The sequence below is a fragment of the Choristoneura fumiferana genome, chromosome 30 (assembly GCF_025370935.1).
Source record: "Choristoneura fumiferana chromosome 30, NRCan_CFum_1, whole genome shotgun sequence".
In the NCBI taxonomy this organism is placed as follows: domain Eukaryota; kingdom Metazoa; phylum Arthropoda; class Insecta; order Lepidoptera; family Tortricidae; genus Choristoneura; species Choristoneura fumiferana.
This window is the reverse complement of record NC_133501.1, coordinates 3,007,096-3,073,421: the sequence shown is the minus strand read 5'-3', so window position 1 is coordinate 3,073,421 and position 66,326 is coordinate 3,007,096. Positions and strand designations below refer to the sequence as shown.

At 38.2% G+C, this 66,326-nt stretch overlaps 9 protein-coding genes and 1 long non-coding RNA gene across 13 annotated transcripts in view; 7 read left to right on the top strand and 3 right to left on the bottom strand.

Annotated features, from left to right (window-relative positions):
- Positions 1–3,289, top strand: part of RpL4 (ribosomal protein L4) — a 20,795-nt gene extending 17,506 nt beyond the window's left edge. The window contains exon 11 of the mRNA XM_074110729.1: positions 3,147–3,289. Coding sequence (XP_073966830.1) covers positions 3,147–3,266 — 120 coding nt within the window. The 3' untranslated portion in view covers positions 3,267–3,289. The remainder of the gene's footprint in view (positions 1–3,146) is intronic.
- A 2,889-nt stretch (positions 3,290–6,178) lies between these two features.
- LOC141444401 (uncharacterized) lies at positions 6,179–17,756 on the bottom strand. Of its 3 annotated transcripts, none has more exons than XM_074109951.1 (7): positions 17,446–17,756; positions 14,327–15,510; positions 12,165–12,273; positions 11,267–11,339; positions 9,884–10,996; positions 8,124–8,512; positions 6,179–7,191 (listed from the first exon to the last, which is right to left on the bottom strand). In XM_074109951.1, the coding sequence occupies exons 1-7, from the start codon at positions 17,533–17,535 to the stop codon at positions 6,745–6,747; spliced, it is 3,405 nt and encodes a 1,134-aa protein (XP_073966052.1). In that variant the 5' UTR covers positions 17,536–17,756; the 3' UTR covers positions 6,179–6,744. The 3 variants fall into 3 exon arrangements, with proteins under 3 accessions (XP_073966052.1, XP_073966055.1, XP_073966054.1); XM_074109954.1 differs by lacking the exon at positions 17,446–17,756 and adding an exon at positions 17,047–17,216; XM_074109953.1 differs by lacking the exon at positions 17,446–17,756 and adding an exon at positions 16,184–16,979.
- Positions 17,757–18,078: 322 nt separating this feature from the next.
- mRpS35 (mitochondrial ribosomal protein S35) lies at positions 18,079–20,264 on the top strand. The gene is made up of 2 exons (XM_074109955.1): positions 18,079–18,424; positions 19,437–20,264. The coding sequence occupies exons 1-2, from the start codon at positions 18,197–18,199 to the stop codon at positions 20,232–20,234; spliced, it is 1,026 nt and encodes a 341-aa protein (XP_073966056.1). The 5' UTR covers positions 18,079–18,196; the 3' UTR covers positions 20,235–20,264.
- Positions 20,265–21,564: 1,300 nt separating this feature from the next.
- Positions 21,565–44,596, top strand: LOC141444640 (uncharacterized). Its single transcript, XM_074110211.1, has 12 exons — positions 21,565–21,763; positions 22,180–22,251; positions 22,804–22,985; positions 24,673–24,811; positions 30,616–30,749; positions 31,719–32,578; positions 35,502–35,570; positions 36,303–36,454; positions 37,323–37,492; positions 43,262–43,409; positions 43,521–43,666; positions 44,182–44,596. Exons 1-12 carry the CDS (start codon positions 21,646–21,648, stop codon positions 44,341–44,343), a joined length of 2,352 nt encoding a protein of 783 aa, XP_073966312.1. The 5' UTR covers positions 21,565–21,645; the 3' UTR covers positions 44,344–44,596.
- Positions 25,733–27,673, top strand: LOC141444647 (putative aminopeptidase W07G4.4). Its single transcript, XM_074110224.1, has one exon. It carries the CDS (start codon positions 25,783–25,785, stop codon positions 27,313–27,315), a length of 1,533 nt encoding a protein of 510 aa, XP_073966325.1. The 5' UTR covers positions 25,733–25,782; the 3' UTR covers positions 27,316–27,673.
- On the top strand, positions 40,051–41,952 carry LOC141444415 (heat shock protein 70 B2-like). The gene has a single exon (XM_074109967.1). It carries the CDS (start codon positions 40,051–40,053, stop codon positions 41,950–41,952), a length of 1,902 nt encoding a protein of 633 aa, XP_073966068.1.
- A 2-nt stretch (positions 44,597–44,598) lies between the features above and the next one.
- On the bottom strand, positions 44,599–45,565 carry LOC141444654 (uncharacterized). The gene is made up of 2 exons (XR_012453194.1): positions 45,241–45,565; positions 44,599–44,815 (listed from the first exon to the last, which is right to left on the bottom strand). It is a non-coding gene; the product is annotated as an uncharacterized lncRNA (long non-coding RNA).
- A 468-nt stretch (positions 45,566–46,033) lies between these two features.
- LOC141444642 (uncharacterized) lies at positions 46,034–50,194 on the top strand. The gene is made up of 6 exons (XM_074110213.1): positions 46,034–46,205; positions 46,281–46,729; positions 47,308–48,235; positions 48,399–48,505; positions 48,789–48,917; positions 49,714–50,194. Exons 1-6 carry the CDS (start codon positions 46,187–46,189, stop codon positions 50,176–50,178), a joined length of 2,097 nt encoding a protein of 698 aa, XP_073966314.1. The 5' UTR covers positions 46,034–46,186; the 3' UTR covers positions 50,179–50,194.
- Positions 50,195–51,060: 866 nt separating this feature from the next.
- LOC141444699 (uncharacterized) lies at positions 51,061–60,106 on the bottom strand. Its single transcript, XM_074110289.1, has 8 exons — positions 60,007–60,106; positions 59,710–59,819; positions 57,469–57,973; positions 56,736–56,944; positions 55,259–55,384; positions 54,112–54,303; positions 53,553–53,763; positions 51,061–52,429 (listed from the first exon to the last, which is right to left on the bottom strand). The coding sequence occupies exons 1-8, from the start codon at positions 60,100–60,102 to the stop codon at positions 52,286–52,288; spliced, it is 1,593 nt and encodes a 530-aa protein (XP_073966390.1). The 5' UTR covers positions 60,103–60,106; the 3' UTR covers positions 51,061–52,285.
- A 1,012-nt stretch (positions 60,107–61,118) lies between these two features.
- The window catches only part of Orp8 (Oxysterol-binding protein-related protein 8), a 144,307-nt gene continuing 139,099 nt past the window's right edge, over positions 61,119–66,326 (top strand). For both annotated transcript variants that reach the window (XM_074110120.1, XM_074110121.1), the window contains exon 1: positions 61,119–61,622. In XM_074110120.1, the coding sequence (XP_073966221.1) occupies positions 61,589–61,622 (34 nt within the window). In that variant the 5' untranslated portion in view covers positions 61,119–61,588. The remainder of the gene's footprint in view (positions 61,623–66,326) is intronic.

Sequence of the window (66,326 nt, the reverse complement as noted above, 5' to 3'; positions counted from 1 at the left end):
CCTGGCAAAGGGTAATTTAAAAACAAGTCTTTTTTTAATAAATTAAATATTGTGCCATCCCCATAAAGGCATTTAGAAGTACTACTAAGAAATACAAGAAAAATATAACACAAATATTATATGTGTTAAACCGGGATTTTAGTTTACTTTTGCATCAAAAGATGTCACTATCTCGTCTCAAGGAAAAGCTGAATCGCGCTGTAAAGATTTTTCCGGCAGGCTATTAAAAGGGTGTCAATCATATTAAACTTTTCATTTCCTAAATAAAACCATGTTGTTTGATTAACTTGTGTGTATATGTGTAAACATATGCGTACCATTGATCATAAGTTATAACAAACCGTGGTGATTACTTGTATTTTTAGTACTTTACTTGTGACAGTGACCCTAGATTGTATTGTTGTTCTACCAGTTGAACTGATGTGTGTATATATACTAGCTTTTGCCCGCGGCTTCGCCCGCGTGGAATTCGGTTTCCCGCTGTCCCTCGGAACTGTTTATTTTTCCGGGATAAAAAGTAGCCTATATCACTCTGTGGCCCATAAACAATCTCTATGCCAAAATCACGTCGATCCGTCGCTCCATGCGACGTGAAAGACGGAGAAACATACAAACACATACACTTTCGCATTATAATATTAGTATGGATATATATGGCATTCAACGTTTTATTTTGTCTGACTCTAATACATACATGACCGGGAATCGAACCTAATCAAAATCTCTGTGAGCAATGTTACAAATTCTGCACATTTTTTCGTTATTTTGATGATGTAAATCATAAGTGAAAGACATATTTTACAAGATTTTATTCGACTTGCAATGTACGAGTATGTATGTATTATAATTATAAACCAAATGAGAATACAAATTTTAAAGTACCATTAGCTTAGCACAGCAGTATTTATACTGATTACAGATTAGATGACAATGCAAGACAAGTATAGTCAACAAAAAGTATTGTGAGGAAAAATAAAAGCTTACACAAATAAAAACCAAAAATGATATATATAAGAAAAAAAAATTGCTGACTGTACTTTTTATCGACTGTACTTGCATTGTCAACTAAAAATACATTTCTGTATTAAGAGATTGTCATGTTCAAATTACATTTCCGTGCTAAATCTTAAATCTATTCTATTCTCTTCCATTAACCATTAAGGTGTTTCGTGTACTTCTATGCCTCTTTTTTTATGGAAAAATGCATGTCCTTGGAAAAAACAGGTTATGCTCCTTCACTGGCTTTTTCTTGCAACCAAAATTAAAACACCAATGTGTGTTTACATCCACCTGAAAAAAGATCAAATATTATAAATCCTTACTTATATTTAATATTATAAACGTGAAAGAACTCTGTCTGTCTATCTGTTAACTTTTCATGCTTCAACCGCTGAACTGATTTAGCCGAAATTCATTATGTAGGTAGTTGGAGTCCCGAGGAAGAACATAGGCTACTTTTTTATCTCACAGTTTTATCCCGAAAAAAATACATAGTAGTTGCAGGAAGGCAATAAGCGAATTCTTCGTAGACAGAGTCGCGGGCAACAGCTAGTTATATATAATGTTTCACTAACCACAGAAATTTTACTCTATCATAATATTTACCAGCCAATGCAGAACAACATCACCTGTCGCAATCAATCACATTGTCAGTTGATATCTAAGTAATGGTCACAATATAGGTAATATGTTTTTGTTATTCTGTGCTCTCAAACAACTTTGGTCCGGCAACATATTTCAACTTTTGATGCCCTAAAATGTAATGTAAAAAAAATAGACAAGAAACTGTATTGATATACTTTTGTACTTACGTTCATCCATTTTACCGGTGCGGACAAGAGTGCTTTATCTCCTTTGATTTCGGCAACATTGTATACTTATCACTGGTGTCAAATATTCTAGACTCATAGCCATGGTGTGGCAAGTTCCTTGAATCTGCGCACAAATTCACTCATTTCGTATTGAAATTTGAAGCCGCTAAAATAGAAATTTTGGTCCAAAAGTCAAGCCAAGTGTCGTCGAGACTGCAAGATAGCGTTGTCGAAGCAGAGCCAAAATAGTCGTCGAAACTATCCAATCGTGTCCAATTATCATGCAAAGGTCGTGGAGAAATGCGGCAAATTTTAAAGTACTGAGTTTGTGCTGAGAGGTCTTTTAAAATTATCCAAAAAAACACTGATCGCACCAATCGCAAAGTAAATAAAACGGTTTTAGGTTAGATTCTACTGACAGTGACAGCAGTGACAGTTGACTTCGTTTTTTTTTTCTACGTGTCTTTACTAAGTACTAAGCCCTCAACGGTTCTGAATTTCAATCTCACAAACGTCATATCGACCACTTAAAAAAATATTTCTAATTAATAAGAGGAAATAATAATAAAAGAGCTGCAGTTCCTCGATTATTAAGACGTCGACTATCGAAGAAAAATATATTTAGCACCTCTTCAAAAAACTTTACTTAGCCAATTATAAATTTTATATAATAAGCAATACGGAAAACGGGATAAAACAATTAAATCACAGGATTCTACAGGAAAGTCCTGTAGATTTTACAGTGTCGAACCTTATAGGGTTAGGTTAGTTTTATATCAATCCTGAAGTACTTGCAGTTTAAAAAAAAAAACATTCATCCATATGAATCAGTTAGGAAATGAAAAATTTGGGAAAAATATTTAAAAAAAAAATTAGAAGAAGGACCATGATGAGAATTCCTTTCACTGTTTTTTTAATTAGCTTAGATAAAGGGTCCTTTCCTGATCCTGATGTCAACTCCCAGATTAGCGTAAGGTCAAGTCCAGTCCCTTGCATACTCTCTTCGGGTTTCAGTACTTGGGGAGGCGAAATAAAAAGAAATTGAGCGAGTCTAAACTGGTACGAATTTACTTTCCCTCGCGTGCTGGATCTTGTTGGAGGCTTGATCTTCGATTCTTCAATCCCAGGGTGTTTTATGCAGAATTCGTATCTGATTTCACGAAGATGTTGAAGGGAGCAGGAGCTCGACCCAACGCGCCGCAGACGAACGTATGTTTTCCTACTCTTGGTTAGACCATAAAAAAGTGAGGAAAGAGAGGGTAGAAACTTGGTGTAGTGATGGGATGACTCGGTACGTGCCAATACTTAAAATTTATTCAACTACTTTTGTTTCAGGCGGCAGTAGCCAAGAAGCCGAAGAAGCCCGCGGCCAAGAAAACCGCCCCCCCTCCCCCCAAGAAGAAGGCCGCCAAGGACGCCAAAGCGCCCAAAGCCAAGCCTGCCCCTAAAAAGTGAATAAATGAAGTTTTATAAACTTTTACTGGATTTTATTTCTCTTATTTAACCACTTTTTCACGGAAACGAGACAGGAAATTGTAGCAAAAAAAAGATTAAAGGAACAAGTTATAACATCACTCGAAAATGGTTGCACTCTGCTTTGTTGTGGATGACTATCGTAGCACCGGACCAAGGGGGAGTTCGAAAAGCGTACTGCACCTCCGCTTTTTTTCTGTTGTGGTAATCACTTATCGGCATCCGCTACCGTTTGACCAAGGGCGTGGAAATGGGCCTTTAGTCAGCTGTGCTTGGATGTGGGCTGATTTGATTGATTGATTGTACTCTTGCAGCCTTAGAGTACACATTACCTACCATTAGTATTTATTTAAATTATGGCCAGTGTTTTTGCGCAGTCTGCAGAAATTTCGCGAACCCCCGGGGCTCCTCGAAGCACACTTTGAGAATACCTGTTCTAGTGACGTCATTCAATGCTATACATATTACGGCCGCTATCTTAGGAAACCAGAGGGCACCCTGCCCCGTACGTACCAATGTAAAGTGCCACCACAGTAAAGTCACGCACACAAGAACATGTGTAATGATAGCAGGATTTTGACATTTACGCACTCATTAACAGACTTCAAAAACGAGGAGGTTCTATGTTCCAATGTTTTGTTTTTTTTTTCGATGATGATGATGATGAATTCCTGTAGTCCCTCAGCAGGGACATAGGGCTCGCAGTAGGGACTTCCATGCGTCACGGTCCTGTGCTGTGGCTTCTAGGTCACGATTTTTTTTCGATGTTCACCGATTACTCAGTCATCGTGGACCGATTTTCAAAATTATTTTTTTATTCGAAAGAGTATTCTTCTGAGGTGGTCCCATTGTCACCAAATCAAGATCTGATGATAGGATCCTAGGGAAATCGAGGGCAAACCTCAAATTTTATAGGCATCTATGGCGATTTTGGCATTTTTAGCATTAAGATGAGCATTTACATTCAGAAAGTATCATTTGGTAACCTGGACCTGATGAAGAAGACCGTAGATGACCAATGGAACTCATCAAAGCTAAGTAATGCTCGCTCGTCTATAAACGATCATGATAAATATACCTAGATAAGCGACTAAGAAGAAGCTTAAGTTAATGATTCTTTCGAACTGATCTGATGCTCAAGCCAGAAGGTAGGCAACGGAACTCTGTTATAAAATAAAGCAACTAAGTCGTGTTTGGGCTTAATGGAATCGTTGTGAGATGTTCTTTGGCTACGAATCACTAAAAAGTGAGAAATAAAGAAATTTTTTAACAAAAAAGTAAAACCGACTCCAAAAAATAACAAAAATAGAACCGACTACAAAACCCTTGAAAATATTTTTCTAGGTACGTACTAGCTCGAAGTCGGTGCCTCAGCACGAGCCAGCAGGAGTGGGGCAATAGGTCGTCTACCTCACCTACATACTATGGGTTTCAATCCCTCCTCCTTTTCAAGGGTTTTGTAGTCGGTTCTAGTTTTATTTTTTTGGAGTCTGTTTTACTTTTTTGTTAAAAGAATTTTACATTAATGCTTTTGTGCAATCAGTTGTTTTTGTAGATGCGTGTTCGCGTTTATCGCTGTCCCGCGGGACTTCTATTATGCTTCCCCGGACTAAATATCTGTATACTAACATCTTACAACATCAACTTCACATTTATAATATTAGTAGGATGGTAGGGCGAAGCGAGAAGCGAAGAATAGGCGTTTATTGGAAAACCTAGAATATGCTGGAGGTGATTGGTAAGGTGTAACGGAAAAAAAACGATATATATTCAGAAAAGTAAACGTTTTATTGATCTTAATAACAATAACATCTACGTATCATGCATGTCAGTAAAAATCATTGAATAGGTACACCGAAAAAGGTAAATATGTAAAAATAAGCAAATTGTAATACGTTCATCAACAATATAACGAGAAAGAAAAATACTTGCATACTTATATGCTATCTTACTAGCTAATATAATCCAAGTCCCATAATTATATGTCATAATTTTCTTATGCAAAATCGGTCATAATATGAGACACAAGTAACATTTTTTAATATGTCTCCTTATATGCTCGTTTGCCAACCAATCGAATAAAAAAAAAAGGATTGTGTACCATTTTATATTGAAACCAATATTATTTCTTACATTTTTGCAAAATTATGTCCATTTAAAAAAAAAGTGAATAGATAAATATCGTGACAAAGGGTTCGGGAGTTTTGGTGCCACAGGCACACAGCCACACATGTTCATGTAACACTCCCAGCGCCAGGTATTCAAGGTAATCACAATATAATAGCAAACTTAATAACTAAACAATTCGACGAAACGAAAAAAAATACATGTCAAATTATACATTTTAATCATAGATTTATTACTTCACTTATTAAATCAAAATTATACTCTAACTCGTAAAATACTAAATACCGTAAAAAGGTAAAAAAATATTATAGTATTTTAATAAAAAAAAAATGCTTGAATTGCGAATAGCGATAGATTATTCAGGGGTTAGTTAATCTGGATATTAAAAAAGTACATAATTAAAGACCAGTGTGTGAAAACTTGTCTAATATTGTTCTTCATGCATAATTATACTAAATTGCTTCACTGAAATTTTTACAAAAACAATCAATTGGCGTAAAACATTATTTTGTCTAAAATATAAACATTTTACATTAAAGTGGGTACAGTAAAATATAAATACTGGCCAAGCTGAGACGACTAAATTTCATTTAGACACAAAATGGCGAGACCCAAATCATTAATAATATTTAAAAAAACATACCACAGAAGCACGAAAGTTTCCATTACTATTTAAACAACAGCTACTGAACAACAACACAAGCACAACTACTATACTGAGCGGCAAAAAATCTGGCCTTCAAATTTATACAGTATTGCCTTTTATATATTATATAGATTAAGTAATTTTGTATGTAGTGGGCCAAAATTTTGTGCCGCTGAGTATATTAAAAAGAGGAATAAAAATGACACACCAGCTAAAAGCGCCGGGCGAGTAAGACAAAACAATGATCCTGGAGCTTGATCAGAATCAATCCGGCACGACTCAGTAAAGTTCCGCGTGACGTCACCCCGTGCGACATTCCAGCACGGCGTGACGTCACCAGCCCCCACACCCGAACTTTGACGGGCTTCATCTTTGTCATTTTCTGTTTGATTGACGAAAGAAAAATTTCGCGTTCAATATTTTCTGACAGCACTCACGGATTAATTAAAATTATTAAGAACACTGCCTATTATACATTGTTATTTATATTCCCTTAAGTGTACACAGATACATAGTAAAACTTTTATTACTCTTTAGGGCCTCCGCAGCTGTCGCGGGTGCAGGATACATCCTATGCCCGGGACGCGCGCAGTTAGCCGGGCAGTGTTGCTCAACCGGCGGGTGGCTGCTCCGCGCAAGCGGCAGCCAGCGTAGGCCCTATCAGTCCAACTAACACCCCAACCAACCTCAATCATCATAAATAATCAGAGTCTCTCTGTCTTCCTCAATCAACAGTACATCATCATCACTGCTAGCCTCACGCTCCTGCTCGTTAACCTTAAGGCTCTCTACAACCTTATCACACTCACTATGATACTCATCCACCAACTTAAACACATTGGCTAACGAAATATTAAACCCGTGCTCCGTCAGCGAATGCTTTTTAACATCAGATATTTTCCTATAACTCTTCTTGCATATAGGGCAGTCTGCCTTCTCTTTCCTCTGCTTGTGCTCTTCCCACATGTGGTCCCACTTGAGACGGAGGGATTCGAAGCGTTTCTTGCAGATCATGCAAGCGAAGCGAGCGAAGCGGCCGTCGTGGTGCTGTCTCACGTGGCGACGGAAGAAGCTGTGGTCGTAGAAGACGCGCTGGCAGGGCTCGCAGTGAAACGGCTCGGTTGTCATGTGCATCTGGAAACAAATTATGATTCAAACAACTATTACTAATCCTACTATACTGAGCGTCAAAAAATCTTGCCCTCAAATGTGTACAGTAGTATAGGTAATTTTGTATGTATGTATGTATAAAAGTGTAACTTATCAATGTATTAATGTTAGGCATTAAAGTTTAATTTCATTTCATTTGTCTTTGTTTTTGTACATGTAGAGTGGGCCAAATTTTGTACTGCTGAGTTTATAAATGGGTGGGTTTGTTACTCCTTGATGCTAAAACGGCTGGACGGATTTTGATGAAATTTGGAACGTAGATAACACATCTAGAATAACACATAGGCTACTTTTTACCAGGATATTCCCAAAATACAAAATAAAATCTCGAAATAACAACTGTTCCGCTTAGATTCATGAAATACGGTATTTGACAACTAGTGATTTTACCATATCTTAATATTATTATGAAAATATAGATAAACAGATAGTGTTTAGCGAAGAGAAAATTTAAATCGGTTGAAAATTGGATTTATAGTGATTTTTTGAAAAATCTATATAACTCTCTTTCTCAAACGCTTTTCTCTATGCAGCAAGTATGGCGGTACTGGCGTGTGACGTCACATGCCAGTATGTCTTTCTCTGTCTACTCTTGTATTCCAAACCTTTATAACTTTGTTATTTGTAAAGGTAGCTTAAAAATTGTTTTTCTATTCAATAACAGGCATTGTGTAGTTTTAATTTATAAAACATATAAAAAATAGTCAAATACCGTATTTGGGATGGTTGTTTTTAATGCAGCTTCAATGGTTTCGTGGTTTGATGTAATTATCTGGAATTCCCGCGGGAATTTTGCAAAATCCGGAAATTTCAATTCAACCGCTGTAGGTATCTAATGAACTACGCATTTAGTTACTCATAAAAAGCGTACTAGTTCATCATAAAAAACCACTCACCTCCATATGTTTTTCCAATGAAAACTTAGCTTGAAACTTTTTATTACAAATATCGCACACAAAGACCTTTAGATTATGTACTTTTTTGTGCTTAGTGAAATTGCTGGAATCACTAAATGTTTTATTACACAACCCGCACTGGTATATAGGCAGGGACGCGTGATCCCTCATATGTTTCTTGTATGAATCCGCCTTCTTGTGTAACTCGTGACATATTTGACATTTCAGGAATTCAGTCCGGTACACACTGGCGTACGCGTCTTCTAATAAATGCTCAACTAAATGCCTTTTGCAGTCGTTCTGCCGGTCAAAGTAGCGTTTGCATACGAAGCAGCATTTTATTTTGTTGGGGACGCCCTTGGTCACTCCGTCTTGATTCTGGAATATGTCTGAAAATAAATAAGTTTTAAATTAATAAGGTACCTATAAGCGATAGATAAGACCGCTTATTGTCTACCCTGAATTTTGTATCAATCTAAAAATGTTGTACTGATTTGTGGTAAGTAATAAAGAATATTCGTACCTAGTGCAAAAATATGCACTTACCTAACCCTTCAAAAATATGTACCATAGACTCTTATTCTGGCGCAATAGGGTCGTGGTAACATGTTTTTGAGTGGTTCGAATCGATACATATTTTTGCACTTGACTGTACAGTCGAACCATTTGAAGAGTCCACGGAAAGAACGTGTCTAGTCACCTAAGCAACTTTTTGAGTTATAGCGGTTTGAAAGTTAGTCATCACAAACAACAACTATGGTTAACATTTATCACACATTTATTTAAAAGTTAAAAAAATATATTTTATATTGTTTTCAGATTATTTAATTCAATGGTAAGTCATAGTACTCTACATTTTGAGATTGAAATCTCAATTTTAAAAAATGGTGACTAGGAATGATCTTTGCGTGGACCCTTCATATCATCCCTGACCCATCGTAGATCGCTCTCACAGTAAGTAGGTAACATGATTAGGTTTCCCTTGTCAAGCAATGCGATTTCACTATGACTTTTTCTACAAAACTGGTTCAATAGTACCTCCATACTATGAAACAGTGCCCTGCCTTTTCGCAGAAATATTATTCCCAAATGTTTCCTTTGACAAACTGTTTTATTACTTCAAAACCTAATTTTTTTTCTCAGTGTATTTTTTATGGTTTTATAGAACACAGTAGATAGGTTAGGTTTGTTTAATGAAAGTTCCGAAAATAATATGGTTTCAGAGAAAATCGCGAGTTGGGAAATGAAACAGTTTGGCAAATGAAACATTTGGGAATAATATTTCTGCGAAAAGACAGAGAACCAAGTAAAATAATAATAAGAATAAAATAATGTTAAACACAGATATGAATATAACATAGATAAATCTTATTACAACTACGTCGCGACCCCGAACAGAACAAGCAGTGGAATAATCCTTTCATTTCGTTAAAAAATGTTTCCGAAAGCCAAATCTGTCTCACATTCATTGCCCTGTACTGTAACGCATATTTGCCATAATTAATTTCAGGTATTGCAAAATCTCGAAGTGCAAAATATTCACAAAATTATTCTAATTATAAACCCGCTTAGCTCACCCAAAAACAGTAACATTTTAAATTTTGGAGACCTCGCTACACTAGCGCCTCTAGCGGCGAATTCATATGCAAGACCCCTCATTCAGAACTTGTCAACCGTATCGTCCAACACTCGTAAATCGCAACTCTTGGATCTATATCTGCGCTGCGGTGTTAAATGAATGAAGCCTTATCTTACCTTACCTAGAATCCGTTTCAGCTCATCCGGCTCCAACGCGCTCTCATTCCCAGTGCTCATCTTGTTGATGGTCATACACTTATTCTTCTCTGGCTCCGTTTTAATCTCCAAATGTCCCTCCCAATGCGCGAATGTACTCTTAATATCTATAACTTCCTTACACGTTTTGCATTGACACATTTTACTTTTGTCCACGTCTTCCGCACGCTGTATCAACTGCATACGAACAAATTGATTCTTTACATGTGTATTTATATGTGTTACTAGCTTTGTGACACTGTCAAACATGGTGACACATTGCGGGCAAGTCATAAATTTATATTTGTGTTGTACGAAATGCAGGGCGTAACTTTTTAGAGTATCAAAGCTGTTTTTGCATTTGGTGCATGTAAAGTTGTCCTCTGTCGGCTCTGATTTACGTTTGGGCGGGGTCCTGCAATGGTTATTGACGTGCTCTCTATATTCTCTGTGATATCCCTCGAAACAACACTTGTTACATTTGTAAGTTTTCCTTTTCCTATACCCTGCTTTTAATATAACCTCCGGTTCTAGATTTAAAAGACTCATATCGGAGCTTTCGCTTTCCTGTTTGATAGATTCGCTGCTGCTCTCTAGTACTATGAGGTCATCTTCAAACTCCTCTGGCTCTTCCTTTATTTCTTGCTTGATCGGTGTTACGGGTTGTGCATTTTTGGATACTTGAAATATATTAGACAGTTTAATTTCTTCAACTTCTTGTATTATTTGCTTGAACTTGTTCGATTGTTCTCTCACAGCTAAAGGTACATCTGCTTTTGATTTAGCTTGTTCTTTTTGTGTTTGTGCGATTATTTCAACGAGATCCGCTTTAGAATCTTCTGTGTCTGACAGTTTTTCATCTTTGACTACGATGTCAGGTTTGATGTCCAAAGTTTCAGTGATTTGAGTCAATGTTTTCAGAAAATCTTTGCTATCTTCAGGTATTTGAGTGTCTTCACTTAAAATAGAATCATTGTCATTAGCGGCAGTTGAGTTTGATTCTTCATTTTCTTGGGTTTCTGTGCTGTTAGTTTTTCTCCTGTCATTTATGTTATCAGTGGTTCTAGTATCCGCTTTGACTGGTACTATAAATTTTGTCTCTGTAATTATAATTACATATATTTTTAAACATTTGTTTTGTTGTTGGTACCTACTGAGGTACAACCAGAATGTTAATGGTTAAGTCCAACGACACGAAATTTTGTAAAGATTTTCATCATACAATGTAAATAAATATCACGATAAAATTTTTGACAAAGCGTCACAATTAATGCCGGAATGGGAGTTGTGGAAGCCAAAATGGAAGGCCTTTGCCCAGCAGTGGGACAATATAGTATATAGGCTGTTAAGAACATATAAATACTACTTACTCTTGGTGTTGCTCTTCCTTTGACTTTTGGGAATGAACAGGCATTGCTCCAGCATTATTTTGGGCACAATGATCTGTAATATACAACACAATTTTTAGTGCACTTGTAAGGGATGGATTACCTCCGCCTCCGTAACTAGAGAACTTCGTGAAAAATAGTACAGTCAAGGAAACTGAATCACGTGCCAGGGTGGAAGCTTTGTCTTACTAATAATGTCATGTTGATATCCTATAAAATTAAAATTCTAGAATTTAAATTATAATCATTTAAATCATATTTAAAAGATAACAAATTCTGAATACATGCGATATTTCCTTATAGGCCGCAATGGGCACTTTTACACGTGCAACGAAATGCACGATTATTACATTTTAAAGTGTAATAAATTCGCATTCTCCATTATTGCACAAAAAGTTCACAGAAGCGTGTCTCAAGCGGATGGCACTCGCGCTCGCACTGGTCCCAACCGGTCCGAGGTATCGTGTCCGTGAGCAGTGTCTATGTGTGCGTTGCTCGAGCGCACTTTGTTTGTAAGCCGTGGTAGCCTAGTGGTTTGACCTATCGCCTCTCAAGCAAGAGGGTCGTGGGTTCAAACCCCGGCTCGCACCTCTGAGTTTTTCGAAATTCATGTGCGGAATTACATTTGAAATTTACCACGAGCTTTGCGGTGAAGGAAAACATCGTGAGGAAACCTGCACAAACCTGCGAAGCAATTCAATGGTGCGTGTGAAGTTCCCAATCCGCACTGGGCCCGCGTGGGAACTATGGCCCAAGCCTTTTTGTTCTGAGAGGAGGCCTGTGCCCAGCAGTGGGACGTATATAGGCTGGGACGGATGGGATGGACTTTGTATGCAGATTGATTTCTGTAGCTATCTGTTTTGTGCCGCTGCTGACTCACCTTGTCCCAGATAGGCCTCCGGTTGTCCACCCTCCTGTGCGTCTTCGTGCGATGGTTCCTGAACGCGTCGTCGTTGTAGAACAGCTTTATTTTCGCACACAGCAGGCATCTGCACACAAGTATGTTATATGAAATATTGTCAGATTCTACTTGTATTATAAACGTGAAAGTTTTTATGTGTGTGTATGCCCTTGTTCCCCGTACACAACCACCTTACATATACATAAACAGCACTGGTAAGGGCCATATTATTTCCTAAATAAATTAGGGCCTGGCACTTAGGTTTTGTGGTCGCAATGAGGGCTGTCGCGTATGAATTCGCCGCTAGAGGCGCTAGTGTAGCGAGAGGTCTCCGAAATGTCAAATGTTACTGTTTTTGGGTGAGCTACGCGGGTTTATTTTTAATTAGAATAACTTTGTGAATTCAGACAGTCATTACGGGGCAATTAAATTAAAATTCATTTATTTCAAGTACAGACTCATATGCAATACAAAAATAAAATAATAATAATAACACATACTAGTAGCCGTGGTGGCCTAGTGGTTTGACCTATCGCCTCTCAAACAGAGGGTCGTGGGTTCAAACCCCGGCTCGCACCTCTGAGTTTTTCGAAATTCATGTGCGTAATTACATTTGAAATTTACCACGAGCTTTGCGGTGAAGGAAAACATCGTGAGGAAACCTGCACAAACCTGCGAAGCAATTCAATGGTGCGTGTGAAGTTCCCAATCCGCACTGGGCCCGCGTGGGAACTACGGCCCAAGCCCTCTTGTTCTGAGAGCAGGCTGGGATGATGATGATGAACACACACTGACATACATGTACAGTAGAGGGCAAAAAAAAACATACACAGCGTCAAGCATACACATTCCCAACGCCTCGGTAATGTGCATATACTTATTTATGCCCTCGACTGCACCTGATTACGGGGCAATAAATGTCTGTGTTTTGAAACAATTTTGTTTTTCGGAAGCCTTTGTCCTCCCTCTTTTCCGAACAAAACGATATTTTTATGGTACGGTTTTAAGGTACTAAATATGATTTAAATATAAACTTTGTTTTCACGCCCGTAATAAAAAACTAACCACTATACTTCAGGCAGGACCTTTGTCTACAGTGGCGCCAACTTCGCTTCGTTCGTCATCGTACCTAATTTTCGATACCAAGTTGACGGTAAAAGTGACCAATTAGATTATTAAAATATGTTTTAAATAGGAGATATTTGACCCCTTCCAGTGCTGGTTACGTGAGGTAATAATAATAAAATATATTTATTTAATAGTTTGCTTACAATTTCTACATACACAAACATATAATAAGTACGTTATATACATAACAGATAATAAGTACGTAAGTAAGATAGTTATATACTGGAAAAAATGTTGTGTATGTTACTCCTTCACTATAAAACGGCTGGACGGATTTGGATAAAATTTGGTATGTAGATAGCTAGACATCTGGAATAACGCATAGGCTACTTTTTATCCCGATGTTCCCGATATAGGGTTAAAATCTTGAAATCTCGACCACTATGATTAGCGACCATAAATTTGGCGTGGCTTTCCAAGATGCGATTTTTATGAATTCCCATGGAAAAGTAGTCTAGTAAATATAAAGTGGTGAAATACTAATGAAAGTGGGAATATTAATGAAATTTTCTCCGGTCAGAGTGCAGCAGTGCACTATCCCATCTTAGGCAGGTTGGTGTTGCAGATGTGCCATAATATCCTATTATTTCAATATTTTTTTTGGAAATATAGCTATCTACTATTGATGTAAAATATGATGCTATTCTGTTACAAATAAATACATCATGATTTCCATAGGTTCTAATACTCTTTGGTCATGATCTGTCATGGCGGCAAAATATACAGAGAACTGACGTTGTCATGGGTTTTCGCTAGTGTCGCCCCCTGCGCAGAGCTTTGCCTAATATGCCCTATTTCCAGTGTGTTTATTGAGAGACACTGTAGCCTTTTTTATATGATGGGGAAAACGAGAAAGCGGGTCTCCTGATGGAAAGCAATCGCCGCTGCCCATGGACTTCCATAACATAAGTTGAGTTACGGATGCGTTGCCGACCCTTTGAGAAAGGAGTAGGCTTGTTTTCTGAAGATCCTCAAGCCCTGCCCAAAACCCAATACAAAACACTCATACTAACCTGTACATTATTAGAAAATTGTCACTATGCTTGGCATAGTGCTCCGCACCCATACACTGTCTCTTTACAAACTTATCGCATATAGTACAAACAAAAGGCTTGTCCCACATAGCCAAATGTGCTTCTAGCATCTGCCTATTCTGAAACTTTCCATGGCAATGTATACATTCATGTATTATATTCTTCTTTTCACACACATGGAAAGAAAAAATGTGGAATGTCTTGTTGCACACACGGCAGATCTTGCCATGTGTTATTATCGGTTCATCTGACCGTACCCTGTGACAGACATTCATATGCTCACACCGCTCAGGCACTGTAACGAATATTGTACCACAAATCTTACAAGGGTACTCCGTGAATGTGTCCTGATTTGTCATTATATCATCAGATATAACTGTAGTTCTTACAGGATTCTTATCGCAGATTCCTTCATGACTGTTTAGCAATCGGCAAGTAATGAATTCATCTTTGCAATGAGTACAGAAGTATCTATGGTCCGTGAATTTTCTGCAGTCTAGATGTTGTTTGAAAGTTTTTGCGCATTTGAAGCATTTGCCATCTATGTGGATGTCATTTGGCTCCGGGATTTGGCCTTCATGAGCAATGATGTTACACTCATGCTGAATGATTTCTAACCTGATGCTGCAGTCTTCATGTGCCCGAATATGGTTCTTGAAGTCCATTAGAGTCCACCAAGCATCCGAGCATATGTAGCACTTGTAACAGAATGGAGTTTCTTTGACTCTGGAGTTGTTAAGCCAGTTTTTCCACTGCGTTAGAATATCCTGTAATTCAACAGACTGAGGATGTATTGATGGTTCCTCAACCGATTTTTCGTGGAAGACTTTTCCCCAAGCGTTTCTTGTGTGTATGACTGCTTCTTTTTCATGTGGGTATTTCTTGAGAAGCCCACGGAAGGTTCGGTAAATTTTCTGGGGGTCCATTATAAATGTTCGGCCAAGATCTAGGATTCTTTTGTCCAGTTCGTCTTCATTAACTTCCTGTTTAGAGTCCTGGGACAGACTGAAAAGGTACTTCATGTAGTTGGAAGGGTCTTCTTCAGGGAGGGTGTCGATGTCTTCGACTTCCACCCTGACTGAGAACTCCAAAGATCCAGAACCGCTTGATAACTCCCCACCTTTTTCGGATTTGTTGAGAAATGGTATTTTGATAGGCGGTTCCTATAATTAAGAAAATTCTAAATCAGTTGAAATGTTGATAAAAAAAATATGGGTAACTTTCGTCCCACAGGAGAACTATTTCCAGTCCATCGTTTTGTTCTCTATCAAGTTAATTATGTCCATTACAATAACAATGTACAGTCAAGTGCAAGAATATGTTAGCAAACCACTCAAAAACATGTTACCACAGCCTCATTATGTCGGACATTATGTGTGGTACATTATTTGAAAGCATATTTTTGCACTTAACTGTACTGGAAATTTATCTATGGAATCAACTGATTTTAGTTTTCAATTCCTACTGAAACTAAAACACATAGAAAGCACTACAAAAATAAATTTCAGACCAAGAATTAATCCCAGATGTTTGTCAGAGGCACAGGCCTCCTCTCACAATGAGAGGGCTTGGGCCGTAGTTCCCACACGTGGGCTCAGTGTGGAGTGGTGTGCATGTTTCCTCACAATGTTTTCCTTCACCGTATAGCTCACACATAAATTCCAAAAAACTCAGAGGAGCAAACCTGGGCTCAAACCCAAGACCCTCTTCTTGAGAGGCAACAGATCAAAACACTAGGCCACCACAGCAATTTTAAATCAATGTTTTATTTCTCATGGGGCTATTGTAGCAGCTGTCATAGTTAAAATGTACAGTTGAGGAAATTGAATTACATACCATGGCGGGACCTGTTCATAATCAATTTTGCTATTATTTCTTTGGAAGATGTATAGAACGTCAATTTGACATCAGTAGCACAAAGCTTCCCCCTGGTATGCGATTCAGTACCTAAACAGCTAGAGAATGTTAGAAAGTTCCCCAGGCTGGAGTAAAATGGTACATATTGTATAGCCAATAGACTTTTGTTCCTTAGCTGGTTTCGGCATTTAGGTATGATAAGTCTCTTTTGAATGTAAAAACATTCCTGTTACGGAAAACATGCCTTAATAAATAAAATTAGGTACAAAACGTTAATGTGTTGAGAGCTGTCTATATGATATGACTATTGCTTGCACCGTTATGTCTCCTACGATAACTTTGAATTAAAAGTAGAAAACTATGTTCACGAATAGTGTAGCAAGACCATAACTCTTTTTTACCCGACTGCTCAAAGGAGGCTTATGCTTTTCGAGCATGTGTATTTCACTAGATAGTGGTTCCGTTACATACAAATACAACAAAAAAAGTTTAACTACTATATTAGTAATGAAGATGATTAAATAATAGAGATGGACCTACATGCAAGTTCTAAATTTTTCATTCAAATAAAATAATTCCGTTAAAAAACATACATGCAGTGAAAAATACAGCCTCCTCCTTTTTTTGGAGTCAGTTAATAAAGAAAATAAATACATAGTCATTTTTTTATGCAATTTGCAGTCATTCATTGTTACCAAGTAGCTCAAGGCTTTTGTTTCATTTCTAATAGTTCCTATAATTTATTAAAAAAATACGATGATTGTTATGTAAATATTAATGGAATAGATATAAAAAATACAAAGGAAATAAAAAAGTGAAGGGTATTTGCTTAGTACACTTACGCATGCGTACAGGTTATGATGTAAAATAAGTCAGTAAAATAATCCATTTGTAAATGTTTACATACTATTTTAGTATAATATCAGTAATCAAATCACGACCAAAAGAAAATGTAATTAAATATAATGCATCTGCTTGGTAATAATTAGCATCGAATCGAAACAATGAAATTGAAGTGTCATGTTACAATAATTACTACCCACATCAAACCTGATTAAAAAAATAAACGTAAACAATAACGTAGATAACTTTCAACGTGGGTACAGAACGATCAATGATAATACGATCAATTAAATAAAATAGTTACTGAAAGATTGTAGTAAAATTACACATGTCAACCAAGTTATATTGCAGTACCCACAAAATTGTAGCGAACAAAATGGTGGACGCGCAAAGCCTACCTGCAAAAAGCAATCATCGTCGATTAACTCTGAAAAATCCCGCGGCACTAACTTCGTCTTTCTACTCCTTTTTCTGCCACTATCAGACATTTTGAGTAGTTTTTCACATCACACAACGGCAAGAGAACAATATTTATTTGATTAACATTAGGAAATATCAAACAAGCACGCACAATAGCAACTTTATTATGAAGCGGACCAAATGAATGACTACTTTTTCAATTATAGTTCAAACTTGTTTTACAATCATCTGTTTCGTTTACGGAACTAGTCGGATCTCTTTTTCACTCATGTTGGATACACGTTGATACTAGCGCTAAGTGACAGCTCGTTAGTACATTTCACTTCAGGCGCGTTATATTGAGGCGACTCCACGCGGGTAGTTCGCGACGCGAGGAAGGGAAAGTACGTTTTGAAACCTTTTTGAAACCGAAAATGAAGCTAACACTGCAAACATTTTGATAGTTAGGTTTCTATTATAAAATATTACCGTATTTACTATTTTTTAAAGCTATTTAAGTTTTATAACTATAATGAAAATTCAAAAAAATCCATTTATTTCTTTCTTTAAATCTATCTTTTCGCACAGTGAGGCACAGCCGGTTGTTAGTGTTACTTCTACTCAGGCTGGTGATAATTTTTTAGTTTGCTTTGCTTACTGGCAACCACCTGGCAACATTGGTTTTGGCTAAATAACCTAAAAATGGCCATCTTACAATAACAACAAGAAATTCTTAAAAAATAAGCCAAAATGAGTGCTTTTATTAAGCATTATAGGCCTAATAGCTTCGTCACAGTATTTAATGTAAGAATATGGCGTTTAAGTTCGACGGCTGCTGGTGTAACCTTAAAAAAGGATGACGAAGAAGAAGAGTTCAGGGTTCTTGATATCATGCGAAAGAATCAGCGCCAACAGCGTAGAGTGGTCAGGAGGGCTGATGTACAGCCCGACAGGGCTGATAAGATGGCTACAGACCAGGTACGTCTGTTAAAACGTCTTTGAAACTTAAGTAACCTTTACTGACTAGATTTTTGGGTAGTGTTCTTGTTGGTAGAAACATCTACCAACTCTCTGTCTCTTTTTTGTGGATAAGGGGGCAAACGAGCAAACGGATTGCCTGATGCTCAGTGATTACCGCGATTATTATGATGATTTTGATTATTATGTTCAGTCCATCCTAAAGTGGTTGAACTAAGGACACACATCCTCATAAAAAAATCTCTTTTATACATTACTACCCGCGACTCCGTCCGCGCAGAATTCGTTGATCGCTGTCCTGCGGGTACTGTGCAATTTTCTGGGATCAAAACTATCCTATGCCCTTCTCTGTGATTCAAACTATTATGTATACCAAATTTCGTCTAAATCGGTTCAGCGGTTTAGACGTGATTGAGCAACAAACCTCCGAACATCATCACACACATTTATTAGTAAATAGTGTAAAACCAATACAGCTTTTTTATCACTAAGTTTATTCATCATTTGGTGCATATGAACTTGTTACAATTTAGTTAATATTTCCTACTTTGCCATCAAAATCACATTAAGGGTATAAAAATATGATTATAATATAAAAAATAATGCAATTTACAATTAACATACATAATAAAATATTTTTAAAAAAAATATTTATTTAAATTAAAAGTCCTGTTTTTAGTGTAAATAAAAAAAGGTTTTTTAGTGTTTTTTTTGTCTCAAATAATAGCAGTTTTAGACATAAACATATAAATAGAAAAAATACCTTCAATTTTGCTCCATGAAGTAATCCACCATCCATAATAGGTATATTTCATCTACCTGCATGACATATATTTTGTCTAGGCACTAGACAGGTAGGTGTCTAAGTTGATTATAGTCAAAATATCAGTGCCTATCAATTAAAAAAAAAAAAACTATTTCTCTAATCATAACAAGGTACCTCTATTAAAACTAGTACTTTGCCTTTTTATAAGATGCAACTTTAAACACTTTTACAATTTTCTAATTACAGAACTGGGGCAACGTATGGCCTGGCCCAAAGACTTTCCATCCATCTTCGGTGCCTCTTCCGCTTCGCCAAGGCTACGTACCCAAAGGAATGGCTCCACCTGGAAAAAAAGCCAACGCAGAGCTCATGAAGATACCCAACTTCCTCCATCTCACTCCACCAGTCATAAAAGCTCAGTGCGAAGCTATCAAAAGCTTCTGCTCTGAATGGCCAAAGCAATTGATCTCTGAGGAAGTAATAGAAAAGCACTACCCACAAGAAATCATCACTTCCGACTACTGCCATGCCAGTCCGTCTATTCGTAACCCTCTCGCCAGAATAGTCACACTTCGGATAAAGTTATCAACACTAAACTTTGATAAACATGCCAGAGACAAGTTCCTACGCTTAGTCGGAGACAGATACGACGAGAAAACTGATATAGTAACTATAACTGCAGACAGATGCCCATTGCGGAAACAGAATCTGGAGTATGTCAACTATTTACTTACCGCGTTGTATCATGAGGCATGGACCTATGATGATTGGGAGACAACAAAAATTGAATCGGACATGGAATACTATGATTTTGATTTAAATAAATCTAAGAGAAATCTTATTGATTGGCATTTAAAAGCGAATAATCAGGATAATAAATTAACTGATGATGATTATAAAACTTTTGATGTGTCGAAGATTCCGCAAGCTGATGGTTACATCGCAGCTGTGTCCAGTATCATGAATGATGGGGAAAGTGCTGCCACACTAAAAAAATATGACGCTGCTGTCAGAAAACTGTTAGGGTTGCCGGAGAAAGTGTAGATTTTGTATAATAAATTGTAATTTAGTGTTGTTGTGTTTTTTATTCAGTGCTGATAGATTTGCTGTTACTGGCACAATCTTTTCAGCATAGTGCCACTCTGTGTAGTGTTTTAACCTTCACTCGGTTTCTAACCATTTCCCTTTGCATTTGATATGAATTACATTTACTTGTATTATTTAATTTATTTGTAAGATACATTTTTTTTGAGACTGTCGAAAGTTAATTACCAGTGGCCCTTTTCACGAAACTACAAGTTACAATTTACAGGCGGTAGTCTCCTTTAAATGCATACTGATAAACAAGGACTACTGCTTAATTGTAACTTGTAGTTTCGTATATCGTATAGGGCATAGGTAGTTTCTATTATAGCAACTTTTACCACCATCTAGTGAGCAAATATAGGAACTTCAACATCCTGCATCGCGTGATCGAAGTTTCTTTAACCGTCGGCATAAATACATCTTCCAACGTGCAACGCTCTTATCTTCTGACTACGGCCCCCAGACAGATGTTTCTCTATTGTAGCCTCTCCCCACACTTTCAATGAACTGCGCCATCTGTCGGAGTTGACGGAAACGAAGAAAAAAATGTATATTTATTTATAACAAGAAATGCAAAGACAGCCAAATCACAGATTGTTCATCAGACGACGAAATAAGAAAACGCTCTCCGCCCCGCTGCCCGCTTTCGTCCAGTCTTACGCTTCTTGTCTACCTCATAAACCACATTACAATAATCTTGCGATCGTGTGTTGTACTACTTACTAGTGATGTAACTAACATTCGATACGAATGCAAATATTCTCTAATTCTCGAATGTAATTATGAATATAATTATGCTTGGCAGGTAACGAAATTGAAAATTGAAGATCGTATCGTACCGTCCCTCTCACTCTCGTATTAAATAATATAGGCGTCAACGGGACGGCGAGATACGAAGTTCGAATTTTGCGCTTCGTAGTATAGGGCCAGGCAGGGCCGACCTTAGGCGCCCTTTTAAATACGACAAGCGACAAACGGAATAAAAAATCACAAACAAATAATACATAAGGCATACCTACCTATAGTATTTTGGGCTTTAGTTTTTTAATTTAGTTGAGCTAGGCTAGTTAACGAAGAAGAAGAGTCTAGTGGTTTGACTTGACTTAATGGCCTCTCAACCCAACTCTCAAGCAGAGGATCGTACGTTCAAATCCGTGATGGCACCTTTGGCTGTACAAATACATTCTATACCAGAATAAATACATTCGCCACCTATCTATTGCGAATGTGAATGCAAATTTTCGGTACATCCCTAGTTTCGACGCTGAAGCCTTATCGTAATATTAAAAAATGTTTCCACACACTCCAATAAATTCAATATAACTGCGAAAATAAAATTATAATTGCTTTTTTTACTCCCGCATCCGACATGGCGGCGTCGGGCTCCAAAATTGTTTTTCTGTTTATTTTCAATTTTATAAATTCAATTTATGGCCAAAATGAATTTGATAATAATAATACGATCGTACAAAATACAGATTTGGAAGGCAAGTATTTAATTCGACTCGTCGATTTTTAACCGACTTCATAAAAGGAGTAGGTTCTACCGTTCGACTATGTAAAGCTTTTCAGCTTTTCCATAGTCAAAACGTAACTAACTTGTTGAAAAATCCCGACATTGTCCAAAATTAAGTACCTTTAAAACAGCTGAACCGATTTTAATGAAACATAGCTAAAAATCACAGAAAAAACCGCATCGAAATTGGTTTATCCGTTTGAGAGCTACGTTGCCACAGACAGACACACATTGGCGTTAAACTTATAACATTCCTCTTTATTCGTCGAGGGTTAAAACCATGTATTGAACTAGACGTTTCACCATTGATTTATTTTATTTGACGGATAAATGTGATGCCGTCTCCGTCTATTCGATTAAATAACTGAAAATAACTTTTTTTAACAGTGTTAACGACGAAGAATTTCGTCATCTGGCCAGATGCGACGATACCCTTCTATATTAACCAAGATCATTTCGGTAAGTATTTTCACTGAGTTCAGTAGGGCTAAGTAAGTAGGTACTAAGAAATTCGGAAATCGAAGTATGTCAGTATGTTGTCCCGCTGACGTTAATATTATTTCATAGGAGAGTGAGAGAGACGTTACGATACGAACTTCGAATGACATTTAAGTGCCGTCATACTGTTGATTTACCTAATGTACCTACCAATCTCTTAGTAGCACGTTGAAGGTTTTCACTTAGTTCATAAGCTCTCGACTGTACATACCTTCCCATGTATAGGTACTCTACCATAGACCAAATATAATTGGTCTATGCTTCTACTAACCTCCCCCCCCCCCCGTTTGATCATCGGCTGCCTTCCTGGGGCTCAAAGTGATAATACACATTGTGTACATTGTTAGCAATAGAATTTATATCTTTTGAAAAAGGAATAGTGTCATTTTCTCTGAATCATTCAAATTAACAAATAATAAATTCAACTTTATCTAAGTATGAGAAATTTAAATTTCTATGTCAATTTTTGTTGTATGGTGGGTCGCAGGAGGTAAAGTAAAATTCTTTCCGCAGACAACGAGCAAGCCGTAACCATAATGGGGACGCTCTCCTTCTTTGCCTTCAAGACCTGCCTCAAGTTCGCGCCCGTGATGGTGCCGCCGGCAGAAGACCACCACGTCCTGGTCTTCGAGAACCCTGAGGGCAGCCGGCTGTGTGAACTGATGAAGCACGGGCACCCCAAGCAGGGGCCGCATGTAAGTAGCTTTTGTTGATGATGGTATTACCAGTTAAAGACTATCCCCCTTATTCATAAACGACAATCAAACCTATTTTAGTTAAAATGCCGCTAAAATTCGTTTGTCCTTATCTGTCACTTCGACATTTGTATTTGTTAGAAAGGGACAAAGCATTTGTTAGTTAACATAGGCTTGTTAAGTTTTATGAATAAGGGGGTTAGTCGTGGTCTTCGGGAACCATGTGGGTAGCCAGCCTAGGTGTGTGACCTAATGAAGCATAAACCTACGGGAGGTGCCGCATGTGAGTTAAGTTACCTTTATTTATTATGGTGCCACCAGCAAAAGACCACCACCTCCTGGTCTTTGGGAACCCTAAGGGAAGCCGACTATGCGACCTGATTAAGGGTGGCAACCCCAAAACGGGCTGCAGGTGAGTCGCCTTTGTTGATAATGATGTCACCAACAGAAGACCACGTCCTGGTCTTTGGGAACCCTGAAGACAGCCGGCTGTGTGAGCTAATGCATCATAGACACCCCTGGGAGAGGCCGCATGCGAGTTGATTTTGTTGATGATGGCGCAACCAGCCTGGTCCACCTGGACCACCACATCCTGGTCTCTTTGGCTGTAAATACCTACGAGATAACAAGGCCTTTTAAAATGATCTACATCACCCAAAAAACACTGGTGCTATTTGTATATTGGGCATTAATTGGCGTGTGTTTAAGTGGGAATAAAGTCTATGGTCTTTTGAGTTTTCTTATGTCAGTTCTGCGTTTTGTGGTTCGAGAAAAAGACTGCTACGTACCTAATACGTGTCGGTATGTTTTTCCATTGTATCTCACTCAATAAAGCAGGACCGTGGTTTACTCAAATAGTACATTGTGTCTTAAGGGCGGTAAATAAGGAATTACGAACGAGAGTCTATTAGAAGCCCGAAGTCGAAGACTTGAGGGCTTTAATGAGTCGATGTTCGTAATTCTAGTACCGCCCGTGCGACATACAATGTTTTTCATCACATTTGTGAGTAAAATTGTATATTTGAAAAAACCAAGTCAAGTCCGTCTGTCTGTCTGTCTGTCCGTCCGTATGTCACAGGCATTTTACTCGAAAACTACAAGATGTATGTCAATGAAATTTGGAGTACAGATGTCTTGTCAAAGCCGCTATTTAGTTTTGTAGTTAAATTACAAAAATAAATATTTATAGGGGGGGCACTCCATACCGTAACAGAAATTGAAAAAAAATTTTTTTAACTCGCATCAACGTGTGGCACAGAGTTCGACAGCTCTTTTGATAAGATAGTAAGGTTTCTCAAAAATTGTTTTGATTAAGTGAAGATTTCAGGAAATAATTGCTCCCAAAGTACCAAAAATTGTGTCCCCTCCCCTCTATCTTGTAAACCGTTTGTCCAAAAAATATGCAAAAAATATGGAAAGGTAACGCTTAATAAATACTTTCAACGAAAATTGGTTTCAACATGATCGGATATACCGTTTTTGAGTTATTGCCGAAAAACTGCGCTTCTCAACAAAAGGACGTAAGTGCCGTGAAGATACGCTCTTTTTCTGGTAATAGATTTTAAGACTGTAGTAAGTGTTGTAATTGTGTTATAACGCACATAATCACACACGCTCTTGGCCGGTTTTTTTATACTGTGGTGCAAGCGTCAGCAAGCTAGGTCCTTACTTTCTTTTACCTTCTCAGCGAATACTCCTCGGCTACGAATGCCTGAAGTCTCCGATGCTGGAGCTGATCGTGATGCGAGCCCTGGGCTTCCCGCTCGAGCACAACCGCGTCGTGCGGGACAACTACATCGACGTGCAACTTGAAAACATCGTGCCCAGTAAGTGGTACCTACATTATCTAGTTACCGTCCAATTTATAAACTGAAAAAGAGATTCTTAAAAACCAGATTACAAATCAACGCACGTAAAAAGAGCTCCTGACGACATACCTGCGCAGTGAGCGAAATACGCGATACGCGAAGCCGTGTGGCCGAGTGGTTTGACATATGGCCTTTCAAGCAGAGGATCGTGGGTTCAAACCCCGGCTCGCACCTCTGAGTTTTTCGAAATTCGAGCTTTACGGTGAAGGAAAACATCGTGAGGAAACCTGCACAAACCTGCGAAGCAATTCAATGGTGTATATGAAGTTCCCAATCCGCACTGGGCCCGCGTGGGAACTACGGCCCAAGCTGAGCGGCCATTCTGAGAGGAGGCCTGTGCCCAGCAGTAGGACGTATGTAGGCTGGGATGAGCGAAATACGGACCAAATTGGCGGCGGAGCAGTGGGGGACGCGGGAGGGGGCGTAGGAGCGCGCGCGGCCGTCACGCCATTGGCTTGTTAATTGACAGATGCGCAAACCTATCCCCTCCACTAGCCACCCAGAGCTCTTTTTACGTGCGTTGACTTATACTTGTGGGAAAGGAAAATATAGAAAATTCAAAAATTACAATGTAAATAAGAATAATATAAAACTATATTCTAAATAAGGATATACGAAATCTATATCCTTTTACTGGCTTAAAAAATTATCCTATCAGCAACAAATAAACAAAATGCAATAAAATTCTTAATCTAGATCCTTAAATCGCTGCAAATATATTTATTCTGTTCATAAAAACGCATTCATCAAATAATCAACGTAATTTAAATACAGCTACGGCACATGTCAACATACTTAACGATGTAAATAAGTTTGTTTATCATCATTGATAAGTCTATCACAATAAAACTGATAAACCTAATGATAAAGCAATAAAATACACTGAAAATAACAAGCCAGTCGTTTTAAAGTAGTTCGAAAGAGCAGACATGGCTCAAGGTCCATACAAATTCGATGAAAACGTATTCGTTGAAACAAATTACCAATCAACAGAATACGATGGTGTTATACTGATCTTATATCCTGATGAGAAGAATATACCGTTGCCAAGGAATATAGGAAGCTTTATAACGGAAATAACGAAGCTAGATAAACATGTTCATAAAGCTTGTACACTATGGAACTGTGACTATGTAAGTGGAAGAAGACTTATATTAGCTCCTACAGGAACTATAACGCCGTACCATGATGTAAGAGTTGTTAAAGAAGCTGCAAAGAAAGGAGTTGCAAGAGCTTTGGATGCTGGAGTTAAGAAGCCACTACTTATTGTTCCAGCTTGCGTAGACTACCCTGATGGACAACTTGTGTCAATGCTTGGTGCTTTCGAAGCATTATATCAACCTCTACACTTAGTAGAGAGAGGGATAGCTGCTAATTTTTATAGAATCGGATTCCATGCTGAAGAAAAAAATACTGACGCGTTTAAAAAAGTAATTAGTAACGCTATTGCACTAGAAAGATCTAGAATAATCGCAAGAGATATAGCTGGAGGCGATCCAGAAAGAATGTCGCCTAAGAATATTGCTGAATACGTGAAGAAAACGTTCGCATCGGATAGAAATGTGGTGATCACCGTGCATGATAATGAAAAGTATATTGCAAAAGAATTTCCGCTTCTAGCAGCAGTTTCTAGAGCTGCTAGCTGTATCGACAGACATAAGCCACGAGTAGTACAAATAGTTTATACACCCTCAGATGAAGCCAGAGTAAATGAAACGCTCATGCTTGTTGGTAAAGGAGTAACTTATGATACCGGTGGTGCTGATATCAAGATATCTGGTAGAATGGCTGGTATGTCTAGAGACAAAAGTGGAGCTGCAGCTGTAGCTGGATTTCTAAAAGCTTGTTCAATACTAAAGCCACCTCATTTAAAAGTAATTGGATATCTATGTCTGTGCAGGAACTCAATAGGTGAAGATTCATATGTAGCCGATGAACTCCTGGTTTCCAAAAGCGGTAAGACGGTTAGAGTGACAAATACGGATGCAGAAGGTCGTTTCGCAATGGCTGATGCTTTGTTCAAGCTGTCAGAAATAGCAAATAATCATATTCATCCGCATATTTACACGATAGCAACGTTGACAGGACATGCGAGAGCATCGTATGGTAACTACGTAGCTGCCATGGATAACCACGCAGCAAAAGTCACAAATCACGCGAGTAAGCTCCAGTTTAGTGGTGCAAGAGTAGCGGAAGGCATAGAAGTGTCTGTGGTCCGACCCGAAGATTTGGCTGTGAACGTGGGCAAATGTAAAGGTGATGACTTGCTGCAAGTGGATATGGATGCGAAAGCTCGTCATCATCAGCTCGCTGCCGGGTTTTTGATCAAGGTTGGAGGGTTGGAAGATAGGAATGTGAAGTATACGCACTTGGATATTGCTGGGGCGGCCGGTTCGCCGCCAGATGAACCGACAGCAGTTCCTATTCTTTCGTTATGTCATCTACATAAGGTTATCGTTTAGTTTTAAGGAGGTAGGAGGTTTGTTGTTGTTAAACACAAACTTCAAATAAGAGGTTCTCGATTCGATGGCAAATGTTTAATGTTTTTACAAGCATGTTACCTCAGAACTCCCTCATTTATGAACTGATTCAGTTTTTTTTTTATTTGGGACGTATACTTTTCGTTCAGTTTCAATTAAAAATTCTTCAATTGTACCATTTGTGCGCTTGAAGTCTGTTTTTTTCTTAAATTGTTTAAAAACATTTTCTTTTGATAGTGTATTGTAGAACCATAAAACTTTAAAACTACTTCCTTACGTGGGTTTATAACTTTATATGCACTTGATTTTTATATTAATTTGGTTTTGCAAACCAGTAGGTACGCTACAACATTTTGATATGCTATCAAAACTTGTGTAGTTATCGTCTTGCAACAAATATTTCTTTTAATTTGGTTGAACTTACGTAGGATTGTATTCATGTATACATCTAGTGTTTACTTAAAAAATCTTTGTTGAAAAATTCGCTTAGTAGTTGATTATACGCTATAGTTGAGCAACCAGGTGCTATTGTATCTATCAATGTACTTAATTATGTAGTTAATTTAGATAAAAGTCTGTCTAATGCTTATCAAATCATTATCTTTTATTTTTTTCGTCTCGTGTACATACTTTGGAACGTATCGTACATATTTACTTAGGACCATATTGTGTATGTTTAAACTTTGTTGAAATAAAATCACGACTCAAATGGAAATCTTGAATCCTACCATGTATTGTACTAACCTCTATTCGAAGCAGTTCCGCGTACGCAAGAGTGTTAATTGTATCCGAGTGCGAATGTAGGAACTTGACATACAAAAATATTTTAATTTAAATAGGGAAATATTAAGCTAGTGGACCGTCCGTCCACTACAGTATTATATATATTGTTCAGCATTAACTGAGCCAAAACGCCCATTTCGTTCACCAGTTTTTATCCAGTTTCAATGTTTTCTAGTGTTGATGTTTTTTTGTTAGCTTTAGTTTAGTGTCTGCTTACTTCTTGAGTTTTAATTGTTTACTTGTTCTCTCACTTGATAAGATTATGTGTAGCTGAGGATTAAACAACATGATAAACTTACCTGCAATAAATGTGTTAATTATATTTTAGTCACTATTGTGTAATCATTCTGTAACCCCACCTTGCGCTATAGTTCATCATCAGCATCACCATTACCATCATATCAGCCGTGGATGTCCACTATTGGACAGGTCTCTCCCCCCCCCCCTTATACCCCCAGTTTCTTCGGTTGGACGCGCGCACCCACGGTGAACCCGCGGCCTTAACCAGTACCCTTAGTGTAAGTTTTCGGTTACAAAATACGTCTAAATCGTGTTCGCGTTAAAATCTCAATTTGCATGGAAACACGAACAGCGCCTCTAGCGGAACGTTAGCGATGTTCCTGTTTCCATACAAATTGAGATTTTAACGCGAACTTGATCGAGACGTATTTTGCTACCGAAAACTTATACTAAGGGTACAGGTAAAGTCGCATTCTTCTACGTATCTCCTTTCTGATTCGATTGCGTAGAGAAACTCTAAGCCTAATGATAAGCCCTATAGTGAAGCACCATGCACGTCTCGGATCCATTTTGACATCACTGGCACACACGGGTACAAATCAACGCACGTAAAAAGAGCTCCTGGCGATATACATGCGCAGTGAGCGAAATACGGACCAAATTGGCGGCGGAGCAGTGGGGGACGCGGGAGGGGGCGTAGGAGCGCGCGCGGCCGTCACGCCATTGGCTTGTTAGTTGACAGATGCGCAAACGTATCCCCTCCACTAGCCACCCAGAGCTCTTTTTACGTGCGTTGACTTATACTTGTGGGAAAGGAAAATATAGAAAATACAAAAATTACAATGTAAATAAGAATAATATAAAACTATATTCTAAATAAGGATATACGAAATCTATATCCTTTTACTGGCTTAAAAAGTTATCCTATCAGCAACATATAAACAAATTGCAATAAAATTCTTAATCTAGATCCTTAAATCGCTGCAAATATATTTATTCTGTTCATGAGAGCTCTGGGTAGAGCTCTTTTTACGTGCGTTGACTTATACAAGCGATACTACATCGATGTTTCTACCTGCGCTGCGCAGTGAGCATTTTTTGGAAGGCGCGAAATCATTTTAGCCAATAATAAGGCAGTACGTTTGCGCGGGCAAAATCTTAAGCAGGCATTGGTCAAACCTTAGTCTGTTATTTGTTAACTGTCATAGTGTCATCTGCGCGGACGAAGATATATCCGGTGTGGGATGTGGGTGACACTTCCCGGCCCGGATAATACACCGACATGGAAACACCGACCCTGTTTTTCGTGTACACGCCCGTAGAAACTCATGCTCATGTCAGTTTATATTCTATGGGCACACGAAAAACAGGATCCGTATTTCCATGTCGGTATTATCCGGGCCGGGAAAGTGGCACCCGCCGATGTAACTAGATATCGTTTCGTTAGGTTATAGTCCAGAAGCAGTATTGCTTAACGTTTCTGTCGCTCGCGATGGCAATCAAATGACAGATTTCGCGTACAAAAACTGTCATTTGATTGCGATTTGATGAAGCCGTGGTGGCAGAGTGGTTTGACCTATGGCCTCTCAAGCAGAGGTTCGTGGGTTCAAACCCCGGCTCGCACCTCTGAGTTTTTCGAAATTCATGTGCGGAATTATATTTGAAATTTACCACGAGCTTTACGGTGAAGCAAAACATCGTGAGGAAACCTGCACAAACCTGCGAAGCAATTCAATGGTGTGTGTGAAGTTCCCAATCCGCACTGGGCCCGCGTGGGAACTACTGCCCAAGCCCTCTCATTCTGAGGGGAGGCCTGTGCCCTGCAGTGGGACGTATATAGGCTGGGATGATGATGATGATTGCGATAGCAATACGGTCTCAGGAAATATGAATTGACCATCTGTAAGCTTCACTAACATAACAAGTCACCAATTCATATTTCCTGAACTATACTACATTTCAATAGAATATGACAATTTTCTAGACATTAGACGTGGGCACACTTAATTATATTATTTATATGTCCCTGTTGAAACTGTTGATGTGATTATAATCTAAAATGAATCAAAAAAGAATACTTAATACCTAGTCACATCACCAAGATCTAGAACCCGGTGTTCATAAGTTGGCTGTAAGTGTCAACAGGATTGTCAGATTCTATTGAAATGGAGTTTATACCTATCTCTATTTCACTAATATGACCTGTGAAACAGATAGGTTTTACTTAATAATTAATGAAGTATTTATTTCCTATCCAAGACGCCATAGAACTCTTCACCAAGGAGTTCAAGTTGCCCGCAGAACTGCGCGCAGTGCCCTACGATATAAACAGTGTACTGCACTTTGGGGAGCGCGATTACAGCAAAAACGGCCATCGCACCATCATTTTCAAGGTACCGGTCACTACGTTTTTTTTTCATCTGGGATAGGCAAAGAAAAGCAATATTTAAAATCTATAATGGAATGGAGTTAATTCTGCCAGTGCCAGCAGGGCTACTACGAAACTCGAAACTCGAAGTTCGTATCGTACCGTCCCTCTCGCTCTCGTATTAAATAGTAGTGTCAGAGGGACCGCACGACACGAACTTCGAGTTTCGAGTTTCGTAGTAGTCCTGCAGTGCACCAGTTCGTATATCTACTAACTTAGGTCACGTCAAATAAAGTGAAGAGTGAGGAAATGAGCAGGCGAGTTACCTGATGGAAGGCAATCACCGCCGCCCATGGACATCCATAACATGAGTTGAGTTACGGATGCGCTGTCGGCCCTTTGAAAAAGGACGCTCGTTTAATATCACAAGAAATTAAAAAACAGTACCTACCCCACATCACATGCGCCCGCGATTGTATTTTACCAGTACCTACTGACCTACGCGAGCGCGGAATGAAATGCGAGACTGTCTATAATAAAACCGTCACCGTTTTTTAAGCAGCGGTGTGGCCACTCCTGAGGGTGTACAGTCAGCAGCAGAAGTGGATGAGCGGTCACGGTGCTCAAAATGATACACGACTCTACTCCCATGGTAATTATAGGCAAACCGCGTAACTGAGTCCTCGCCTGCGCGGGTACAGGGGCGCGGGGGAAGACGACAAAGGGGACTGAAGGAGGTGCGCGCGGCGAGGCCTGCCGCCCGCACCTCCTTCAGTCCCCTCTGTCGTCATACTCCCGCTCCCCTGTACCGCGCGGGCGAGGACTCATTTAAACGGTCGAGCTATAGAGAGTGTTTTGATCATTTTGAGCAGATCAACCGCTCATCTACTTCTGCTGCTGACTGTATAGATATTTCCAAGCGTTAATCATACCACGTGCACGGATTGGAAGACGAATGGCTTACTCATTATTAAAACGTCAATGCTATTTCAAGGATCACAACACAAAACAAAATCGGAACGGATTGAGTGAGGCTGATCTGCGAAAGATAGAAATAGTATATGGCCCCGAATGCCAACATAGGGATCGACAGGAAAAGATAGAGCTCTGCCATCAATACCCTGGGAACAACCGGAGAAAAAGAGAGGCAGAAGTCACGCAGAACTTAAGAGTCAATCGAGACATAACACCTCCTCCTGAAGTGACGCAGAATAAGAACATTTCTAAAGAAGTATCAGGGACCCTTAAAGACTTGGGCATAGCGGAAGAAGTGCAAAGTGTTGTTGATGATGTCTATAAGATATCAGCGAAAGCATTAGCCAATGCTAGACTTAAATATTGTAACGAAACGAAAGCGTCTTTAAGAAACGGAGAAGACGGACAGAAGCCTGACATCTTAGGCATTATAGAAATAGTAGCTGATTATGCCCAGTCGATGGTTGACCATGCAACTGGTAATCTATCAATGTTTTGTGAAAAATCTGACTCGATGGACGTATATCAAAGGCACTGTGTTTGGAATGATAATCATCAAGCGTGTAAAAACTACAAGGTTTCAACCAAATCCGGTGATGTTATGTACAGCACGCAACACAGGCCGGCTGTTATTCGATCCACGTGGAACGTTGGGGGTATGGCCAAGGTCCCCAAATATAGACCATGGAGGTCAGGAGACCAACCTGAGGCTGATAATGTAAATGAGACGCAAACTGAATCTGAAGTGACTAAAAGTGTAAGGAGAAAGAGACAGGCTTCGCTTAGTGTCACTGTCACCCCAGGATCGGCTAGGAAGATGGGAACGAGGATGCACGAGGACAGGAAGGGCAAATATGAGTCCGTCAGACGCCAAGACAGGTGAGAGTTTTATCAATAAATTGTTCATGAGAAATTTTAGTTTTATTTCTAATCGTTGGTGTAGAGCTGTACACTGGGGTGGAGCGAGGCAGCAGAGCGACGAGCGAGATAATCCACCAATAGGATTGCATATCTCTGCTCCTCTTCGTGGACAGCGTTGGTAACTAGCTTAAAAAAACGTACAAAGGGGTCATTTAAGTATATTACGTAAGCACCGAACGGGGGGGGGGTCTTTGTTTTGCTTATTTTGGATATTTATTTATTTATTATTTCTTGTTTTTTTTTTGCAAAATGTATGTTTTTTGTGTAAGGTTTTTAATTCAAGCAAATATGGCTACTCTACTTGCAACAAATTCACATGAATAACAATAAAGAAACCTCAATACATTTAAAAATATACTTACCAATGTTTACGTAAGCAAAGGGGGGGGGGGGTAGAAGGAGGTTCAAAATGACTAAAATTCTGCTTACGTAATACTTGAATGACCCCAAAACCGGGAAGCGGAGCGAGGTAGAGGAGCCGAAGAAACGAGCGAGAGCGGGGAGCCTGGGAAGCTCAGCCAAAAACAGAGAGCCTAAGGTACCAGTACCACCGTCCCTCTCACTCTCGTATTAAATAGTATACGTGTCAGAGAGACGGAACGACAAGAACTTCGACTTTTGGAGTAGCCCCGCAGTCTGCAACTCTACTATCTAGCTCCGCGCCTATAGACAGACACAGTTTGCTACTCCGCTCCGCTGCTTTGCTTCGCTTCAGTGGACAGGCAGCCTTGCTTAAAAATGGAGCGTGACTTATTGAGGGACTACATTATTAGTACACTGATCGTTCTTTTGCCAAAAAGTCTTCTATAGCAATGCGTACAGTGTTCTAGGACTTCTAGGTCGTCAATGGGGACTATTGGGGACTGGGGTTCCCATACGACGTGTTATTTTTGATTGCCGTTAACTTTAAGAGAACATTCAACAGTTCAAATGAGTTAAGTGCTCAAAGACACTATTGGCCTAATTATTACTATTCAAACGATAATCAAGAATAGATAATTAGAAAACAATGTAGAGGTTCCTAATTTATGTCGTTTCTTTAACCGTAATTATACTTCTTTTTTTTACATTGGAAAAAGGGTTAACAATCTCGGGACGAGTCTTTTGAATGAAAAACGTTTTAAAATAACCTAACCAACTTAAAAACCGGCCAAGAGCGTGTCGGACACGCCCAAAATAGGGTTCCGTAGCCATTACGAAAAAATTAAGTAATATTTTTCTAAGGATTTCGTATTTTATTCGGAATCTTCCAAGTTTAGGTATATTTTATACCTTAGGCTGCTAGTTACTCATAAACTACTAATAATTCTCAAGCAAACTTGGCCGCTATAGTTTTCCTTGAAAGTTTGATATACTTACTACCAACCTGATTTTTTTTTAAATTTTCCACCCACCGGTTTAGATTATGGAGGGCGGGGGGGACGCTCGATTTTAATAAAAATTTGCACTTTAAAGTTGAATATTTCGCAAACACATCACTGAATCGAAAAATCGTCTTAGCAAACCCCTAATGGTTTTAATATACCTATCCAACGATACCCCACACTATACGGTTGGATGAGAAAAAAAAAAATCACTCCCACTTTACGTATATGGGAGGTACCCTAAAAAAATTTTTTTTAAACGTTTAATTGTACCATTTTGTCGGCATAGTTTACCTATATATCCGTGCAAAATTACAGCTTTCTAGCATTGATAGTCCCTAAGCAAAGCCGCGGACGGACAGACAGACAGACATGGCGAAACTATAAGGGTTCCGTTTTTAAAATAAAGTAAGTTAAAGTAACTTAAAAGGGGACATGTTTGTACAAAATCTAAAGCTAGACTTGGCTGTAGGTATACTACTAAAGGGAAAATATTTATCTAACTTATTCTGTTAATTGCGTCAATTACAAAATGGATGATCGACTAAAGTATCGTTGCTAACTGACTACAAATTCGACGAACCGAGTAATACATGGCAATGTTACTCTGCCAACTGAATGATCTGCGAAACGAAAATGAAAGTCTGCGAACCGACCAGTGTGCGATTAGTGTTTCAGTGAGTGAAACAACAGAGTTGACATGGGTACGCATAATAACATCGAAAATTATAATCCCTATCTTTGAAATATCGACGCGTAAAAATGTATCGGAAATCGAAACACCGAAAGACCGCTATGCGAACCGGAGCTTGAAATTGCTATTTTCAAATGACCTAAAGTGCGAAATTCCGAAAGTTAAAATTATGACCTAATTTTTTTCTGTTCCATGATGTAGACTATTCAATTCGTGAAACATGCACCTGTATCTTAGGTAGCATTTTTTCTGTAGGTAGCTTAATTAACACCATTAATTAAAAGTTACTTTAGGTTCAGAGAAATCAGGTACCGGCCTCCGGTCTTGGGGGGCCCCCAAATGCCTCCGCGTTCCCCTGATCAAATCCTAAACAAGACTTTAAAAATGTCCTTAGTACCTACATTTTTTAAAAGCTGGGGGAGGGGGGGGGGCTTATTCAGCTTTGCCGCCCCGGGCCTCTGACGGGCTTAGTCCGCCACTGAGGTACGAACGGCCATGCAGGACCGAATTAAGTTAGAAATCTACGCCATTGTTCGATCAAGTGCTAATATTAATCTTCGGGCTTGTAGGCTTCCGGTCAAACGTATTTTCGTGATATAAAACTTTTATTCAAACAAACATTTGACGTACCAACATTTGTGCTACCGTTCATTCAAGCTTTGCTAAGCTTACTTTGGGACTAGGTCCCGTGATATTTATTTATTTATTAGGCCTTGTGAAATTCTGTCTTTTGAACTTTGGTATTATGATGCGTACCCGTTGGCATTTGGATTCCTCAGCCTCATGCAGGCAGGCTCTAACTGACGATTCTTCTGCATGCAAGCGAGGGTGGTGCCGTGGCGGACGGGGCGGGCCGCGTGCGCCGGAGCATCGAAGATAGCGACAGTGAGCGGTGAGTTAAGCGGTTCCTAGACGGGCCATATTTTCACTACAATTTGTGGCCAGCCACTATTGGTGTCCCTCTCTTACTCACATGTTAGACAGAGACACCAATAGTTGCCGGCCACATATTGCAGTGAAAATATGACCCGACTAGGAGCCCCTTCACAATAAAATACAATTTTACAAGCTTTTATTTAGGTAGTTTCACCTGTCCCATTCCCATTATGTCTGTCTGTCATTAAATCTTGAAAGGTAAATTTGACCAACTTCCAGTAGTCAGATTGACTTGAAATTTGGAATACTTAAGTATGTAAATTTCGTGACAATACAATAATCCAGTAGTGACATCCTGGTAGTCCAGCCAGGATCGTCTCCGCAGGACGGAACTCTTCAACGGTTAATAGCATCGACTTGAAATTTGGCATGCAAATGTAGTTTGGGTGACAATGCAAGTACAGTCAGCAAAAAAAGCTTGTATTAAAAATGGTTTTTTTTATGGTTACATTATTATATACTACTCTTTATTTGAACACCAACACATAGTAAGCAGCACAGGGATCGAACTAGAAATCTCGAGCTTTGTAATCGGGGGCTGCCTAAAAAATCAAAGTTCGTGAATTCTATTAGCGTGAGCAGCACGGCACGACCCGCAACTCTAATTTAGAACTTTGTAACAAATTTTCCGCAGATGTAAACTGAGCTTTAAGCCACTTGCTAGCTTCCTATTTTTTTTTAATTTCAGACAAGATTCCCGTGAGAGTGAGGAAAGGAGGATCAGGAATAGCCAGAATCTGCCAACCACGGTGATGATGTCCAAGCTAAACGAGGAGTTCTACGCGCAGCGCCGGTGGCCCCATGGGGTCGTCCGATACATCATCAGCAAGAAGTCCAAGTGTGAGTTGCAGGGGGGGGGGGGCTGTGGCGGTAAGCAACGCCGGTGCTGCCGATCCTACTGATGGGGTGGCGCTGCGTTCTGCTGCCAGGAGTTACCCCTTATCCCATTAATATTATAGGGTGACACTCTTTCCTGGCCCAGATAATACCGACCCTATTTAAAAAACAGGGTCGGTATTATACGGGCATTTATTCACAATACAAGACACAACATAATACCTAGTATTAAAACTACAAATAGACAAGACGTAGCAAAGTACTTATGTGTCATTGCGGTTGTACATCGGACACTCTTTCAGCATAATTGAGTCAGCACCGTTGGTGACCCCTGGACCGCTACAATAGTAGAATGTACAACGAGAGCATAAAACAAGCCATTTTACCCAAAACGTTCATATAGCCACCCGAGCCGGTACGGCGAGGGTGGATAGACACGTCAAGGGGAAAATGGGTTTAATGCTCGAGTATTACACATGCTTTTTCACTTCGATTGCGAGGAAATTAAATTGTAACAATGGGAACAATTGTTCACTTACCTACTATGTACCTTTTATTGTTCATGCATTACAATATAATTTTACATTTTTAATTTTATTCATCTATTTTGATTTTTAATCGATTTGGTTGATTTTTAGTTTTATATAATATAAATTAAATATGAAAAAAAATGCAATAAAACCTTTTTTGTTTGTGGCTGTTTACACCTGATTGCCTTGGTCATAGACGAAGATTTTATTTTATGCGCTAGAGCATAAAAAGTAATTTTGTGTCGCCTACATATTCTGGCATAAGTACGAACTTTACGAGCATGAGAAGTGAAAATGAAATTATTTTAGCACATTATATCCTATTGTTTATTTTTGTACAGTTGATATAGAAGATTTGCGAAACCGCTTGCAAGAGGTTAACTTGATACTGAAGAGGAGAACCTGCGTCCAGATAAAGGAGATATGGGAGCGGGATGCCAAGAAGTACGAAGATTACCTGGTCATTGACAACAGCCCGGACTACGTCACTGGGCGCGTGGGGGGGAGGCAGGTAAGCAAAACATACCTACTGGGTGATTCCGTAGACATGAGCAGCAGGGCTACTACGAAACTCGAAGTTAGTGTCGTACCGTCCCTCTCGCTCTCGTATTAATTAAATAGTATAAGTATCAGAGGCACCGCACGCGCACGACACGAACTTCGAGTTTTGAGTTTCGTAGTAGCCCTGCTGTGCTCTGTGCTAAAGCAAAGCTTTCAAACTTTATGAATTTTCGGAGTTTAAATGAAAAAAAAAAATTTTCCGTACTTTTGTTAAAATTATTTTTTTATATAAGTTTTTAGTTAAGTGAATGCACTTTTTGTTGAATTTATTTACATTGTCATCTAAGCTACATTTCTGTACCAACCGAATTTCATTTCGATGCCATTAATCTTTAAGGAGTCGTCCTGCGGAGACCATCCTAGACGGACTACCAGGATGTCACGCCACATTGTATTGTCACCAGATTTACATAAGTTTGATAAATAAATTTTATGTCAATCCAACAAAAGGAACTGAGTCAAATTTAGCTTCCAAGATTTGACCCACATGAATAAATACTTACCAAAACAAATAAACAAGGCAAGCTTCTCAATAAAAGCTTGTAAGAAGCGGTTAGCATAGGTACCTAGATGTTTTTCTTTGCCACCTATCGAAAAAACAAACCTTGAAATAATTAATGTCTATGATAAATATTATCTAATGAAATGACGAGATGATCCCGGCCCGGGGTCTATGAGTTATACTACGAAGTGCAAAATTCGAACTTGGTGTCTTGCCGTCCCGTAGGAGAGTGAGAGGGACGGTACGATACGAAATTCGATTTATAACCCCGCCGGACAAAACGAATTATCCATTTATTTTGATCAGTCTGATGCCTTTGGCAACCACTTGCGCGGAGCGACAAAGTGGATACGAATGAATGTAGAAAAATTACATCGACACGCTACCGCGTGTCTAGATTTTATACTGTGACTAATTTGAAGCAAAAAATAATTACTTACTTTGCTGGTCTTTGCCCACCCGCAACATTAAAGGTCAGAAAAGGAGGTCAGAAAGGTCGCAGGTAAGCATAGTAAATAAATTGTTTCAGTACTACGATTCGGTTAGTATCAGTTCTCGCTCTCCACCGCACGACACGAACTTCGCGCCCTGTAGTTCATTGCGCAAAGTGTGCAAGTGCGCAAGTGTTAATAAATATTTTTTCTTTCTTTCTTTCAAAGTAAGGCTTGATTCAATAAATTACTAAACATTTAGCAAAGATTATTCAAATTATAATTTCTAGTCATCACTACAAACTTCTAGTAAGGCATTGTTAAGCTTCACGAATAAAGGGACGTTTTTTGTTGACACAAACATTGACTTCTATTCATGGATGCGTGAGTGAAACAGAAAGCAAACAATATTGAAACATAACCACGCGCGCGAGCGAGATAAAAGACACGTGGCTTGTTACGTAACAATGGCGCGCTACGATAGCGCGTGAATGAACTGGGTGGTCAGCGTAAAAACAAAAACAAATTTTTGGTATAATTTTTAGCACTATGTGAATCTCATCGAAGTAAATTATTGTCATAGAAAAAACAAAATTATATAGGGAGATGGTTTTAGACAGCAAGTATAAGACTATTTCTCAAAAAGTTGTCCATTTTTCAATTTTTCAGTTGTCCACTTATTTAAAAAAAAATCCTGACGCTATTCCACCACAAAAAATAAGTAATATTGTTTTTAAATACATACAAAACCTTGTGGTAAAAGTGATAAAAAGTCAGATAATCTTTGTTGTTGGATCCAATAGAAAGTTTTGATGTAGTTACAAAATTACGATTTTTTCCTTACAAGATTTCGTGACGTTTTCCTGATGTCAAGAAATTTTGGATGTTTTATGTAGTTTATGTTTTATGATCTCGTCCTTAGGGTTAATAATTTCTTGACAAAACTGATTTCTAGTCCATTTCATGACGAGACAACTTTTGAGAAATACTTATAAATATGTTAAAGCACCTTAAGTATTTCAGGTAAATAAATTGAAATGAATTGATAACTTGAGTAAAATAAACTAAATTAATATAAATAAATTGAAAATTAATTAGTTATTTATGTATATTTACATATACAAAAAAACTACTAGATAATACCGAAATCGCTGAAATGCTATTATTGTCATTTTTAGCTTTTGACGCTGGTTGAAATAAAATGGCTATTAAAAATCTTATTTATAGACTTATATTAAAAACACCGGTTTTGTCTTGATAGCACGGTTTTCAAGTCAGTAAGAGCCCATTTAATCACAAAACATGTTGTGATTTATAATTAATTCACAACTATTTTCTAGCGAAATATTTTTATGCCCCTGGCAACACAGTTCCAGAAAGCTCTGGCCTTGCCGCTTTCTGATTGGCCGGAATTTTCTAGCACTCGAAATTTCTCGATCCCGATTGGGCTAGAGTATAAATGGGAGCACGGCGCCGTGCCGCGTCAGTTCGAACGATTAAAACCGCGCGAAAACTTTCTTCATTTGACGTATCAATGCTAAGTTTAAAGATTTGTTTGTGATTTTTTAATTTATAATGGTGGCTATAGGAATTGATTTGGGCACGACATATTCATGTGTGGCGATATGGAAGGAAGGTTTTGTAGAAGTGATAGCGAACGACCAAGGGAATAGAACAACTCCATCTTACGTGTCTTTTACGAAAAATAGTCGCCTAATTGGTGAGGCGGCTAAAAACCAGGCACCATTTAATCCATGGAATACAGTTTTTGGCACAAAAAGATTGATCGGGAGGCGATACGACGATGTTGGAGTACAAATGGACCTGCATCACTGGCCGTACGTCGTTTTAAATAATAACGGTAAGCCAAAAATTCTAGTTGAGTATAAAGGTCAAAAAAAGCAGTTTGCACCGGAAGAAATAAGTAGCATGGTCATCTGCAGAATGAAAGAGATAGCTGAAGCTTATTTAGGTGAGAAAATAAAGAACGCTGTAGTGACTGTGCCTGCTTATTTCAATGATGCGCAACGACAAGCTACTAGGGCAGCAGGAGCTATCGCTGGTCTAAACGTTATTAAGATTCTAAACGAACCAACAGCAGCTGCTTTAGCATATGGCTTGGACAGAAATTTGAAAGGAGAAGCGAATGTGCTGATCTACGACCTAGGAGGAGGCACGTTAGATGTTTCTGTGCTAAGCATTAGTGAAAGTTCTATTTATGAAGTCCAAGCAACTTCTGGTAATACAAGATTGGGTGGTGAAGATTTCGATAACAGACTAGTAGCGTACTTTGCTGAAGATTTTCGTAAAAAATATCACACGGATATAGTAGCAAAAACAAAGGCGTTGCGGAGATTAAAAAAAGCTTCTGAAAGAGCGAAGAAGGCTTTGACTTCATGTATCGAAGCGATTATAGAAATAGATTCACTATGCAATGGCATAGATTATCAGGGCAGAATAACTAGGACCATGTTTGAAGAACTATGCAGCGATTTGTTCACAGATACGTTGAAGCCTGTGCACAAGGCTTTAAACGATGCGAAAAAGAATAAAACTGATATAAATCACGTGATCCTGGTAGGTGGCAGTACAAGGATACCAAAGATTAGAAGTATGTTGACAGAATTCTTTGATGGAAAGGCATTAACGTCTACCATCAACCCTGATGAAGCCATCGCCTGTGGAGCAGCTATTCAAGCTGCTATTTTAAGCGGAGACAATCATGACAAGATACAGGACTTTATGCTAGTTGATGTGGTGCCATTAACGCTAGGCGTAGAAGCAGCTAGAGGAATGATGTTTAAAGTAGTAAACAGAAATACTCCAATACCTTGTAGAGTAACCAAAGAGTTGACTACCCTAGATGACTACCAAACAGCAATGACTATAGAAATATTTGAAGGAGAACGAACACAGACCAAAGATAACAATTTACTGGGTGCTTTTGATTTAAACGGAATACCTCCAGCACCCCGTGGTATTGCAAAAATAGATGTAACTTTTGATATAGATTTCAACGGGGTTTTAAGTGTTTATGCTCAGGATAGAAGCACAGGGAATATGGAAAGCCTTGTTATAAGAAACAGCGATAGATTAAATCAACAGGAGATTGAAAAGATGATTGTGGACGCTGAGATATTTAAGGAAGAAGATAAAGAGACTCATCGAAGATTGGACGCTAGGAATCAATTAGAGAGCTACATTTACAGTGTTAAACAGTCCGTTGTTGATAAAAGTGGGAATCTCACAGCTTTGGAGAAAACGACTATGGTAGAAGAATGTCAAAATGCTTTGGTGTGGTTGGAAGGCAACATGGATTGCCTGAGGGAGGAGTTTGAAAGGAAAATGTCAGAACTATTGAGAAAGTGGTCAGGGATTATGAAAAAGATCTACGGCCAAAGATGGAGGCATGCCAAGAGACAAAGAACGGAGTCTGAACAATTTACTGCTACTATCGAAGAAGTATTTACTGACTGAAGTTAATAAACTGAATAAACAACAGTTAATGTAATACATACCTCTGGAATTGGTGCTTCTGTTCCAATATAGTGTGAAGATTTTAAACGAATGTTTTGCTCTCTATTAATATTTTTGCAATAATTTTATTACTCCTTTTCCAACGTGTCTCAAATAGCTGTGATTATTTGTGATCGATGATACTTGTTGGATTATATTTTTGATTCTTTTGTGTTGGAAGAATAGACGTTCTAGTAATTAGGATCTATAAAAGTTGCATCATATTTTGCCAGAATAGCGACTTATTTTTTTGTAAGTAATTCTTCGAATACAGAATTTTGATCTGCTTGTTCTTTTATTTCAATCACGCACCTTTTCTCGGTTTTCCACTAAAATTGTTAGGTAAGTAAAGCTTTAATTGCCCTCCAATTTAGTGACTTCACTACCGTTTCGTGAGTTGCTCCGTAGAAATCATGAAGAGCTACTCTCACCCAAAAAATAGGGTAGAATAAACATCACAACACAGATTAGTTCTTTGATAGTAATGTGATCGATGGTCTACTTGATTAATTGCGAGACCCTATTATGGTACACCACAGATTTGGGATTTTTGAATAAGCAAAAAAAAGGGAAACTATAGAGGCGCGTGGCCCCTCACTACGCGAATCCGTAAACGCCCACGTCTACTGCTGCCTCTGTTTTCCTAAAGCTAAGAAACACTGACGCCGGGGGCGGAGCGGTTCGGCGCGGCGCGGAGGCGGTACCGGTTGTAACTTGTAATATTCGAGGTAGCGTGAAAGAGGGCACACAATACCGCGCCACGATTATTTCCCGCGCGGTATTGCGTGTCCTCTTTCATGTTAGCTCGAATATTACAACCGGTACCGCCCCCGCCGTCAGTGTGTTTTCAAAGTCCCATCAATCTCTTTAAACTTTACTCGCATATTTTGTATGTCAATTGTCAAGCGAACCTTCTCTCTTCTTCTTAATAATTAAAAAATCTTTTAGATGTCAAAATGTTACGCTGAAAATTAGAAAGAAGCCTACCTCAGTAAAGTTTGTGAGCATCACATTAGTAAAAAAAACAGCTACATAAATTCAAATATCAATCATAGTATTCAGCGTACATATTATAGGTACGAGAGTTGAAGTGAATGATTACACACACTTAAGTATACATGACATGTTCTTGTATGCATGACCTCAAATCTAGTGGCACTACCTTTATTAGTGGTGACCTAAGAGGTGCTGACATTTGAAAGATTTTTAATTGACTGATTCTAACCCATTGTTTTGCTTTTAATTCATAAAGTAAACCATCTGCTTCCAGATTTTCGGTTGTTCTGAGCTCTTGAAGGGCGGGCAGCACCGGCAGCACACAGCTATGATGGTGATGGCTATGCTTGGCTTCTACTTCGAGGTGTCCCGGCACGACCGAGACAAGTACGTCAGGGTGCATTTGCGACATGTCAGAGCAGGTTAGTGGTCAATAATACTAGAAGGGGACGTATAGTAATAGTATATGGAAATACTGCTTTTAATTATCAGCCCTAAATAATCTTTCTATTCGTTTGTAAATTTTATTACAGATAAACTTCATCATTTTGAAAAAATTCGCTCTGAGGCTACTCTGCCCCTTGACTACGACTACAAAAGCGCGACTCACCCTGCCTGGCAGTTCTGGCGGAAGATTGGCATTACCGGCATTTCCACTGTTGCTACTTATAAAGACCAGGTAAAAAAACATGGCCAGTTCATTTCATGTCAAACAAATATATATATCAAAAACAGAATAATGATATTTAATAAGATGTTTGTCAGTGAATTTTTATACAATTTCAAATAAATTTTTAATATTTTTTTTTTATAAATTTTTCAAATATGTAGTGCTACGAAAGTTGAAGTGAATCATTACCTACACACACACACACAGCTACATGAAGAACTGATTTCATACAAGGAGAATGAATGAAAGGCATTAGTCAATGTCAAAAACCCGCTGTCATTAGGTACATGACATCTTCTTGTGTGCGTGACCTCAACTCTTGTGGCAATACCTATATATGTATTCGAGCAGTAGCGAGTGTTGCTCATGAATATTTCTTTGTCCGAATAAAATTTCTTAAAAGCATGAATCGAAAACAACAGTTAATTATTGGAACATTGTTTTTTTATCATCACAATGAGTCTTGCGATTCTACCTTCTACCTTAGCAACACTGAAATTCTGACATTTCGTTCATTTTTTCAGGACCCCGATGGCAGTATCATGCGATCTTTAGGTCAGAATGAACAATTGCTGTCAGAAAACGACATCATCAAAATAAATACTGTATACGGTATACAATGCATGATAAAGCCCGATGAAGATGGGAGGAGGATGAGAAAACATTATCATTCGGATAATGACTAGGTTCCGAGAGTAAAACAGTGTCCTATAGGTATCACGAAGTGCAAAATTCTAAGTTCGTATCTTGCCGTCCCGCTGACGCTAATATTATTTAATACGAGAGTGAGAGTGACGGTACGATATGAACTTCGATTTTCCAATTTAATAGTAGCCCCCCTGACCAATGCATGATGAGATGACATACCTATAAGGTTCTTTATAGGGTAAACGATTAGTGCTGAAGTTTTGAAATGTCAAATAAAAAAACCATCGAAAAGCGGTTTTATTTATTTATTAGGGTCTTTTATAATGTCCGTTTCTTGCATTAACTCAGTACCTTCTGTGTTTTGTACTGTTTCCATATTTTCAAGGGAATCGTTGTCATGTTTTGTCAAGCTGGTATCGCTCTTGGACATAACGTCGTAAACTTTTAGATTCTGTGCATATTCCCTGCTCCTGATCACGCATTTGTCGGAGTATATGATTAAACTAACAGCTGAAAAGTAACTACCAGTTAGAAAAGGGAAAAGAGCGTTAAACGTGCCGAAATTAATATTATTATTATTATTGTTAGCCTATTCTGTCCCACTGCTGAGCAAAAGCGTCCCCCCGATACTTCCACTGCTCTGTGTCCACTGCATACAAGAGCCGTCCTTCAAGTAGTCCAGTTCATACTTTAAATGCCTTTCGCATTTATGTCTGGGACCTCTGCACGCTTAAACTGCTGAACTGTTTGAATTAAATTTAGTATGAAGATAGTTTGAGACCCCGGGAAGGACAGTATAGCTTTTATCCCGGAAAATTGCAAAGCTCTCGCAGGATAGCGATTTTTAACATGTGACCAACTAAATTTATAATAGTGCCGGCTGGATCCACCCTTGCACGCAAATCACTAGAAATTAGTAAAAAATAAACACCAACTAGGATGTTCCTCCCTGTTCTGCAGAGTCATTCTCTCGATCTTGTGCTCTTCTTTCCAGTGAAAAAACATTTTCTTGATAATGGCCACCACTAGCGCTATCATAAATATGCTCAGACCAAAAAGGATGGTGTAAAGCGCCATTTACAAAGGCTTCGTGTGGTTCGGAACACATATTGGTGAACTGAAATAACTTTAATCACAAATTCGCATCGTCAAAATTATAGCCAAAATAAATAAATCACTCATGACTGTTATGTCATGTTGTCAACTTCAATTCTAAAAAGGTTTACTCAAACATTTTACTTTTGTTTTGCTTTTGTTCAATATTCATGTCTTTAAGTATTGTATTGTAAGTACTTTTGTTTAAACGGGGTGCAGACTTAACCCATGGATTTGTGCTGTCATCGTTCATCCACCACTACCTCTCATATTTCGATTTTATAGATTTTTTTTACCGTAGGTACAACGGCAAAACCTACTAGACACTGGCAAAATTGTCCTTCAATGGACAGAGCCATATTTTTTTAAAGAAACAACAACAAACCGCGGTGCCGCGTATTTCATTTTGGCGCGTTTTATCTAATTTAACCTCAGAGAATTTAATTTAATTAAATTAAATTTATAACGCAAATTATCGCAAGCCACGATCTTTTTATTCAACTTTAAAGTTATTGGCACCATAAAATAACCTTTTTGGTATTTTTTTATTGCCACCAAAATATCCTTGGCGGTTTGGTCATAATTCCTTAGGTCTCGCGGGACTGCATTAAAAAAGTAAAAGCGTAAAGCCGCGAAACTTGTAGAAAGTTTGTTGTGAATTTTTTATCTTTGAAATCACTGATGATTAAAACTTCTATTCATTAATTAACTAAATAAATATTTCTAAGTGTTTTATTATGTTTGTGATTTTTGTCACGAATAAAATTAAAAATTCAGCACACGAAAATGAGTTTTGATGAATACGGTGAGTCAATTAAACAATTTTTATACTTTTGTGAAATTCGAAAGCTGTAGATAACATTGTTGATTGTTATTTTAGTGAACCACATTTCTCAAAAATACCGTATAGCAATCGCCATATCTGTCATTAAAACAAAACCAAAGGACTTATCAATAGATGAATATTTAACGCAGTTGCAAAGAAAAATCAAAGACATGGAATTCGACCCAAATGAAACTGTATGCAGCGACGATTTTAAATTCGATGACGATGAATTAGCTGATCAAAATAATTTGGAAACGCCTATTAATAGTAATAATGGAAACGAATTTGATTTTAAATCAAATAAACCTGTAATAAATTATTCCGTAAAAGATTTCCAAAGTAGTCAGAAGAGTCAAACTATATTGAATAATTACGTTTTTGGAGATGATGGAATCCATGATGAGAAACTGCATAAAGATAACTTGGAAAACGGTTTAGAAAATCCGTTAAATTTGTATAAAGCGGCTACTGACCTCAGAAATGCACAGGAACACTACGAACAGGTATATATATAAAAAAAACATATTTTACAAACCCCACAGTCTATGAGGTACGAGTACCTATTTAATTTAGGTATTAACGTATTTGGCCAACTTAAAAAGGATATTACTGTGGTTTTTATTTTGTCTTTATTCATTGGTTGATAGGTACCTACCTATTATGTTTATAATACTTTATCGGTTCATTGGGTATAATAAGAATAAGACGGAAACATCGGAAAGAATAAAAATTGTACGATCGGTTCCTTAACTTATATAAACACTTCTTTGCACTAGGTGCATAGAAAAGTCGATAGTAGGTACTTAAGGCAACGACTGTTTAAGGATAAACGTAGATTTTGTTTGGTAAAAATTGAAATTGTTAACTGCTATATGGAATTAATATTTCTGTAATCAAGCAGATACATATTTCATTTTCGTGTGCATAGGCATTGCAATCTATATGTATAGTGTGCACGCACATGCACCCAGCCTGATGAACACTCTTCCGCACGGTATTGACTTAAAAATATATCTATATAGGCAGTCTATTTCTGTTTCAATGGTATCTTCATTTTATCATCAAAGCTGTAAAATTTCAGACGCCCCAACACCATCAAAACCTATCTCAGTTAACTTACTGTGAAAGCCAAGAACTTAATATAAATGGATATAATAATGCCACAATAACTTGCTATAATATAGCAAATCCTAAGCCTAATAACGCATTACAAAACAATGATACTAATCTCACAAATCTCGATTCTCAAGAAACTGAACTTTATAGTTTAGAAGCGTTCACGCAAAATTATACTCACGTGAGTCAAACTCAAGACGAACAGTTTATAATATCTAATAAATTCATAAGAAGTAAAGTTGATAATAAACATATGGCAGAACTGACTCAAGGAAATTCTGTAGTTGTGGACAGTGGAGTAGAAAATACCAAAATAAGAAAAGAAATCACTGAAAATAAAGAACATGGTTATAAATTCCCAACAGAATATGGCTGTAGTAAAAATGTTGCACCAAATAAATACATCGCACCAAATTGCAATGCACTAAGTTTAACCAAAGACAGGGCAAGAGAACATGATCATAATGATAACATGGAAACACAATATGATTACGATAAAATTAATATACTAAATGAATACGAACCAGTGCATAACAAAACTGCTGCACATAACAATTTTGCAATTAACACAGTTAATGTTATTGACTATAAAGCTAATAATGAAAGTCACATAAACATTGAGCAAACTCAATTAAGAGGATTAAATGAAGATGAAAATACAGAACTATTTGACAATGGTAGCGAAAATTTCGCGAAAAACAATGAAATGGAAGTAGATGACAAAACAGACAGTGATGATAATTCCCAAGCTGTAAAAGTCCCCTTTAAAGTGCTAGAAGAATTACACAGAGTGAAGGCGTTTTTGAGTAAAAAGGATAGAAGATACACGGATGGATATTCTACTGATTCCGGGTATAGAAGCGATTCGCAAGTCAGAAGTAGTTTTAAAAACTGTAAGTTGTTCAACTCATTCACTAGCACGTAGCTCATTCATATAGCACGACTTGGTTCTAGTAACCAATGGAGTCGTTATTTTTTAACATTTTTTATTTTCGTAACGTTTGTTGATTTGCTTGTTAAAAATTAAATATTTATTTGTATATTTTATTTTTCCAGCTTCTCAATCTACAATGATTTGGGTTAACCAGTCTGCGCATTGCTTGTTCACTTACATCATACAAGCACCAGTGGCCGTAGGTGATATTGTCAGCGACATATCTCAGGTATGGAAACAAATAAATATCACTAATTATACTTAATGTTCGAAAGACCGAATTTCGTAATTCTTATAAGTGAAAGGCCGAATGATAAAACGCCGAATATTTGTTAGATCGAGAAGTTTAAAATTACCGAAAGTAAGTTTGTCCGGAAGCCTAAAAAAATCGAAGAACAATATTTAGGTAATTTATAATACTTAGCTTAGATTAGCTAGTTATCTATTTTGGTCCTTGATTCGTGATCACACTGCTTCGATGAAAGTCCATCCTCAAAACGTACACATTTCAGGTGTTAGGCCAACTTATTGACAAGCTGCATGACGAAGAAAACTACCCTCCATTTTTGGAAGAATTACTGGAAACTGCTGATACGTTAATACGAGAAGCATATGAGGGAGACAATTGGGCCGAGGATGCTGTAAGCATTAATTTATTTATTTATTTTATGTACATCAATAATAACTTACGGCATTACAGTAAAAAAAAACATGATAACCGTAAGACATAAGCCATGGTAGGCTAGTGGTTTGACCTATGGGCTCTCAAGCAGAGGATCGTGGGTTCGAGCCCGGGTTTATATTTTTCGCCATGTCTGTCTGTCCGTCCATGGTTTAGTTTAGAGACTATTGGTGCCATAAAGCTGTTATTTTGCATGGATATATGTAGCAGTAATGCCGATAAGATGGTAAAATAAAATACCGGAAAAAAAATAGGGTACATATTATACCTCCCTATAGACGTAAAGTGGGGGATAATGTTATAACCTAACCAACAAAAAATTGGGAAACCCCGACTTAGTCACTTCAAAGTTCAATATCTCAAAAACAGCTTAATCGATTTTGGTAAAGCATGTCTAAGAACCATCGCTAGAAAACCTGCTTTAAAATAAAAAAAAACTGTATTCAAATCGGTCCACCCGTTTCAGAGCTACGGTGCCACAGACAGACACACACACAAAGACAGACATACAGCGGTCAAACTTATTACACCCCTCTTTTTGCGTCGGGGGTTAAAAATAGCAGCCTAAGTTATACAATATACCTACTTAGAAAATTTCGTACAAAACACAAAATCCTTCGAAAATGATTCCTTGATTTTTTCGTAATAGGTACGAAACCCTATCCTGGGCGTGTCGGACACGCTCTTGGCCGGTTTTTTCTTTTAATTCTTACCCTATTCCCTTTTCAACAAACTTACATTGTGATTTTTTGCAGTTATTAACCAAAGACGAGACCACCCATCGTTTGTTACTATTAAACAAGTCCAAGCACATATTAAAGCACAGTATAGAAATCATAACAAACCTACTGGAGAAACTACACACGAATTTAACTCAAGAAAACCAATATGAACTCACAAACATAAATGAAATAGAAAACGCCAGCTACATATTTCACATATTGGAAATATTTCTGAAAAAATATTTAAAACTAAAAAACTCCAGTCAAGTTAGCCAGAATTCACAAGACAGATTACCAAAAAGGAGTTCTCTCACAGAATTATGGAGAAAAAAATGGAATCCGAATTATAAAGAAATATCTTTACACCAAGAGAATGTGACAGTTTGTATTGTGAAAAAGTGTAGTGAGATATTGAATAAGATTATTGTCGAGTGCATGGATGGATACAGTTTGCTGTCTTTTGCTGCCTTGCAGTGCTTTAATGTAATACAGTCATAATCTATCGTTTTTTTTTCTTTCCCAATTTCTCAGATCAAATAAAAAGTAAAGATGGAGCGCGGTCAAACGCCCGGTGAGGCCGGTTTTATAAACATGTGTGCGTAGGCCGGTGTTGCCATAATAATTCTTAGTAATACTACTAAAAATATCGTTACCGTTGAATAACGTTTTTATAGCGTTTTAATTAATTTCACACTGATACCTATACTACAATAAAAAACGTTGATAAACTTTTACAAGAACCAAATAACTACGTCGCGTGTCACTTTCTCACGTTTTAACCGTGTTAATAAAGAATAAATTAATAAAAATATTATATTACATAGGCGGCTTTACCCAATACCTAATAGGGAACTACAATATTCAACACTAGTCACAAATCACGAATACAAATTTTGCAGGTGGTAGGATTGTGCAAGGTCATTGCTACCACCATTTAATTCTAGTCACAGACGTTTTCCCATAGAGCTTATGGGAACGGAAGCAATACCATGGGTACCGCTCTGCTTTCAGAGCATGACATGCGTGTGAGCTAACTTTGCAGACGTGAACTTGCCTAAATCCAAAAGCTTAATGTTACTTGACCTGAAATGTATATTTCAGAACTAATTATTGTTATTATTATAAAATTTATGACGGTGGAAGCAACACTTCCACTGAACGTAGATATAGTTAAGTATTTAACTAAGGGACCCCATACATCCCTGTAATTATATCTTTAATTGGTTTTTAAGTATTTGTAATTATATTTTTATGAAAAAATGACTTTCTGCCAAGTTTCTTATTCTTCTTGGCAATGATTCTTAAAGCCTGGTAGTTTTGTGTAAAAGTGCATACTGAATACTTTGAATTTTGACATTTGCTCGCTAATCCTGCCGTGAAACAGCAGTGCTTGCACTGTTGTGTTTTGGCGTGGAGAGTAAGACAGCCGGTGAAATTACTGGCACTTGAGGTATCCCCTCTTAGGCCTCTAGGTTGGCAACGCATCTGCAATCCCCTGGTGTTGCAGGTGTCTATGGGCGGTGGTGATCTCTTATCATCAGGAGATCCACTTGCTCGTTTGACATCCAGTTGAATAAAAAATAAAAAAACACTAAATCAAGTTATTTGAAAATTATACAAAACAAAGCTCAGTTATGCGAGAAGAATGGAACTTTGTATTTAAAGCCTCCTGGTCAGGGAGCGAAATTTTGATGCCGGTGACAGCCGTATGACATCTAGCTTCATACAGTGTTTTTATCTAGATTATAGATAATCACTAACAACTTCTTGGCCTCTTTAGTTTACGGATATTTTATTGACACTTGAGACGGCCAGTACTTATAAATGTAACTATTTTAATATGTTGTGTATATTTTATAAAAACACCCTATATGTCAATTTGCGTCATTATGACGTCAACGGCATCAAAGTTTCGCTCCCTGCTCATGGTCAGAGACATCCTGTATATCAGCCAAAGGAAAATAACGGCCAGTTAAGTTTCATCGGTAAAATTAAATCAAAAATACGTTTATGCTTTTATCTGAATACATATAATTGAATGAGAAGTAACTACAGGTCAATTCACAAAAGCTAGCATGAATCCAAATAAATAAATCATCATGTCAGCCGAAAGACGTCCACTGCTGCCCCCTCCCCCCCTTTAGGCCGGCAATGCAACCGTAGTCCTAATTATGCTGTAGGTGTCCATGGGTGGCGGTGATCGCTTACCATCAGGTAACCCGCATGCTCGTTTGCCAGCAATTTGAAGAAAAAAAAAACATAGGCCTCCCAAGGCTCTCCACTCAGACCGGTCTTGTGCTTTCCGCATCCACCGCGATCCCGCGATCTTAACCAGGTCGCCGCTCCATCTTGTTGGAGGCCTACCGACAGCTCGTCTCCTGGTCCGCGGACGCCATTCGAGAACCTTCTGACCCCATCGGCCATCAGTCCTGCGAGCAACGGACATTACTTTCGTTCAATCCATTCGTGCCAGCCCTTGTGAATCTGTCGGTATCACAAGTAACACAATGATGTCGATTAACTTGAAAAATCGACTTAAGCGACATATTCATTTCAAAGAAAGTTGTTTAAAAATTGACAGATCACATATTCGGCTAACTGTATGCTAGTCGCAATTTGTCTCATCAATTTGCAAAAGTTGATTACAGCTATCCTTTTCTAATTGCTGGCTATAGAAAGCCGATAACTCTTCTTCTAGTTTGGCCTTCTCGCAAACCAACCGAAGGTGTCTGTTTAACTTGCTGTTACCCTGTAACAAATAATACCAATGTAACTTTCTCTTTAACCCTAGTCAGTTAGTCACTTAAGCGACACTAAGGGGCTGTTTCACCATCCATTGATTAGTGTTACCCCAGCCTATATACGTCCCACTGCTGTGCACAGGCCTCCTCTCAGAACAAGAGAGCTTGGGCCATAGTTCCCACGCGGGCCCAGTGCGGATTGGGAACTTCACACGCACCATTGAATTGCTTCGCAGGTTTGTGCAGGTTTCCTCACGATGTTTTCCTTCACCGCAAAGCTCGTGGTAAATTTCAAATGTAATTCCGCACATGAATTTCGAAAAACTCAGAGGTGCAAGCCGGGGTTTGAACCCACGACCCTCTGCTTGAGAGGCGATAGGTCAAACCACTAGGCCACCACGGCTTCAGTGTTAACCGACGGTTAAATGTGATGCCGTCTCCGTCTATTCCAACAAAACAAATAGAGACGGCATCACACCTAACCGCCAGTTAACACTAATCAAAGGATGGTGAAACAGCCAGTAAATAAGAAAACAAACAAGCTGAGATATGTGGTGCATAGGAGAAATTTGTGTCTGTACCCCTGTCCAGTGGTGGTGTAGATGTATAGCACGCAGCACGGAATGCTGAGGACCTGGGTTCGATTCCCTGCGCTGGTCTCTTTTTCTGGTTTTTCTGTGCATCTATGTTTCAGTTTGTATTTTCGATATGGATTTTACGGGATGACCGTAAAAGTAACAAAAATTTGGAGTTGAAATTATATGTAGAAAAAAAACAATCTTTCTTTTTTATCACGCATCCCGCATAGGAATGGATTGCATGTGTTGCTAGCTTTTCTAAATAATATAACCACAGCGGTGTAATGCGATAACAGCGACACGGTCTTCCTTCTGCGTCCAATCCACGTTTGAAAATGGCAGGAATGACATTTGTTTTATATATAAAATATTCGAAACTCAAATGTGATGCTTTGCACCAGCTAGTCTCGCACAGATGGCACACGACGACCTTGACCTCCCCCCCCCCCTGGTGGCCCCTCATTGGCTGACGAGCGTCTTCCGGCTGGTGTATCTTACGGGGCGGAGCGCGCATGCGTGCGACTATATCTAGCTGCACATATAAAGTACCCACCTTAAAGCTAGCCCCGCACATATGGCACACGGCGAGCTTGACCTCCCTCCCCTGGTGCCCCCTCACGTGGCTGACGAGCGACTTCCGGCTGGTGTATCTGGCGGGGCAGAGCGCGCATGCGTGCGTCTTGTGCGGCGCGTGCGCGGTCTGGATGTGGGACGCGAGCGCGCGCCGGTGCGGGCACGGCCGCGCGCACACTGGACATGGAAAGCTGAGGGACGTATACGGACGCATTGGTAACTATGGCAGTGTGATAACGCTGTTATTTTTTAGGTGGTAACATCAAGAGAAAGAGAACATTTATTCGTGACATTATGAAAACAATGCGCATGTCACTAAACGATCCCAAATAGTTAGCAAACTGCCGGCGATGATATTTCTTTAGGTATAAGCCAGTCTCCCTTACCCTTTTGGGCCATAACAAAAAAAATGAATCTCCGTTTGTCTTTGACACTTCCAGCTCGGAGTACATTAAAGTGAATATACTCGTAACATATTTAATAATAAGTAAAATTATCAGGTTATAAGGATTTTGAAGGTCAAACTTTTAAAAACATACATAGTCTGCTGGTGGCTGAGACTGTTCCTCAGATGCGCCAGCAAGCTCTTCCGCGAGCCGTAACTAACGTTGCAGGTGTCGCAGCGATGCTCCTCTTGGCTGGTGTGCTTTTTCTTGTGCTGTGCGAGCGTGTACGGGCTGCTGAATGTAGACGGACACTGGTCGCAGGTGAACTTCTTGTTTATGTGCTTTCTGGAATTAAATACAGGTAATACATATTATTATAGGCGAACTGCCACGAACCGGAAGACGAAGCGTTGGCAGGCCTCCCACAAGGTGGACTGACAATATCGTCAGAGTTGCGGGAAACGGTAGATGCAAGTGGCGAGTTGTCATTCATTGTGGCACTCTAAGGGGGGAGGCCTTTGTTCAGCACTGGACGTCTTCCGGCTGATGATGATGATGATTATTATTATAGGAAAATACAAACTGAGACATGGATGGACGGAAAAACCAGAAAAAGAGACCAGCGCTGGGAATCGAACCCAGTTCTCAGCATTCCGTGCTGCGTGCCATACCTACCCCTGCACTACCACTGGACAGGAGTACAGACACGAATTATCCTATGCACCACATATCTCAGGTTGATTTTTTTCTACTACGCTACTTAAGCAGCAGCACTAGCGACATCTATGTATCGCTCTCATCGAGAGACGTTACATTCTTTCGGAACTAACCACTCAGGTACCTACTCTAAAAATTTTTTTATTGAATTTTTCATTGTACCATTTTGTCTGCATAGCTTACATATATATTCGTACAAAATCATAGCTTTCTAGCATTGATAGTCCCTGAGCAAAGCTGCGGACGGACAGACAGACAGACGGATATGGCGAAACTATAAGAGTTCCGTTTTTGCCATTTTGGGTACGGAACCCCAGTGGCGTAGCTAGGTAACCTAGGGCCCTGGGGCAAATAAAAAAATGGGGCCCACTGCTATCAAAACTGGTAAGGTTTTTTGAAGTAAAATCATTATATATACAAATACTTTAAAAATACTAAGCAACTTTATCATCAGCTATAAAGCAGAATTTCGAGGGCACCCTGAGCTTGAGGGCCCCGGGGCACTGCCCCGCCTAGCCCCTTGGTAGCTACGCCACTGCGGAACCCTAAAAAACAGGTAAACCTGTGCTACATGAGTACTCACATCATATGCGTCCTGACAGCGGCTTGGTTATTGTAAGTCTTTCCACACGTGTTGCAGGAATAGGTCTTGTTGCTGGTCTTGGACAAATGGAAGCGCTTTATGTGCTGCTGCAGACCGTTGGCGTCGCTGGAACATTACCAACGTTTGTGTTATAATTAGTTATAAACAACGGGAAACGCAGCAATTTTTTTTTTTTTCACATCATGCTCGTAACTTGTTGACTTTGACTTTGACTTTGACTCTACGCGTACGGAGTCGCGGGCCGGCTAGTAAACTATATTTCATAAACTTCTAATGTTCGTGTCCTCATCCGTCATCACCTCACCACGCGCGTCATCAACTTTAAATTTTTTTAAACTTATGCACTTAAATTTGTTTTAGTGTATAATTTTTTGTGTCAATGGAATAAAGATATGACTACATGTTGGGTGTACTGTTATGTAACTGATGTGTTGTGTAGTGTAACCCACGGGAAGGTGTGCCCGTGGCTGGGGCAGGGCGTGCGGGACTTGTAACTCATGTGTTGTGTAGTGTAATGTGACTTATACATATATGTGTAATATAACGTATCTCACGTGTCGTGTAGTGTAACCCACGGGAAGGTGTGCCCGTGGCTGGGGCAGGGCGTGCGGGACTTGTAACTCATGTGTAGTGTAGTGTAATGTGACATATATTGTGTAATATAACGTATCTCACGTGTCGTGTAGTGTAACTCACGGGAAGGTGTGCCCGTGGCTGGGGCAGGGCGTGCGGGACTTGTAACTCATGTGTAGTGTAGTGTAATGTGACATATATTGTGTAATATAACGTATCTCACGTGTCGTGTAGTGTAACTCACGGGAAGGTGTGCGCGGCTGGGCAGGGCGTGCGGGACTTGTAACTCATGTTTGTGTAGTGTAATGTGACATATATTGTGTAATATAACGTATCTCACGTGTCGTATGTAGAAAGTGTATCCGTACTGGGGGAAGGTGTGGCCGTGGCTGGGGCAGGGCGTGCGGGATTGTACTCATGTGTTGTGTAGTGTAATGTGACATATATTGTGTAATATAACGTATCTCACGTGTCGTGTAGTGTAACTCACGGGAAGGTGTGCCCGCGGCTGGGGCAGGGCGTGCGGGACTTGTAACTCATGTGTTGTGTAGTGTAATGTGACATATATTGTGTAATATAACGTATCTCACGTGTCGTGTAGTGTAACCCACGGGAAGGTGTGCCCGTGGCTGGGGCAGGGCGTGCGGGACTTGTAACTCATGTGTTGTGTAGTGTAATGTGACATATATTGTGTAATATAACGTATCTCACGTGTCGTGTAGTGTAACTCACGGGAAGGTGTGCCCGCGGCTGGGGCAGGGCGCGCGGGGCTTATAACTCATGTGTTGTGTAATGTAATGTAACTGATGTATTGTGTAGTGTAATGTATGTCATGTGTGATGTAATGTAAGTTATAAGTCATGTGCCCTGTGGTGTAACTCACGGGAAGGTATGCCCGCAGCTGGGGCAGGGCGCCTGGGGCGCACGGCGGCAGCGGCAGCGCGCGGCGTGTGCGCGCTTGCGTGTGGGGCGCACGGCGCGGCCGCAGCGGCGGCACGCGGCGCGCTCCGCGTGGCACACCAGGTGCGCGCGCAGCGTCGGCGCTGACGCAAAGCGAAGCGCGCACACCGGGCAAAGGTGCGACCCGTTAGACTGGGGATCACGTTAAACGATGAGAGGCCATCTTTAAATACACTGCTGGGATTGGGATCTTCACACACACCACAGAATTACTTCGCAGGTTTATGCAGGTTTCTTAACTATGTTTGTTTTCCTTCATCATAAAGCTTGTGGTAAAATTTGAATGTAATTTCACACATGAATTTCGAAAATTTCAGAGACGCGAGCGTGGGTTAACCCTGGTCCTCTTCTTGAAAGGTCATAGGACCATTAGGCCAGTATTTGAAAACCATAGTCACTCGCCCCCAAAAAAAAACATTAAGTTTTTTGATTGATTTATGTATACCCTATTTCAGTACCTACAATTAAAAGAGTAAAAACTACGAATTTATGTACATTTTGACCTAATACCCACAGAACGACAAAGACTCTTAAAATAGGTTTTACCCTCTTGTTAAAATAAAATAATCTGTGCTAACTTCCATTGAGAATATTAAATGTTTCGCTTTAACTTATTGTATTTTTACCTTGTATGAGATTTAAAAAAAACTACTTACTTCTTCATGCCTCATCATATGAACTTGGTAAGTATCTTTGAACAGAAACCCCAGACCACAATTGTAGCACTTAAACTCTGCTTCTAGATATTTATCTTCTCTTCTCTTCGCTTCTAATTCTGCTTTCTGCTCTTCTAAACTAAGAATTACTCTGTCAAAATCTTTGGCCATATCAAATTCTCTGTCATCAGATTTAGTTTCTTCATCGTCACTAGCTAAATTATCAGTATTATTTATTGTATCTTCGAATTCTTGATCACTGATATGCTCTTCGTTTTTATAATTTATTTCTTCTATATCTTTATCATTTTCTTTTGTTACATCCACAGTAACATCTAGATTGTCTTCCAAAGCTACATATTGGTTTAAATCATTATGATTGGCTTCCTTGTCTGTTGTGAAGTGGAATATGTTTGTATGTGTGTTTGTATCACATTCTTCTATGTCAGGACACAGGTTGGTTGTTTCTGTGTTACTAGTTATCAAAGTTACCGCCCCTTTGTCACTGAAAAAAAAATGACTCCTAAGGACTGTTGTTTAAACTAGGGATGCACCGAATTATAAGGGCCAGAGGCCTTAGAATAATTACAAGCTAAAGGCAGGCTGCAGCAAATAAAAACCACTAAAAAAAATGTTGGAAATGAATGACATTCTATATTTTTATTACAAGCCTTTATATTTATTATATTCAACTAGCTGGTGCTCGCGGCTTTTGTATTTTTTTTTAATTTTCGCAATCATCTTGTATAAGAACTTTCTCCTGACAATAGTAAACACAACAAAAAAAGAATTAGCAAAATCGGTCCAGCCGTTCACGCATGATGCCGTGACCAACGGAAATAGGGATTAATTTTTATAATTATTAAAATTAGAATAAGTTGTATTTCATATTTTTTTACTATTAGAAAGATGGTAAGTGATCTTGACATGTCTATTTATTGATAAACACATTTGAAAAATAAGACAGCAAATATGTAACAATTAGCAAGGACATATAATCATTTACATGCTTTTGGTATCATCCATACTAATATTATAAATGCGAAAGTAACTCTGTCTGTCTGTCTGTCTGTCTGTTACGCTTTCACGCCTAAACCGCTGAACCGATATTGATGAAATTTGGTACAGAGATAGGATCGACCTTGGGAAAAAACATAGGCTATCTTTTATCGCGAAAAAAAGGCTTTAAGGGGTTGAAATAGGGGATGAAAATTTATATGGAAGGTCGTCATTATCGAAGATAAATCGATGAATCTTTATGAAACTTGGCATTTGGGCACGTGATAAGAGATAAATAGATATTTATTCGCGCGTTTTTTATAATTTTTATTCGCGCGTTTTTTGCTATGTGGGTTCATTTTAGATGGTCTATCGACATAGACAGTCAGACATGAAAAAATTATAATTTTCATGGAAGCACCTTTTTATAATGACTGTAGATTTTGATTGCCTTGAAAATTTGTTTTTTTCTGACTATCGACCTGTGTTTAGGGTTTAAATTTCAACTCGATACCGATACTCCGCGCGTTTACGAGAAAAAGGGTCTTGACTAGAAGGGTTCAATTTTTTCCTTTTGAGCTGCGGAACTCTAAAAAACATTTGTTCCGGCGCTTTTCAAATTTCGACCTATTTACTTGAAAATATGGGGATGAAAGTTCTTAAGGAATTCCAAAAAAAATACTAAAATTATATTTATCGGAAATATGTGTAGCTATGCATAGTGAAAGTGCCGTCTAAATTATTATATTTTTACAAAGAACATGGATGGATGGATGGAAGAACAAAAAAAATAGTTTATATTTATAGAAATATTTTAAAATAGATTAAGTATTTTCAGTAAACCGTAGAAGTTTCTATGTGCATCCTAAATAAATAAGATACTTCCCAAAGTTACTATTCCACGCGGACGAAGTCGCGGGTAAAAAGCGGGTAAGTAATAATTACTGCTTTTTTTTTAAAGTATTTCAATAAAAAGACTCGTCAACATTGTTTACCCTTTTTCTAATGCTAAAAAAACCAAGTATAGTTTGATGCTAATAATTGTTTTGGTATTTGGTTCACATTTGTGAGATAGTGCATCAAGTGAGGCCATGTTGTACAGCAGGTCCACTGTGACCATTCAAAATGGACTTGTCAGAAGACCTAGCACTGACTCCAATACCTAGTGTTGCCATGGTTAGTTTTTTTTAATGTAATAAATTATACAGACATACAGATCACTACACAACAAATAAAACTTACCTAAATAGTACAGGAAATTCCATACTTCTTCGTAAGCAAATGGACTTGAACAGCCATAGCTTGTTCAGCAAGTGGCAGCAAATGTGGCACAGGTGCGAGTCTAAAGACAGCTGCAAAAAATGCAGAGGAATCTGTTGTGTATTGTAAGTATTATAATCAAGTATACACCTGTTCTTAAACTAAGGAAGAACGTCAGTGAAGCTAGACTTCTGAATTACCCTTGTTATAATAAAATATTAATGATATATTTAAATTATTTGAAACGAAACATAAAATAAATAGTATTGTTTTACGTACTTTCATTCCAACCAGTTCTCGGTATTTTTCTCGTGTATCTTCATTAGTATCCTCGTAAATAGTATTGTTACATATAAAGCAGAGCATTGACGACATTATAATGGTTTTATTTCATACGTTACATATATTTATTAATATCCTTTTCATAAACACGGTCCTGCAATGGCAAGGGTTCTGCCTGCTTTCCTACATAGGTACTTATACTCTTTGTGCCTGCTGAAATGCTGCTAAATTCTAAAAAACTGACAGAATATACCAGGGGGGGGACAGTCGCCTATACCGTACTAATTCATGTCGATAGCGCCGCCATCTCCTTTATCTAACTTAAAATAAAAAAGATTGTTGTCGTTTGTTTCAGATAGATGTCACTGAAAGCTTGAGATCACAAAATTTTATTTATTAAAAAATATTTTGTCGTTGATAATTACCGCAAAAATGAACTTTATTTTCGAAATTGACAATCGTATTGTAATTTCTAATATAAAAGTCACATAATTGCATCCGCTCAGTCGTTACAAATATTTTTTGTGTAGCAACCCTCTATGTCAGGCCAGGCGTCTATTCGCGCTCAACAAGGAACAAGATGGCTACGTTGCAATCGAAACTCGTGCACATCGTCCACATAAAAAGTAAAGACAGTGCTGCAAACGGAAAATTGAGGCTGGTTTAAACTTAAGAAGACTGAATTCAAGCGGTCTCACTTCTCTTTGCAGCCCTGTTTTTAGTTTTTATGTGGTTTGAGCTGGGAAGCAAATCCAGTAAAGTAAAAGAATACCTGTGACTATTAATAGCTATACGTATGGATGGATATATACATCAATGGTACTAGTTAGGAAATGCAGACGGCGCTTCAAAACAGTCTGCATGAATGAGACGAGAGAGGGCTCTCTTTTCCCCGTATATTATACTACTCTTTGGGATATACTAACGAACGATGATGATGATGATTAATGATTTGTTGTCGTTATGTCAAATTTGACAGAAATGTCATAAGTGACGTTCTCTGTTGTTTAAGTTACAAGTTTTCACGCCGTAGTTAGCAAAAGACAAGTCAAAATTGTGCTAGGGCATCAGAAAAACATAACTGTGTCAGAATCAGAATTGTCAATTTGTCAGACTCTATTACCTGCTTCCTACAAAAAGTCTGTGCTGTGCTGTGGAATGGAATGGAATTAGCACGTCAGTCGGAAAAAGATAAATTTTGTGCCTTGAAGCATAAATTTCAATTAAATAATTAGTTACGACGCTATAAAATTATCGCGAGCGCTACATACGTGACAATAAACTGTGCGTTCAATTAAAGACTGTCGTTGAAACGCGCTCGAGTAATTTTCCAAGATCCGCATGAAGATTTCGATGTTGTGCTAAACGTTCGGTGGAACTGTTTAATTTGGTTTGAAGGACTAATAATTAGCTGTTTGCGTCGCTTGATACGTTTACCGCGTAATTATTGCCGTGAAACAATTCAAGAATTGTCAGTTTGGTTTCGAATCGAAGTCAGCGGTGACCTTTGCTTGCCCAATTCACTTTTGCAATGCCGGGATACAGTTCCGATGAATATTATGATTAGAAAACGTTTTTGATGAGCGATATTGAAGACGACTCGGACATCGACTGTAAGTATTTTTTTTTTATTTTTTTTTCTGAACTGATTTAACTTTTTAATCCAATTAGACTAAGGTGTGTGGTGTTAGGTCACAGCTATGTTATGTCAATATATTATTACGTATATTGTACACAATGCTTATTGGATAAGGTGTTTTTAAAATAGCTCTTTATCATACCTAGATCTGCGGATACTATATTAGTCATACAATGTTTGAAACAGGATACAAGCAATGTTTAAAATATTTATGTGGATGTGGCTTGTTACTCAAACGTTTATGTTTTATTTATTCTGGAATCACATGGAAAACATTGTTTAGTAGGTACAATGTTTTATTTTATTTTCCTGTTTAAATATAATTTTTCAGTACTTAGAAAATTAAGTTTAATTTTTATAATGTGTAGCTCTAATATCCAAAGAAGGCTGTATAGTAGGTAACTACTTATATAGTTTAGTTTTAATCTGAAATTTCTTTTGAGGCATTTAAATATTTAAATTGAGCTAACTTAGTGTAGAATGAGAGTAAGAAAACGCTTGTTCCCTTAAAACCATAATCACAAAATACCAAATTGCGGACATACCTGCTAATCAAAATATAAGATTCCCAGAATACCAGATTTTCTTTATGTTATGCTCGTTTTTGTATCAGTTTTATAAAATAGTACGTTCTCAATACACCATGTTCCCTAATAAACCATTTAACCAAAATATCAAATTTCGAAATCACAAGAATCTCAAAACACTGAAATACTTTACAAACCAGATTCGCAAAACACAATTTTCTCGAAATAACTTAATCTCAACTTAGCGTTATCATGTAATATTTGATTTTTCAAACAACAGAATTCCGATAAACCAGAATTCCTATATACCACATTTCAGAATACCAGATCTCCAAATGTATTGAGAACACATTGTTTTGGCAATCTGGTATAAAAAGAGACACATTAACAAGAAAATCTGGTATTTTGGAAATTTAGTATTTCAGAAATCTGGTAAATTGGCAATCTTGTATTTTGCTATTCTGGTATTTAGGGAATGAGCGTAAGAAGTGTCTGGAACACTTGCAGAAAACATGTGAATAGCTTTCATATCATAGACAATGATGACAATACTTTTTAAGCAAGGGAACCCTGGAGGGCTACTACGAAAATCGAAGTTCGTATCATACTGTCTCACTCACTCTCTTATTCAGTGGGATGGCAAGATACAAAGTTTGAATTTTGCACTTCATAGTATAGGCCCTAAGAACAAGTTTTTTTTTTAAATGTTTTCTTTAGCACAAATGTTGAATCAAACATGAACCCATTAAATTGTTTGAGTAAATTGAAATTCCTATTTTTAATATTTTTGTTTTCCGACTTTATGCTGTTTTTTTTTAACTATTATTTTAAGCAACATTCATAGAAACAATAGAAACATGTTGTTAATCACAATCCAATCCTTTACATTTTCCTTTCCTCTATGGTATTAAAGAGAACTATTGAATAACTCTTTTAATGCTAGTAAGGGATAGAAAATAAACTTCATATTACAGAAAATACTGTTTAGGTATAACCTTAAGAAGATCACCTGCTGTATGTAGTAGTGCACAGAATTCAAATGGGCCTTAAGACATTTTTCGAATATGGAACATCAACTTATCTATAGTCTATTTAGGATAACATTGGACTCTAGAAGGTCACAGAAGAAGGGGTTCTAAACATTTTTTGTGAAGTCCTAATAATGATGATGATGATGATGATGAATAAAAGCAGTATAAGATGAAGTCGTAATTTTGTTTAGTTTGTAAGTAGATTAATTAATACATAATGTAGGTACTTACAAAATAACACAATATTAATATGTAATTTGCTACATAATATATATATATATATATATATATTTTATTTGAAACGGGCAACATACAAATTTGTCACATTAGCCCATAGGGCAAAACATTAACTAACCAGAAAAAAAATTGCTACATAATATTAATTCGATTTATATTTATACATCATTTAATAACTGTGTTTCCTGAACTCATCCGGTCTTCCCTGTTTAAAAATATTCTACTCATAGCTACTGCTATGAAGGTCAAGCTTTTTTCAATTCCAAATTTCATCAAATTTGGTGCAGTGCTTTAGTTGTGAAAAGTTAACTATTCGTATGTGATTAAAGGTCATCACATTTTGATTCAAACGATTAAAAACTATAAATAATGTACAACATTTTTTATGAGTAAACAATATTATAAACATACCGTTTCATGCAGAATGTTCTAAACCTCTGCCTCTTTAGGTATTTTATAGGAAGACGTTTCTTTTTTTAACGAAATAGGAAAAGTTTTTTTATTGGTTTTAAATTATGATATGAAAAATAGCAAAGTTAATCTCACTAATATTTATTATAATTGCGAAAGTTAGTAAGTCTGTATGTTTTTTGTTATCTGCTTCACGTCTTAACCCCTGAACCGATTTAGGTGAAATTGGATAGGTAGGTATACAGATAGTACAAGTCCTGGGGAATGACATAGAATAGTTTTTATCCCGAAAAATTGCATAGTTCCCGCGGGATAGCAATAAGCGGATTCTATGTGAATGAAGACGCGGGCAACAGTTAGTTAATGAATAATTGAAAGTAATATTGACGTCTTCTATATTTGAATTAGAATTAAGTTTAGTCTGTAGGTATACTAAAAAAATGCAATTTTTTAAATGACTTCCTAAAGTTTGCATTATGAAGAACCTATTTTCCTTCTGTCCATTCCTATATTGAATAGACTGTATATGCACGCATTAAGATTCTTAAGTTTTTTTACTTAAAATCAACCTCTTGCTTGCTTGCCTGCTTTTGATGAGTGCATCAAGTCATGTTAATTGAACTTATCTTTTACTATTGTTGTCCACCCACTTTGTCCATATGCTGAGAAGGGTGAAAGTGAATTTGTGCACCCTTGCTTAGCACACCCCCCCCCCTTCAATTTATAATACATTTGATTTTTTGACTCCTTGCGCTGTAACACTCATAATCCATATTATAAATGCGAAAGTATGTTTGTAGGTTTGTCCGTCTTTCACGTCGAAACGGAGCGACGCTTGACTCCTTGCGCTGTAACACTCATAATCCATATTATAAATGCGAAAGTGTATGTTTGTAGGTTTGTCCGTCTTTCACGTCGAAACGGAGCGACGCTTGACGTGATTTTTGGCATAGAGATAGTTTATAGGGTGACATAGGCTACTTTAGGTCCCAGAGAAATGCACAGTTCCCGAGGGAACAGCGTGAGATTACTGAATTCCACGCGGACGAAGCCACGGGCAAAAGCTAAGTATTCCATATATTTGAGAGTGTTTATACACTTGGGTAATAAGATAAACTCATTGCTATCTCATAAACTCTTATCTCGCACTAAGATGTAGATTGTCCCACATTTCATGGCACAAGATAGTAAATTTATCTAACAGATGATATTTATATGTTGGATGATCGATCACCCAATCTGAGTCATATCACTTACTATATCTTAGGAGTTTGTAGTAGGATTACTGACTTGAAAAATCTTAAAAAAATATTTTAACACCCGTAGCTTAGCTGATGGTTGAATTGAACAGCTGATTTTACTTTATATTTCAAATTCAAATTCAAAATTCAAATTCAAATGATTTATTCAGTAAATAGGCAGCAATGGGCACTTTTACACGTCATTTTTTTAAACTACCAGCGCTTTCGGAAAGACCATCATTGCCAAGAAGAATGCGCCGCAAGAAACTTAGCTGAAAGTCATTTTTTCATAATAAGTAATATAATTACAAATAAAATACTTAAAAACTATATTATACAATTAAAGAAAAAAAATACAAAAAATAATAATAATAAAAAATACAGGGATTTAAAAAAATAAAAAATAAATTCAGAAAAATAGAGGGTCGTGGGTTCAAACCCCGGCTCGCACCTCTGAGTTTTTCGAAATTCATGTGCGGAATTACATTTGAAATTTACCACGAGCTATGCGGTGAAGGAAAACATCGTGAGGAAACCTGCACAAACCTGCGAAGCAATTCAATGGTGCGTGTGAAGTTCCTAATCCGCACTGGGCCCGCGTGGGAACTATGGCCCAAGCCCTCTTGTTCTGAGAGGAGGCCTGTGCCCAGCAGTGGGACGTATATAGGCTGGGATGATGATGACAGGGATTTATGGGGTCCCTTAGTTACAATACTAAACACTAACTATATCTACGTTCAGTGTTCAGTTTCACAAATATCAATAGAGTTATCCTCTTAACATTGTTGTTATATTGCAAGTAAAAGAATAATATTTGCAAACAAAGCAAGCATGGATGAAAGCCGAGGGAATCAGTTTGTATGGGGTTATCTTTATTAGCTGAGATTACTGCTTCTAGCTGGATTTATAATTACAGCTACGAAGCGCAGTCTAGCAGGATTATATATAACTGTACATAAGAGTCATTAAGATCTCTTACCACTGTACCGTACCATACCATGACCGTAGTAGGAATAGGAATGTGTCAGGCATGGAATGAAACACGCATGCATGGCACGCGACAGTGATGGTTGGTCAATGAACATGCTAGTGGGCATAATCTCGTACCTTTCTATTATAGTCATATGATACGGTGTAGTAAGCAGATTTGAGCGTTTATTCCATACTAAATAGCTGTAGCCCGCAACTCCGTCCGCGCAGAATTCGTTTGTCGCTATGGAACTAAGCAATT

Coding starts and splice junctions, on each gene's coding strand:
- LOC141444401 (XM_074109951.1), bottom strand. CDS start 17,535: ATGTCTGATAGTGGCAGAAAAAGGAGTAGAAAGACGAAGTTAGTGCCG. Junction 10,997..11,266: donor AAGGAAGAGCAACACCAAGA/GTAAGTAGTATT, acceptor TTATAATTACAG/AGACAAAATTTATAGTACCA. Junction 8,513..9,883: donor TGAGCTGAAACGGATTCTAG/GTAAGGTAAGAT, acceptor ATTTATTTTCAG/ACATATTCCAGAATCAAGAC.
- mRpS35 (XM_074109955.1), top strand. CDS start 18,197: ATGAGTGCTTTTATTAAGCATTATAGGCCTAATAGCTTCGTCACAGTA. Junction 18,425..19,436: donor ATAAGATGGCTACAGACCAG/GTACGTCTGTTA, acceptor TTCTAATTACAG/AACTGGGGCAACGTATGGCC.
- LOC141444640 (XM_074110211.1), top strand. CDS start 21,646: ATGGCGGCGTCGGGCTCCAAAATTGTTTTTCTGTTTATTTTCAATTTT. Junction 24,812..30,615: donor ACTTGAAAACATCGTGCCCA/GTAAGTGGTACC, acceptor TTCCTATCCAAG/ACGCCATAGAACTCTTCACC. Junction 32,579..35,501: donor TCCGTCAGACGCCAAGACAG/GTGAGAGTTTTA, acceptor TCTGCATGCAAG/CGAGGGTGGTGCCGTGGCGG.
- LOC141444647 (XM_074110224.1), top strand. CDS start 25,783: ATGGCTCAAGGTCCATACAAATTCGATGAAAACGTATTCGTTGAAACA.
- LOC141444415 (XM_074109967.1), top strand. CDS start 40,051: ATGGTGGCTATAGGAATTGATTTGGGCACGACATATTCATGTGTGGCG.
- LOC141444642 (XM_074110213.1), top strand. Junction 48,236..48,398: donor CAGAAGTAGTTTTAAAAACT/GTAAGTTGTTCA, acceptor TTATTTTTCCAG/CTTCTCAATCTACAATGATT. Junction 48,506..48,788: donor TTGTCAGCGACATATCTCAG/GTATGGAAACAA, acceptor TACACATTTCAG/GTGTTAGGCCAACTTATTGA.
- LOC141444699 (XM_074110289.1), bottom strand. CDS start 60,102: ATGTCGTCAATGCTCTGCTTTATATGTAACAATACTATTTACGAGGAT. Junction 53,764..54,111: donor CTCAGCCACCAGCAGACTAT/GTATGTTTTTAA, acceptor TACGTCCCTCAG/CTTTCCATGTCCAGTGTGCG. Junction 52,430..53,552: donor TGTGCGGGGCTAGCTTTAAG/GTGGGTACTTTA, acceptor TATTTGTTACAG/GGTAACAGCAAGTTAAACAG.